The sequence below is a fragment of the Stegodyphus dumicola genome, chromosome 4, assembly GCF_044657685.1.
Source record: "Stegodyphus dumicola isolate Sdum_Otavi_A_Nest chromosome 4, ASM4465768v1".
Lineage (NCBI taxonomy): Eukaryota > Metazoa > Arthropoda > Arachnida > Araneae > Eresidae > Stegodyphus > Stegodyphus dumicola.
The window spans coordinates 190,986,302-191,048,878 of NC_140771.1; the positions used below are offsets into that span (position 1 = coordinate 190,986,302).

General features: G+C 31.9%; 1 protein-coding gene and 1 long non-coding RNA gene across 2 annotated transcripts; one reads left to right on the top strand and one right to left on the bottom strand.

Moving 5' to 3' along the window:
• Positions 1-8,768: 8,768 nt before the first annotated feature.
• LOC146997780 (uncharacterized protein F54H12.2-like) lies at positions 8,769-10,076 on the bottom strand. Its single transcript, XM_085814396.1, has 2 exons — positions 9,524-10,076; positions 8,769-9,436 (listed from the first exon to the last, which is right to left on the bottom strand). The coding sequence occupies exons 1-2, from the start codon at positions 10,074-10,076 to the stop codon at positions 8,769-8,771; spliced, it is 1,221 nt and encodes a 406-aa protein (XP_085670522.1).
• A 24,433-nt stretch (positions 10,077-34,509) lies between these two features.
• On the top strand, positions 34,510-60,457 carry LOC146997781 (uncharacterized). Its single transcript, XR_015040534.1, has 2 exons — positions 34,510-35,148; positions 60,175-60,457. It is a non-coding gene; the product is annotated as an uncharacterized LOC146997781 (long non-coding RNA).
• Positions 60,458-62,577: the final 2,120 nt, after the last annotated feature.

A 62,577-nucleotide genomic window follows, 5' to 3' on the forward strand; every position in this document is an offset into this window, starting at 1 on the left:
TGCATTTCTTGAATGCTGGAGTCTGACCATTTTCCTTCCTTCTTTTCGGGACCCTAGCATGACTTGTAAAAGGGCTAGGTTCCTCTTCTGTTCTCTGCTTTTTGAGTGGTGGAGTGGGTGGCGTTACTTCTGGACCTTCCACTTCTTTTGCGCTTAAGTCCTGCAAGAAACTTTTAAGGATTTATAAATCATTTTGATTATAATATTTTTTCACCTGGTCGGGACTTGCTTTATAGATTTCCCCTCTCTCGTTCTTAAGTTACAATACGACTCCTTGATTTCCTGAATTACATAGGGAGTAGATAGAAAATGACAGTTCTGCATCAGGTGGATCAGTGGATCAGGGGGCGTGGTCAATGACATCACAGAGGGCAAGGCCAAAGGCAACGTCATCACACTAGGAGGCGTGGTTTCGAGTGGAGTTGAGTTGTTCGCAGACTGCTGGTTGAGTTGTAGACCTCCTGCTTTTCATTTAAAGTTAGTTTTTTAAAATTGGCAACGGGGATTTTTTGAGATATATGCTCATGGCGTCCTCTAGGGATGAAAAAAGAAACTAATTTATTTAGGAATTGCTTATGGCGTCCTCTAGGGACGAAAAAAGAAAATAATCTATTTTAGAAGTTTCTTTTTTTTTTAAATGTTCTATGATTCAAAATATAGGATCGAAACCTGAAACAAAATATCTCCCTTTCTGGAAAGAAATAACTGTTAAAAATATTGGAAAGAATAACATAATACTCATTAAAATTTCACACACACACACACATGGGCTTTTATCGAAAGCCTCAGCTTTCTGACACCTGAGGGTCTCTCTTCACAGTTTCACAGTCATGGGGTTTTTTTGAATACCCAGGTGCCAGCCCCTTCCCATAACTCCACTGTGAAGTCATTGACCAATGATTAATCTTTAAAAATAATCCATTTTGTTTTCCATTAAACATTATTTATATTGATATGCCCATAGGCTAGGGAGTGTACTCCATCCTTTAAAATATATCTTTTATCATCAAAAGCTGAAAGTGCGATTTTATTTATAGCCATGGTAAAAAGATGATGGTTCTTACTCTGAATATTATATTGTAATTCTCTGGTGAAGATAGATTTCTCTAAACAATCTCTATAATTTTTATGTTTAAGTTTCCTTTTAATAACACTTCGTTTAACTCCTTTCGCGGCTTTCTTCTCACTTTCATCCAACAGTAGAGAGTACATTTTCGCCCTCAGTCCTATAAACTCCAATATTGGTTCGGAATTCATTTCATCTTTGAAGCATCCAATTTTCTTTTTATTATTGATATTATATAAAGCATGAGTCTTCGGATAATCTGACATATCGTACAGATGCGTATGAAAACTCATATCTCGATATACATCTTCTGTTAAAATTTCGTACGTGAGAAAGTCTGTGTCAGTAAAAAGTAGCTTGGCTCTTTCTCCATATTGTTTTTTGATATGATTATAATGAAAATTGTACATATGATATTTACTAAGTTCTAGTATGACAAATCCTACATATATGGGCCTGTTTAAACTAACACAGTTTTTCAACCTTTGTACTCCAACCAAATCGTTATCAAAAATTCTGAAATTATGAAAGGTTGGTGCAGCTACCAATTTTTTCGCTCTTTTTTCTGAATTGACTAATTGGACATCAACATGTTTCCTCACGTTTTCCATAGTTTTACCGTACAAACTATTGTTCATTAGTTTAAAAAAATCTTTCTCATATCCTGTCTGTGCATTTTTACGTTGATCTGTATTAAACTGTATATAAGGTTGTAACCAAGCTTTTTGTTTAAATTTTATAATTTTGTGAACATGCATTAATTTCATACCTAAAGAGAGATATAACTGTAAATTTTTATGATAGATGACATAATTAAATTTAGGATTTAAATTAGGAACTAATTTAGTATTCGAGATAAATTTATTATTTTTCAGTACACTGACTGCATAAGGTGAAAGATGATTAGCTATTATTTTCATTTTTTCTGGAGCTAAGGGATAATCGTTATGAGCATTATGAAGTTCTTTGGGATATTCAAGGTCTACTTCCAAGATGTATCCATCCAAACTGTCTTCTGATAAAGTCAAAATCTTTTCTATGACATTCTTATTAGGTTCAACCCACTCAAAACTTCCATAGGGTAAGGGTTGACTCATAGCCCACCCGTAGAGATTGTTTGCATTAAGGTATAAGATATATTTACTTTCTTTAGTTGAATAAAAATTTTTCAGATATTTATTATTTGCTACAGACTTACGCTGGGTAATCATGGACACACCTCCACGAATGCCCTGCTCTATAAATAAATGCATATTAACATCCGTTAATAATTCCAAAGCTTGATCAGTCATTTTTAAGCAGGCTTGCCAAGCTAATCCAGGTGCAGTCATCAAATGCGCACAATCTAAACTATAGTAAGTTTTACAAAGCTGTCTAAAATTTTCAAACACATCTGCTAATTGTAAAACATCACTTTTTACGTATAAATCATGATATTCACCTAAATTTTGAATATGAAAAGCTTGCCAAACAGTTTGAGCATGAATGTAATCATCCGAAGATATACTTTCACCAGTTAAAGTACTTCGAAAGTTCTCTATGGATGGTAACTGAGTATCTTTAAATTTATCAAAAGAGTTGATGTATTCATATGGATATATTCCCTTCCGTAATAATAATTTTATGTTTTGATCATTGGGAAAATTTTCTTTTAAAATCTTAAATTTTTCCTCGGGCAAGTTAGATACAAGTTTTTCCAAAGACGCGTTCATAAACTGTAAACTATCAATACAAATTAAAGATATTATTAGATTATTCCATTTTCTTTTAATACTGAAAGAAATATATTTTTCCATATTATTAGGTATAACATGAAACTCCCTGTTTTGAATTTTGCCGATGCCTTGCATGATTAAATGTGCATCATAGTGTTTTAAATTATGAAATACGACAGGAATTTTCTTTTGAAGTTTAAATTTCAAATTGCACTTATTGTGCAGAGCTCCTCTATGCTTTCCCGTAAGATGATCGTCATCTTTTACACGATCATTATTCAATTTTTTTTTTGCATAAGTAGCAATGAGTTGCATTTTTAAAATTTTGTTCATCTTGAGATGTCATGGAAAGAGGTACAATACTATATAATTTTTCGGCTATTTCCTCTTCTTCACGTAAAATATTTTGTATAAAATGGTCTACTGCATTTGGACCTCTATATACTGTTACAGGTTTAACGCTTTTCCCATCAGGTCCTACAATTATGTAAGCATATCCACAAGCTTTATGATGATGTATTTTTTCTGTAAAAGACGCAGTAGCTACATCAGGTGTACAAGTGTCTATGTTTTCAATTAAAGCTTCAAAATCAGCATAAATAATGTACGGAATAGACTCTTCATATTGATAATTGGTATATTCTAATATTTTTTCTTCTTCTGATGGCATTTTAATTCTCTGTATGTTTTGATGTTGACAGTATTTTGTATGTTCTTCTAACAGGTTTTCACGAGTGAATCTATGCAAACACCTCATGCAATAGAACATATTTCCATCATGTTTTGTGAGGTCACCTAATAACCGGGACATATTTCTTATTAAGCAATAATGTTGAGTAGTGTCATCACTGATTAAAAGTAAATTAATACAATCAGTTTCTTTTCTGTTTGAAATGTAGAGGGGAAAGACTTCTTTTTCTTCATATCCAAATACATTTATTCTAAGATTATTTAGTTTTTCAATAGATGGTATTTTTGTAATAGGAACAGGGCATTCAATATTTCCCAATTTTATTTCATGTTCATAGGGTTTATAATGATTTACTCGGTTTGCATTATTTTCTCTAGAAAGATCATATTTGTGTGCAAGTAAGCACCACACTAAACATTTTTTATCCTCATTTTGAATGTTTAAAATGGCTTTTTTCATGGCAAGTTCTTTGGGAAGAGGTATATAACTACTAGCGGCTAAGGGATGATATCGAGCTGTGCAGAGTTCTAATTTTTCAATTTTATCTAATGTCCATCCCGAGCCATTTTGTAAAAATTCTTCAAACGATTTTTTTATCTTGTTATAGGCCTCATTCAATTGTTCTTCAACATTCTCTGTTGTTAAACTTGTGAGGCAGGTAGATCTAAAATGTGGTTTAATAACCTCTTCGTCCCCATCATGTCCTATTCTAGAGAACTGTGCTGTTACTATAATGTACCATTTTAAAGCCTTTTTCTCATTGATTTCTTCCTCGAGTTTCGACATAATATTTAATTTGATATTATTTAAAAATATTTCTAGATCTTGATTAATTTCTTTGGTGGCGATAATTGTAAAAGAACTGAAGACGTTTAAGGCCGACGCTTCATTCGCTTGTTTAATGGATGGGGGTTATTACTTTTCCTTTTAATACTTTGAACAGTACCATGTTGAGTACGGTTATGTTTCATTAGATCATGTTTTCTGCTAAACACGTCGTTGCATTTTTCACATGAAAAGGTATTTTTTTTAACATGAATATTTTGTATGTGTCTTCGTAAACTATCTGCTCTCGTAAACTGAGCCTGACATTCTTCACAGTGAAAGATTTTTCCCTCATGTGTTTTCGAATGACGAACTAAATTACTTTTATTGCAAAAAAACTTTTACCACATATGTCGCAAACCTGTGAAAGATAGAAAAGCGGCTTTCAATATGCATGCTTTCCTCATTATAAAATTACGCATTTTTAATTATCCCTCACAAAAAAAAAATAATTACATAAATCATTTTAGAAATCGTTTAGTATTAACTCTTTACGTTTAAAGAATTTTAGTTTAGTTTAAAAATCTCTCTCTCACTACTTTTTTTCCTAATAATCACACATTGTACAACAACGACTGAAGGGAAAGAGAACCATTGAATAAATAAGTATATCTGCAAGTCACTATTAAAAAGAAAAAAAAATGTTACCTCTCTTGTACTTGGTTGAGGTTCCATTCTTTCAGAAGTTAGACAGTTGAATTCCTCCTCCTGAAATCCAAAGTCGATAAACTAAGAAAAAAAAAAGAGAAAAAACTGTGTTAATAAAAAATATTTTTTTTAGAATATTCAAAAATGATGACTGCTGTTTAAAAGTATTTGATACTTCATTCATTATCTTATAATAAATATACTTTTAAAATAAAGATTCAAAATAAAAGCATCTTCTCATAAAAAATAGTTCATTCATGCATTAAAAATATCATGCAACGATATACAAACTCGACTGATTTCCTTCAGACTCTTACAAATGCTTTAAAAAAATTTTTTTTGAACTCTAAACTATGTAAAAAGCAGGCTATTTAATTCAAATCATACTTGAAACAAACATATAAATCATGCATTAAAAAATAGATTGATTATAATTCATTTTAAAAAGTTCATCTAGTCTGAAAAAAAAATAATAATTAAAATAATATATAACAGTTCTAATACTTACGTTGGAAGAAACAGATTGGTGATCTTGTTCAAAAGCCATCGCAAAAAATATTAAGCTCTGTGAATCAAATCAGGAAGACTTGCTCTTTTCAAGGTTGAGAAGAGAACTGACTTTTTCCATTTCTGAAACACCTTTTATAGGGATTAAAGAATGTTCTCGAAACATTTCAGATTTGTATAATCTGAACCAGGACAACAACAACATTATGATAACCCTTTCTTTCGAATACGATTTCAACTTCCATTAACCCTTATCATAACGTGAAGTCTACAACGCTTATCAAGGATCTTCCTTCACTTCTGTATGTATTGTCAAACTTGGAATAGCAACAACAACCTTAAGATAATACATTCTTTCACATATGATTATCAGAGTTTTAGAAATTTTCCATTACTCTATCATGATAAGTGGATGATGCTTTTAAGATTACCCTTATGCATATATGTATAAGTAATGTCAAACTTAAGAATAACAACTCTTTCAAATAAGTTTTCAGTGATTATCAGAGTTTTCCATTAACCAATCTTACCATGATAACGCAATAATATAATGACGCCTTATAGACTGTCCTTCCCAAACAAGACAAGACAAGAATGTATTACGGTAAGTGTTGATGAATTATATTGGTGAAGATATATTTTTATGTATTAATTTTAAAAATATAAAAGATTCTTTAAGGCAGAAAAAAATTGTTCATTTATTTTGTGATAGGTTTTTTGAATCGAAATGTTATGAAGATTATAAAAATGCATTAATATAAGTACAGCTATTCTATTTAAATTTCTGTGTTTGGTTGATGTTATGACTATTTTTTTCCTTATGTTTTTAATAGAAATATATTGAAATTTTAGTTTTAATTTTAAAGCAAACGTGTATATCATATGTTAGTAAATGGATATTGCTGTTAATTTGATATTAACTAAGGAAAGAAAATTCCAAGTATATTTTATGTATAATATAGAAATTTATTCTTTGAAAATAAATGTATTGAAAGGTAAAAGCTTCTTGGTGAAATGAATGTTTTTCATAACATTTAAAAACGATGTAAAACAAATATTGATTGTAGAGAGAAGAAAGAGTCTATATGTAAAAATAATAATTTTATTCATTTAATAAGGTTCCCATTTTCGTGGAGAACGTATATGTTTTACAGATTTAACATGCAATATTTTTTTTTCATATTAACATCATGATTCTGTAAATTTTCATTTTTGATATAGTCCATTGGCATGTTGATTTCAGTCAAGGCTTTTAAAAATTCGTTTTTAGCAGGAATATTAATCTTTTTCTTTTTGGTTGTAAAAAGGATATTGAATAAGTCTATAATATTTGAATGCTTAATTTTTTCCTTATGATAAAGTACTTCGCCTTTATCATTCCACTTAAGAATATCAGGATGTCGCTTTAAAATAGCTAATGCATTTTGTGCTTTTCTTCTCATTCGTAAAGGTACACTGTCTAAGATAACAGTAGAATAATCAGTTACAGTCATCTGTTTGTCGCCGTCTGTCACAGATGAGGGGGCTTCTTATTCCTCTTTCACTTTCTTCATCTCAGCTGAATCGTCTAAAGAATTTTGTGAGTCGTCTTTAGGAGGTTTAAAGGGTGAATTGTATTCCTTTAAGTTCAATTTCTTTTGTAAAAGTTCATAATAACGCACTAATTTCTCACGATCGTCAACTGAACTGTTTAAAATATGCATCATGGCTTTATCCAATTCACTTAACTGTTTATCAGAAATGGTATGCTTTGTCATCATCTCTTCTGGAACTAACACATATTTCTTAGTGAACTCCATTGATTAGTCCTGTAAGAACACTGAGAGCAGCAGGAATCAAAACGTTTAGAAAACCTCCTTTTTGTAAAATTAATTTTCGTTTCTTCACAAGAGAAATCTTACGATTTCCTAATTTTCGTAAAGTTGTTTTATGCTTACAGAGAGACTTCTTTTGTTGGTCTGACAATGGAACGTTTCCTTTGAGTATGTTTAAACTACATTCGCATATAGCTTTTATGCAATTGATATTAATTTTCTTTAATAGCTGTTTCCGTAACTTTAACGGACAAATGTTTAACAGCTGTAACTGTCTTAGCTGTTTCTTGACCAGCGTCATTTTATAAAGTGATGATGCATTTTATAAAGCTGTTGTTTTTATTATTTTTTAATAATGTTTCATTTGATAAACATACTGTACTTGGTTAGGTAAAATTTGGGTGCGTAAACGTAATTCTTCCGGAGTTTCACTGCGCAGATCAATGAATAAATAAGAAAAAGGTTTCTTGGTTGCATCTTCATATACTTCTTGAAAAAACTTTAAATGACGCGGAAAGAGCTGTTTTCCTAAATGTACGATTTGACTGACATCTCTTCTGTTTTTACACAAAATCAAATAGTGTGCATTTAAAGTCACTTCACGCATTTCTTTTTCCTTGTGAAAAAAGTTTTGTGTGATAAAAATAACGCTTAAATTTAAATGATGACTTCCTTTTGTAAATAAGTTAGTCAGACGTTTATCATTCCCACATTCGCTCATCAAATCGTCTATGATGAATAATGTGTTGGAACCTAAATATTCTTGATATTTAATTGGTAAACCTTCGACAAAAGTAACATTCGGTATATCATTATACAGAGGTTGGTAAATTCCATAACACCATACTACTTTATCGGGAATCGTTGAAAACATTTCCTCTTTATACTTTAACAGTTCTCGTACAAAATAGGTTTTCCCACATGCAGTGGGTCCCGAAATCACCATTGTGAAAGGATGTTGTAGCTTTGGAAATTCCATATTAAATGAGACAAGACACATAATGTATAAAGTTTAAATGTATTTATTGATAGAAAGAAGATCTTACATGAAATTTCTTGATTACAAAATTATATACTTTAATATCATTAGATATATGTTGAGGTATGAAAGATAACAATATATCATTGAGAGATTGTCCACGACATTTACAATGTAAATAGTATATGCAATATTGACCACATACTGCTGTTACATTAGTTTGGAGAGTCATCGAATTAAAATCCATCTGTGGAAATCGTTCTGCATACTTGGTTATCGGTCCAGGAAAATAGGATGGGTCATGTCCATAGGAATCGAAAAATTCTAAATGCTGTGGGGATGAAATGTAAAAGGCTAACCAGTGACTACCGGATTCAGATGCACGATCTACATTAGCTATAAAGCAACTTGGATATTTCTTGATCTCGATAGGGAGTCGATCACTTGCAAAAACTCCCAGAAATGCTTTTCGTGTCTTTGCATTCTGAGAGAGTGCTCTGTTTATTTCAAGGCTGTCCATTGCTTAATTAGCAAAATCGCATAGTACATGACGAGATTTTGTTATTTCAATCACGTTTTGAAATTCTGCATAGACTAGCACCGAGAGAGTCACAGAGAGAGCTTTAGCAAATTTAATTTCTACTCGCAAATTGCCTTGATGCTGTAAGTTAAAATGACATCCATCACACATATCTGGAGTTAAATCGAAAGCATATAACACATGTCCTTTCACAAATTCTTCTCGAGATAAATAGATGCCTTTGTCGCGATTAAATCCAGAAAATAAACTGTGGTAAGCACGCACATAATGATTAGATTCGAAATCAAGGTCCATTGGTTTACATGGAACGGGTTGTCCATCTACATAAATCGATATAAAGTTGACATGATGATGGGCAAACAGAAAAGGATTCATTGAATATTGTCCATTCATTGCAGCATTTTCTACACAAGTAATAATGACTCGCTTGGGCATCAATCCTAAAAATACATTATCTTGCATAAAAGACCAACTTCCCTTAGATACTGAATATGTTTTGCATAATACTCGATCTATAGGGTATTTAGCAGAACTTTTTTCCAACGCTTTTACATGTCCGAGAGAGACTCCAGGGTTTACTTTTACTTTTCTGATAAACAAAGAAGCATGATCCAAGATCACTTTATAATCGGCATCTTTCTCAGTAGAAACTAGACAGAAAGCAGATTTACTACGCACCATTTTAATTTTCACATCAACTAAATTTAACATGAGTCGATTTTGTTGAAAAATGTCACAATGTAATTGTCCTATCAAATCCACACTTTGACTGTTTTTTATAAGTTCACCGCGAGCTTTTAGTCCAGCATCCGCATCTTGAGCTAAGACATCTATTTTATTAGGTGAAGTGTCTTGGAAAAATCCTTCGCAGGTGAGTAAACTTTTCTTTGCATCTTCCCCATAATTCAATAATGTTTCGATGAAGGCTCTATAAGGATAGGTATTTGTCGCTGATGAAATGTTTCTTTCATTTAAACTTACATCTACTTGCGAAAAGAGAGAATGTAAAAATAAATTTACAGGGGCAACCGGTTCTTTGTCTGTTAGATTGGATCCGTCTGCCTTAACTACTTTAACTTTCACGTGTATATAAGAAGCAGCTAGATCAATATAGTCTTCACCACTGCCAGAAATATTAAATTCGATAGGTCCTCCATCTCGTATATTTGCGAGAGGGTGATATTCCACAAACTGTCCTTTTTCTATAGCTGTTTGCGTAGGAGGAATGGTAAATAAATCTAATTCAGATTTGACGCAAACGGGAGAGTCTCGATGAATATACGAAGTCATACTTTTTTTTAAGAGAAAATATCCTGTGCTTTCACCTTCTTTGATCGGTGAGAAATGGTACGCTTTTTCCTACGTTTCTGCTTTTTATTAACTCGTCCAGAACCAATCATGTTCTTCACTTTAGTAGCAGCTTTATCTGTTAATATATTTCCGGCTTCTTTCAGTCGACGCTTAGCAGCCTCTTTTACATCTTGTCCTTGTGATACATCATTTAACGAATTCAGTCCACTATGCCATACTTGTTTTCCAATTGCTTTGGCTCCTGATTTAATAAGAGGTACGGCAGCGCGAAAGAAGGATCTGAATAGACCCCCTAATCCGTATCCTCTCTGATAAAGATTACCTTGATAATAATTCAATCCATGTCCTGTTTGTTGTACATAATAATCTTCAAAAGATTTTTGACAACACTGATAAGGTACATACATTATGACAAGTATTTTTGACGGAAATGAAGTTTCACGTATGACCTTCCTCGTTCAAATGGCGTAAATGCTCCCATATGCGTTCTTATATCGATTTCCAAAGTGTCTATCATTTTCCGATTCACAGGTAAATAATGAGGTCTATCAAATAGTGCACTCACCACTTCTCCATCGCTACCAGTTACTCTTACAATTCGAAGAAGAGGAGCTAAAACATCTCCTACGATTTGAGGTTCTACAATATCCGTATATATCATTAATACACGATAATGTGCACAGGGGTCGGCTGCAAAAGGACTTTCTACAACAGTTTCGGAACTATCATCTGTAGATGTAATTTCCATAGGTTCAAAACCTAACATTTGGGCAAACCCATCATGTAAAATCACTTTAGCGTTATTTTTCACTTTGATTTTCACTCGTTTTGTTACTGGGTTATAATTAAATATTATTTTGTTTTGATGTTCTTTAATATAAATAGCTTTTAAAATATCAGGTACTGTTTCATAACATCCTGGAGGTAATCTACGACCTAACATTTCACCATCTTTCTCTAAAACAAATCCAATTAAGTTATTGTCTGCATTCACATTGTGCCATGTGTGCGGATATAGCAATTCAACCAAACCAACTTCCCACATACCTTTTAATTCAATGGGAACAGGTAAACGTGTTATAAAATGTGAAATTTTATTTTCGGGGAAATAATTCATAGAGCTATCGCTCGGAGGTGTTACGTAGAATCTCATTTTCATAAATGATTCGGATACAGTATTTTCTCACACTTTATATCGAGAGTAAATTAGAAGCTGGAATCCATTGATTGAATTTGTCGGGATAACCGCGATATTTTACAAAGTATTCTGTCTGATTTTTATGTATACGTTTCTTTAAAATTTTTTCAATGCGATATTCCTCTTTCAGTCTCACTTTCTGCAACTCTTGTGCGTAAAACGTTCCTTTTACTGAGTCTCCAAGTAAATCTTTAATTCTATACACAGCTGGATGTCTTTTAACACACTCTGTCACCACAAATAGTTCTTCCGTCCAATTGGTTTCATAGCCTTTTTCGAAAGTAAGCTTTAGTTTGGAAACACGTACCACATCTCCTACAGCGAATATACATTTAGAAACGTTAGAAGGATGATCTTTATACAAGGTAAACCATACGTCACTCTCATTTTCTGAATTGACTTCTATGGGAGCTCGCATTATACTTGAATGAAAAGTAGCATTATAACTTTCTATTAATTTGTCCAAGATATCTACATATTTATATGTATTTCGAGTCGTAAAGTATTTCCACATTTTTGTTTTCAAAGTGCGATTAAACCTTTCCACCACGGATGCTTTAGTAGTATTGAATGTACTGAAAAGTTTAACTTGATTTCTTTTTAAAAATTTTATAAACACTTTATTTTTAAATTCGGTGCCCTGATCCGTTTGAAGGAATTTTGGTTTACGTTGACTCATTATTTTTTGAAACGCTTTCACAATATCTTCTCCCCTCTTTTGTTTCAGAGGAATAGCCCATGCATATTTGGATAATATGTCAATACAGGTTAATATATATCGATAACCATCATTATGATCACGTAAATGTGAAACATCCACTAAATCAGCTTGCCATTGTTGATCTATAGAATACACGATTACTCTATTCGTTGGAAATTTTCGGCGAATTGGCTTGTGAAGCGTGTACGCATCTATTCCCTCTAACCATGTTTGAATCTCCTTCCTGGAAACTTTACCTCCTGCAGCACGATGTAAAGCTTCAACACCACCAAAACTTGCAACATGAGCCGGATCCTGATACGATAAATTCATATTCATAACCTATTGAATTATTCTTTATATGGATAATGATAAGTTCCCACTGTCGTTAAGACGTAGCGTAAAATCAACAGGAATTTTATGAAATTCTGTAAAAATATAGATGGATGATAAAATAACACATAAAACAGTGTATAAACACACCGCAACGGTGGCTTCTCCTGGAGCAGGCATAATTGCAATTGATGAGCTGATTCAAATTCCATTTTCTTATATAGGCTTTTTTACCTAAATCTGAATGTATCCCGTCAGCTTAGTGGTTAAAATCTTCAAACTACTCAGCTGGTGAGATATTTTGTTTCAGAGTTCAATCCTATATTTTGAATCATAGAACATTTTAAAAAAAAAGAAACTTCTAAAATAGATTATTTTCTTTTTTCATTCCCTAGAAGACGCCATAAGCAATTCCTAAATACATTATTTTCTTTTTTCGTCCCTAGAGGACGCCATGAGCATATATCTCAAAAAATCCCCGTTGCCAATTTAAAAAAAACTAACTTTAAATGAAAAGCAGGAGGTCTACAACTCAACCAGCAGTCTACGAACAACTCAACTCCACTCGAAACCACGCCTCCTAGTGTGATGACGTTGCCTTTGGCCCCGCCCTCTGTGATGTCATTGACCACGCCCCCTGATCCACTGATCCACCTGATGCAGAACTGTCATTTTTATACTACTACAGGGCCTTCAAATTTTGGAGCCAACTTTGCAGTGAAATTGTCTAGTGCACTTGATAAAGAAAATTTCCGCTTTAACACTTTATCCCCAACCATTAAAATCTGCTTCACGGCGTTTTCGATCATAGTACAGTTTCTGTCTATTTCTTGCCGTATCCGAACTTTTAACCGCCTGATCAATGAGTTTCGGTATATCATTTTGTTTGAATTCTTCCTCTCCTTGTTGCACAAAGAATAATTTATCTAGTGGCGTAATTAACTTCCGTCCTAAAAATAATTCTGCTGGAGATTTTCCCGTAGATGATTTCCTGTTCTTAAAGCATAGGCTAACTAATTTATGTAGCCATCCCAGCGCTTGTGATGCGTGCTAACATAACTTCGAATTATTTTTACAATATTTTTATTAACTCTTTCTGCGATGTTTGCCTGTGGTCTATACGGAACCATTTTGATATGGCGTATGCCAAGTCCAGTGCAAATGTTTTCAAAAATTTGGCTAACGAATTGTTTACCGTTATCGCTAATGACTTTTATCGGTGCACCATATTTTAAAATGTATCTGTGTAAGAATACATCTGCTACTGTTTTGGCTGACGCGCGTTTAAGTGGAACAATTTCTGTCCATTTTGAAAAATGATCTACAATTACTAAAAAAAACGATTTTTATTTAACTCACTCTGGGGGAAAGAACCAAGAAGATCTATGCCTAAAATTTCATTCGGAAATGTAGCGCGAATGCTATTTATGTACCCGGCCGGGCTGTAATTAATATCATTTATTAACTGACATTGATTGCAGGACCTGACATACGCAGTTACTATTTTGTATAATTGCGGGAAATATACCGCCTCGCGTACCCTTTTTAAAGTCTTTCTGACCCCTAAATGACCCGCTGTTTTCGCGTCGTGTAATTCCTTCAAAATGCTTAATCGAAGCGAGGCTGGGATGACTGGTTTATATTCGAAATTTTCGTTTGTTGTTTTCGTATAAAATAATAAGTTATCTATTATTTCATAGTTTTCTGCTCTACTTCTTATCGCATCGATATCTGTGTGTTCAATGCTTTTGGGGTCTTTCAAATACGCATAGATACTTCCGAATTCAGGATCAGCTTTCAATTCAGCAATAATTGTTTCTCTAGAATCTAAAATTTTTGAAGTCAACACATCGCATTTGAGTTCATTGCCTTCCTCATTCAGTTTTATTCGAGATAGTGCGTCAGCAACATTGTTTTCCTTACCCGGTTTATATTTAATTATTAGGTTATATTCTTGAAGTTTTAAAGCCCATCTTATTAACCTGGGCGTTAGGTTTTTCCCCGAGTAAAGTAGTACCAGCAGCCGCATGATCCGAAAAGACTGTTACTGCCGCTTTGCCGAAATAAACTCGAAATTTGTGTACAGCCATTAATACGGCTAATGTTTCTCTCTCTGTAGCTGTATAATTCCTTTGCGTAGAGTTTAAAGTTTTACTAAAAATGCCAAAGGAATGGCCATTTTGCATGAGAACCGCACCTACGGCATAGTCCGACGCATCTGCTGCAATTTCCAGGTTTTCGTCCCCTTCCGGGAATTTCAAAACAGGGGCATTGATGAGTGCTTTTTTTAATCGTACAAATGCAGTATTTGTCTGCTGCCCACGTAAACTTACTTTTCTTTAATTACTAACAACGGTTCAACAATGTTCGCAAAATCTTTTATGAACGACCGATAATAAGAGCATAACCCTAGGAAAGAAGGAAGTTTCTTGGCGGTGTTGGGAGGTGGGAAATTCTTGATGGCTTTTATTTTTGAATCCTGAGTTTCTATAACCCTTTTGCGAAATTTTATAACCCATATATTTAAGTTCTTTAGTCGCGAACTTGCATTTTGATGTGTTAGTTGTAAGACCGGCCTCTTTTAATAATTTAAAAACCTCTTCTAAATCTTTAATATAAGGTTCCAACGTACTACTCGTTATAATTATATCATCTAGATAGATTAAAGTTGATTTTCCTAGGACAGGCTTTAGAACAATGTCCATAGCTCTCTGGAATGTTGATGGGTCCCCACACAACCCAAAGGGCATGCGTAAAAATGCTTAAGTGCCCGATTTTGTTATAAACGCGGTTTTATGTATGTCTTCGGGTTTCATAGCTATTTGATAGTAGCCAGACGTTAAATCCAAAGTAGTCATGTATCTAGTAGATTTAATGTTTCTAATAATTTCCTCTATAACCCGCGAAGGGTAAACTGGGAATTTAGTAATACTATTCAGTTTTCTGTAATCGATAGCAAACCTCCAAGCCCTTTTATCCGAAGGAGGAAACTCGTTCTTTTTCCTACATAGTACGACTGGACTCGCGTACTCTCTATTTATAGGCATTATTATTTTGTTCTTTAACATTTCCTGAATATGTTCTTCGATGATTAGGTCTTTTTGTTTATCATAACGATACGGTTTAGTCCTACAAGGTTTTTCGGCAGTTAACTGTATCTGATGCGTAACTATTTGACAGCTACCAGGCCTTTCTGAAAACAAGTTTGAAAATTTACTCACCACTTGCTGGATAGCTTGGCTTTCATGGTCATTCAAATGGCTAAGGTCCACTTGCGGTTGTTTCACTGGCTCCACCACCCTCCGATCCATTTCCAGCATAATCGAATTTTCCTGAATATTCAGTTTGGCCTTCACTCCCTTTAAAAACTCCATGCCTGAAATGACTGGACTCTGCAAATTTTCGACCACAAAAATTAATACTTTGAGGCTTTCATCTTTTACCTGTATTTGTAATGATAATTTCCCAATTCATTGACAGGTTTTTTCCTGCGCCGCTATAATTTCTGTGTTTTTATTTTTAAATAATCGTAACCTATTAAAATTCTTAAAAAATGTATCACTCATAAAATTACTTCTGCCCCTGTATCGATGAGGGCTTCTACTATCGCCAACCAGGACTTGTATAATCGGTAATTGTGAATTCTTTACCACGACCGTATTTAGGTATCTTCTTGAGGGTCTTTTCGCAACTTCCAGGGTCTGGACCCTCGCTTATACAGGGCCCTCTACTTGTTTAAAGCTTTCCTTTCAACTTCTGTCTTCTGGGTACGCGAACGGTTGTTTTCAAATTTCCTTTTTGGGCCTTGACCTTCGAGCTTCGATGAGTTGGCTTGATAGCTCTTTCCCCCATAAGAGCGGTTTGTGTTTCCGGTCTGTTGATTTGAGGATTGCCTTCGGAGACTTTGAGAATACGGTGCCCCTCTAGCTTTTTCCGCTATTCTGCGATTTTGGAACTTGACCGCCAACTCGAAGAGTTCCTTCAAGGTGCTTGGGTTTGGGATTTCGACGTACTCTTGGACAGCAGGTAGCAATCTTGGTAAGATTATTTCAATAATCTGTGCGTCGGGTTTCTTTCCATACAGCATGTTTATCAGCTTAACTTTTCGCAGAATGAAGTCCGTCAAATCTTCTATATTACGTTGATAAAAACTATACAGTTCGGCTTCTAGCTTTGCTCGGTCTTTCACTATGGGGTAGGCCTTTAATAATGATATTTTGAAATTTTCAAAGGCATATGTTTGGCCTCAATTCCGCTAATAAAAATTTCCCTATATTCTTCCACCATAGTGAGGCCTGTCCTCTTACTGCAGACTTGGCAATGGCAACTTTTTGTCTTTCAGGCACAGGGTATAGCTTGAAATGATTTCCAGGCCTTCTAAGAATATAGCCACCGAATTTTTTTCCGTCCGAATTGACGTTTGGCTTGATCGATGCTCTCATCGTCTGGACCAGGTATCCAAATCCTTATAATTGGTTCGCCATTTCTTGTTGTTGGAGTTGTACAGGAGCTTCCATCCAGTTTTCGGCCATTTCAGTTCGTAAAGTGTTCGGACGCCAATGTGATGTTGAGAGGCCCCAACTTGTCAGCAATAGTAGTAGTGACTGCTGTGAACTGGAAATTACGCAGACTCTTAAGAAGGGTTTAACTCCCTTTTTATTTCACTTTAGAAGTCACAGTTGCGTTCACTCGACGCTCACAAACTACGCCGACCCGGCGGTTAAACAAAAATAGAAAAGTACAACTAAAAATGAATGACAGGATGAATAACTAACGAAGTCACTATCTACGAGGCTCTATAATTGTAACTATCTTAACCGCGTTCTAAGATACAGCTGTGATTCAGCAAACTTTCTGATTAAGAAGTTGAAAGATTCAACTAACTGCCGAAGTAGGCACACAGGCCGAAAGGCGCGGTTCTTAAATTTCTACCTAGCAACCTTCACGCTCGTGATTCAAGAAGCACACTTACAAATCTCGTTTCCCTTCTATTTAACTCAAATACTTCTGCTTAAAAATTTGAATACTCTGCGCGTTCTACTACGATTTACATACTCTGGCATTGGCAATTCTAGGGGAAAGTAAAGGCTTGACGGGAAAGATAGCTTAAACTTAAAATAAATGTTAGTTAAAAAAATATAAACCCTACATGTTTATAAAATGTGTTTTCTAAATTCCTTCAAAATATTTATTTGTTTCTTGATATTTTATTTATTTACTTTAGTTTATGTACTTTTGCTTACAGAGAATCAAAATGTAAGACTCGCAATTAACGCTATGAAGCATAAGAATCTGGTGCATTTAAATTTTGTAGAAGTATTCAAAAGTATAATTTGTCAAGATATATTAATTACACTTTTAAACATATAAGATTCTGACCTAACGAAATCAAAATAAGTAAATAGATAAAATGAAAGGAATTTAGAAACAAAACTATTAGGAAATAAAATTCTTTCAAATAGATGGTTTACTTACATATACTTTTATTCGGTGTACATGCGCAAAAGTTTAACTTAATTTCAAAGGGTGGTTTAAACAGTAATAGATAAGGAAGATACAGTTTACCTAAGCGTAATATTATTCCTAAGTACTAATTTTGAGGTTCTCATCTCGCACAATAGAGCTTTTATTCACTAATAATCATTGAAATGTTCTTCGTCGTCCAGTATTTGCCATAATATATTTACCTGACCCTAATTATCCAGATTATTAAATGTTTGTTTACTCATATTCAGCTAATCACAAACAATATAAATTAAAACATTACAAATGGAAAATGCTTATACTTACATATTTTCCATTTCTCTTAGTTTTACCTTTCTTAATTGTACTGGTTAGAAAGCCGCTGACGTGAATAAATGTGAAAGCGTGACATTCGGCACATGTTCACATTTAGGTAAGCATTTAACCTTGATTTTAAATTTTCCGTCACCGCTGTAATTTCACATAGGATCTATGAAGTAGTAACCGGGTTATTTATTTTAAAATTTTCAGTCGGCTGTTGTATTTAAGGAGACTTAAAATTTGTGTAGTGTTACAATAAACTCAACTCACTAGGAATGAGGAAATTGGGGTCAACTATTTCTGTTATCTCTTTTGTGTTCTGGCAGTCAATTTAAGCAATGGGTAATACCTCTCTAACATATTAATAAAGGTAACGTAGTAGTTGGTGAAGGTAAATAATCAGCTTGGAAATCATCAAGTCATAATAAACAGTTTGAAAGTAGCAAATCATTGCAACATGATCACGTGTGTTAACTTAATACATGAATGATCATGAAACTTTAATGTGTTTTCAAAAGCAAAATCAGACATTCCGAAGTTTTAAAGAAAGATACCTATACAAAATTCATGTAATAATTACATTATTTCATAAGATGTACACTCAATATTTTTTATTGTAAGCAGAATATTTAATGCCGTGGCATCTATATTTATATGTGAAGCGTTAAATATACTAGACGATTATGGTTATATGTACTGTTCGGAAGACCTGGACTTGCTGAAAGGTTTAAAGATATGTTCTTTTATTGAGAGATTATTTTTTTCAAAGTAGAGTTTTTCATACTGAACTGCATATTTTCCTCATTTTATAAACGATTCAAAACACAAAATATGCTGTTATGCAATATAACATTTTTACTCTGCAACAGAGCCTTTTTTACCTTCCTCATTTGAAGGGAAACTCTTCACATTTTGTTTTCTTTTCAGAATTAAGAATGTGTTGAAATCACATAATGCTACATCTGGGCTAAATGAAATGTAGGTACATATATTTTTACTGATACTCAGCCGATTTCACATAATGTTGCTAATTTTGTTGCAGCTCCATGCGGTCGGGCATCGTCTTGGAATAAAAAACAATTTCATGATGAATCCAGTCTCCCTCCAAAGTTACAAGAAAATGGATTTGTTGGACGTTATTCCAGTAACACTGCCTCTCTTGACAATGGGAACGAAATTTTCATAACCTCAGTGAATTGGCTTACCAGAATTTGCTTGGCTGATTTCTCGTAAACTTCTTGGCTCTTCTTGGCTTCTGTATTGAAATATTGAAACATCATCATAATATTCAAGGCAGGCCTATCATAATATTTCAAGTATTTACACCAAATTCAATTCCCTTTTATGCATTTTCACAGGGATATCTTCTTCATTCATCACATATGTTTGTGTTTGTATAAAAAGACTAATAATATTTCCGTCAGCTGGGAAAACCATTCTAGGTCACCTCTGCCCAAATGCAAATTCAAACACACCGATGGATGCCTTTTTAAAACTTAGAGACAGCCTGAAAACTTTTCAGTCAGGCTATGTGCTATAGCTAATGCAGCAATAAACAATTCTGAATATCCACAATATATGCAAGCCTGTCAAAATGCGCTGGTAATTACTTTTATGCGAAAGCATATAGCAATATGACTGAGTGAAAATATGAGTCTTCCATTGTAATTTCTGACGAAACATTGGGAGTAAAAAAAGGAATGCGGTAACAAAACATGTTTCTGATTATACATACAATGGTAGAAACGTTTGAAAGCATCTCTGAATAACGGAGAAGTACCGCAAAAAGTCTTTTTCAGAAAAGTTCTTTAACGTATATGGAAAGAAAATGCAAGTTTTTATATTGCACGCTGATTCAACAAAGTCAGAAGAGCAAAAAAAGTTCTCGAACAGCAAGAAACATGATTTATCTTACAGTATTGTTATTTTTGACAATATATAATGCCCCCCCCCCCATGTACCTTGAATGGACGAATATCGAGGTAGATTGATAAAAGTGCAGAAATAAGTTCCCTTTTGCAAAAAAAGAAAGATTTTAAAGATTGGGATTAGAAGAAAAAAGAAATATTTTACAAAAAAGCTTCAAACAATAAAGTTTAGATAGTATTCATGTTTCTTTTCGAATACATAGGTCTCATATAGCTTAATATCAAGAAAAAAAGAAAAACAAGAAGTTCATTAAATTCCTTCTTTCCTTTCAAGATCTATAGTGCATGTATTCTTTTCTTTGATAGTCCGGTTTTGTAATTTCGGAATGCGTTTCACCTTCTTTAGAAGTAAGGTATCCAAAAATTCACGTTTTTAAAAAAATCATGCTTTATGTTTATTAAACGCAAATATTCATATAGGGTATTAAAATTTTTATATTTATGCAGCGCAGATATTATTAAATATATCTCTCATATGATTAAATACTTTCATGCATCTGAAATTTAATTGATATATTTCTGCGAAACGTTGTTCTCTTTAATAATACAGCTTATAAGGTATTTCTCCCGCCTTCTTAGTGAGCCTTCGTGTTGTATTGGTCTGCACGCTCAGCGCTTAATTGAGAGGTCCGCGGTTAGATTCCCGGCGAAGGCGTTGCAAATTTTTCATTTCTCCAGTTTCCAAAAAATTCCTAATGGTCTACAATCTATAAGTTTATTTTTCCTGCAATTTACTTAATATAACTAGGTTAGAGAACAAGTTTTGTAAATCAGTTCTTATTTCTCATAATTTTGGTAGAAGCTTCTCTACTTAATTATGAAAAAATATACAATTAAATTAGTAAGGTACTTTAATAAGTTGCTAAAATTATCAATATTTTGAGGTAACGTCTTTTACTAGAAAACATTAACTTTGTACTCTTTGCAGAGTCATTCAAGAATCTCTGTTTATTTAGTTTATTTCTACCTTCCGACACTATTTATTACTGTGTGCAATAATACAGTTGTCATTGAAATGCTTTAAATATATTTGTATAATTTTCTATGAAACAAGAATAAGTTGTTCTAAATTCGGCTATACCTTCACAAAATATTGTTTAGACCTTGGTTTTTTCATAGCAGAATGCCTGAATTTTCATACATGATTAGCATGTTACAATTACTGCTAGATTAATGAGATTAGTAACAGATTAATTATATCGCTAATTTTCAAATCATTCAGCCTCGTTTGATTTAAAAGTTCTTAAAAAATCTTTTCTTTCATGCTGCACTGAAGGAAGTCAAAAAAGTTTCTTTTCTCTCTCCCTTACGGGTATAGACACTAAATGATTAACTTTACTACTACTCTAATTTCTGTATCAATAAGTTTAGTTAACTTTCATTTTATGCTTATTTTTTTTAAATATGAAATTAATAAGAAGCTAATTAAATTGTCTCTATTAAGAAATTGCTTTCGGTTTGTTTAAGTGTTAGCAGCAGAGATAAAGATACGAGCCACAAACGGAATTTGGGCTTTTAAATTAGAATTCGTTAAGTAAATCTCCCTCTTTGAATAGTAAATGCGAAAATTGATCTTTTATTTTATTCTAATTTTAACATAAATGGTTTATTTACAGAAATTTTGAGTGCACAAATGCATTCAATTAATAAGTGCTATTAATAACTAAACCCAGAAAATGTATTCTTCTTAGTCAGAATATAAATCTATTAGCATTTTAGGAAATTGCCTTTACTATTGATGTACTCTAATTTAATTTGAATTTATTTGCGTAGTTATTATACTTAACAACCAATTTTTTCCAGCGCTACATAGTTTTAAATAACATGGAGCGTTTTTTAACAAATGTAGCTAACTAAGTGCTTCATATTGCCCATAAATATTTTCTTCTTCTCAGGGGATTTGAATGTTCAAAAGGAGTTAAATAATTCCGTGTCATATATATTTATCTACACCATGAGCTACGCTATGATAGGAACGTAAACAGAATATAACTGGAATATTACCGTATGAAACTCTTTTGCATATTTTGGAATTAAATCCAAGTTATCATGTAATTAACAAACATATATTAAAAATCATTTAAACGAAAACTACGATGGAAAGAGGGGAGAATAACAACTTAGTTCTCTATAGGTAGTAAAATTGGAAAGGAAACTTTTATTTTAATTTAATGGTGGACACTTACCTATTCAGCATTGGCCATCCCTAAGACCAGAAGTGACCTTTTTATTAAGACACCTAACAGGCGGTCACTTTTGCTTCCTAAGAAGGGACAGACAGTTACAAATATGCCGTCTCCAGGATTCGAACCCGGGCTCTTCGTTACTGCAGTAGGCTTCCCTAATCACTACACCATCTGGGCAGTGAAACCTGCAATGAAAATGACATTATGAATCTCCTTCTCCACGTCAAAAGTCAAATTCTATTTGAATAGATAAAAATAAAAATACTTATTTGGATACTTTGGTGTTTAGTGGAAGTTAGGCAACATACCGATAATTTGGCCTCATAAGTTCATTATTTATTGTAGTGTCTTTGCTGACGATAGCATGCGAATATCTATTCACAGGGCTATTCTTGATCAGTGTTGCCTTAGAATTTTCAACTAAGACAGCGGAAGAAAAATTTCTTCATGTCGATTTTTAAGTGCTTCCTGATGCTTGGAGTCGCAGCGCTTTTGTACTAATTATCCGTTCTGTTAAGCTGACTTATTTAAATATAATTGATTCTGACAATTAATAAAATCCCGGTCTTTCTTGCTAAATTTATTTGGTATTACTTATAACACTGTTTCTTGCTTGAAATTTTAAGTCATGGCGATTGTTTAAAGTTAAAAACCAAATTTGCAAACCAAAAAAATCATCAATATTAAGGTGTATAACTCTGTTTTTTATTACTATAGTTATTTTATTACTATAGTTACTTTTATTACTATACGTTTCCTTTTATCACTATATTTCTTACAGGAGATTCTCATATATCATTAAAACAACACAATCTTCACTCTATGAATTCTAAGAAGCATTTTTAAGCTGCCCCAAATCGCCCAAACTAAACAGAAGGATTTAGCATGGAAAAGACAAGCATTACTAGTGTATATGCTAAATATTCATATTGTGATGCTTCTTTGTCGATAATAAGCAACTCCAATGATGGAACACAGCAATAACTTTTATTTAACACTCAAAAATGGCGACATACAAACAAGAATAGAAAACATATTCTAACATTTAAAAATAAATTACATTCTTCGTGCGAGAGTCGCACGTGGCACTCGAGTCTGGTTTCAAATATTGCCATTCACAAATAACTTAATGTTCTTCTATTTAAATTATTTAAACTACAAGATTTTAATACTATTTAAAGCTGTTACAACCTCCCCCCCAACGGAGAGACTTTTTCCGAAGGGAAAAGTTCTGTAAAATTTGACAGTTTAATAAGCTCGGCTTGCTCATTTGCTTAAAGAGCAAAGGTTATTTCTCTTATAAATTTCTAAATTTCAGGCCAAAAAATTTTAAGTTTTAAACAATACTTTTACACTACATTTAAAAAGAAAGAAATGGAGAACGTTCAAATACATTAGTTGAGCATACATTAAACAATAAAATTAATTCTAAACGTGGTTACATACACTAAGAGTTATATTACTTAATTCTACTCAGAACATCTACGTTCTTGTGCAAAGATCCTTTGCGATGAATGACCTTAAAATTATAAGGTTGTAATGAGAGTGCCCAGCGCATCAATCTAGAGTTACATTTGGCGTTGGATTGTAGCCAGACCAAAGGATTATGATCAGTTTGAATCAAGAATTCTTGCTGACCATCCAGATAAAAATGCAGTTTCTTGATAGCGTAGATGATAGCAGCGCACTCCTTTTCAGTAGTACAATAATTCTTTTCAAACTTAGTAAATTTTTTGCTTATATACAAGATAGGATGTTCACGTTGTTCATCATCTAATTGGCATAGTACTATACCCATGCCATTGTCTGAGGCATCGGTTTGTATAATAAACCTTTTATCAAAATCGGGAGCATACAGAATTGGTTTCTTGCATAGCAATTCTTTTAAATTTTTAAAAGCTCTGTCACATATTTCAGACCATTGTATATTTCCTTTTTTTGTTACCCCCTTCAAAGCGTCCGTGAGGGGTGAAGCAATTTCTGAAAATCTCGGTATGTACTGGCGATAATACCCTACCAGTCCTAAGAAAGCACGTACTTCTGTTTTGGTTTTAGGTGTAGGATACTCCTTTACAGCCAGGATCTTTACTTCATCCGGTGTTCGTTGTCCTTGTCCCACAACATGGCCTAGGTATCTCACTTGATCTTGTGCAAATTTACATTTTGATGGTTTTAGTCGTAAATTTGCTTTCTGTATTCTTTCTAGAACAGAAGTTAAGTTTTTAAGGTGCTCTTCCCAGTTTTCTGAGTAAATGGCAATGTCATCCAGGTATGGTACAGCGAAACCTTCGCATCCAGCCAGGACTTTAGTCATAACTTTGCTGAAAAAATATGGGGCATTTTTTAATCCAAAGGGTAAGCGTAGAGGCCTGAAACTTCCAAAACTAGTTACAAACGTTGCATATCTTTGGGCTCTTTCTGTTAACGGAATTTGCCAGTAGCCTCTAGATAAATCTAATAGGGTAATATATTTTGCTTTTGCTACAGTTTCGATACGTTCTTCAATATTAGGCAAAGGATAGTATTCAGTTTTAGTAACAGCATTGAGTTTACGATAATCAATACAAGGCCGAGGATCCTTTGATGAAGATTCTATCAAAATCATGGGAGATGTATAGTCCGATTCTCCCGGCTCTATAATTTTAAGATCGAGCATTTTCTGTATTTCCTTTTTGAGAATTTCAGTCTGTCGGGGTGACAGTCTGTATGGCTTTATTTGTATTGGTTCGTTATTTAATAGCTCAATATCGTGACAAACTAAGTTTGTTAGTCCAGGATTATTTGAAAAACAACCAGAATATTTCCATAAAATCTTTCTTAAATCTTCTATTTGCTCGGATTTCAACCTTTTCTCGAGTTCATTATCCTCTATGATGTCCGAGAAATTTAATATACTTGGATTGGAAGGTAAACGAGGAATGTCCATTTCTAAGTCTCCTTCAACTTCAGTTATCATATTAATCATTTCTGGTCTTTTGTAATATGGTTTAAGCATGTTAATGTGATATACTTGATTTGGCTCATTTTGTTCCTCGAAACTTACAATATAATTGGTTTCTGAAATTTTTTGCTCTATTTTTCCAGGTCCTTTCCACTGTACTTCTAGTTTATTTTGACGATTCGTTGATAAAACAAGAACTAAATCTCCTCTAGCAAATTCTCTTTTCACTGCGTTTCGATCGTACCATGTTTTCCTCCGTTGTTGAGCTTCTTTCATGTTTTCCACGGCAAGTTCTTGGCATTTCTTCATTCGATTAATAAGTTCGAAAACGTAACTGACAACATTATTACTTTCTTCAATCGGTTCTAGCCACTGCTCATAAAGTAAAGTGACTGGCGTTCGTAGGTTTTTGCCATGAACTAATTCTGCTGGTGTAAAACCAGTGCTTTCGTGTGTGACTGTTCTGAGAGCAAAAAGAACTGATGGTAGATAATTCTCCCAATCCGAAGTCGCTCCTATACATACGACTCTTAACACCCTTTTTAGCGTTCTATGGAATCGCTCAACGGGATTATTATGCGGATGATACACAGAGCTTCTTACATGTTTAATGCCGAAACGCTCCAAAAATTCCTCTGTCAAAGCACTGACGAAAGAGGTCAGTGCTTTGACCTGATCTGTTTGGATCACTTTTGGGAAACCCATACGACTGAAAATCTGTAAGAAAGCATCAATCACAGATGGCGAAGAAATGTCTGTCACCGCTACAGCATCTGGATATTTGGACGACATACATAGAGCTGTAATAATATATTTTTTCCAGTCTTCGAAATAGGTAGCGGACCAACGGCATCGGCATTTATTTTAGTGAATATTTCGGAAATTACTGGTACTAATGTCATTGGAGCCTTCTTTTTGTCATTTCCTTTTCCAGCGCGCTGACAAGCATCACAGGCTCTTACAAAATCTTCAGTTTCTTTGTAACACCTCGTCCAGTAAAAATATCTAGCAAGTCTGTCTTTGGTCTTTTTGACAGCCAAATGACCAGAAGTTCCTTCGTGGCACATCTTTATAATTGACGGCTTGAGTTTTTCAGGTATAACGACAAGCTGTCTTTCAAAGCCCATTTTATCCGTCGTTTTTTTAACTAAAAGTTCTTTTCCTGTCAGACTATAGTTCTCATTTTTGCATGTACCTTCTTTAACTTCTTGGATGATTTTAGACAGTTCCTTATCAGCAAGCTGAAGTTGTGCAATTTCTTATGAGTCAATTTTTAGCAGTTTCATGAGAGCTTCATCTTCCGTATTTAGTTCCGGTAAATTATCTTCTTCTTCAAAAACATCTCTGGATGCTTTATTTTCTTCCTTCATCGGTTCCAAGAGCTTCTCTTCAGCTATTTCTCTTTTCCTTTGAGCTCTAGTAGAGACAGCATTAACCTGGTGAGGACAACTATCAGGCTCCTTTCCTTGTTTATTCAACAGTGCAAAAGTTCGATTGCCTAATAAATACCTTCCTTTGTCGAGTTCATTTCTAATAATGGCAGCCTTAGTTATTACTCGCCCAAGATCGCAATTTAGTTCGATCTCAGCCAATGGTAAACAGGTTGGATTCAAGTCTAATGGCTGTTGCACCCACACATTTTCACCTGTCAGCATTTCTGGCGTGATGTATTTGCGACAAACTATATCAATACTAGCACCTGAATCCCTTAATATAGGAATTTTATGACCATTTACGTAACCCATACTAGTATAAGGTAATAGAAATTTATCCTCTGGTTTTGCACTAATTCTGTTAAGATTAGCAGGAGATTCAGTACTATTCTTAAGTTTTGGACATTGGAGCCTTAAATGTTGATAGGACCCACACTGATAGCATTGTGGCGTCTTTCGTTTTTCATATTTATCATCTGGACGTGGACTTTTAGGTCTATGAAACAAGCTTTGCGTATTAAATCCTGATGACATTTTGTTTTCAGTTTTATTTTTATTATCTGAACTCAATTTACCTTGAGTTAGTGCATTGTATCTTTCTTTCTGCCTATCCACTACAGGCTTTTTTTTTTAAAGTTTCCGCAAACGTTTTCATAGGCATCAAGTTTTTCAGATAATTTTTTAGATGAAATTATCTCTACCCACTCATCAAGAAAATGATCTCGAATTTCAGGAGGAACTCGACGCTTAAGTTGGTCAATCACCATCAAATCTAGCAACTGATCAAAAGTCTTAACTCCTAGACCAGTCACCTATTCCTAGCAATAATTTTCTATTTCATAATTGAAATCCACCCATGTGGATTCGGTACTCTTTTGATGTTTCATAAATTTCTGCCTAAACTTTTCCGGGCTTAGTTTAAACCGTCTTAACAATAAATTCTTCACGTGTTCATAGTCTTTAGCTTTATCGGAGGGTTCTCTAGCTATTAACTGGGTTACTTCGTAAGGAAGTAGTCCTAGTAAATGAGATACAAATTCTTCTTTATCAATTTTAGCCCATTCTGTTTGCCTTTCAAACAATAGCAAATATAGACTGATATCTCCTTTCTTGTCATCGAATTTCTGCATAAGGTGACGCAGCTCCGTTTTCGGCCGGATCTGTCCGGTATTTTGAGACTTTGTCTCTGCTTCAAGTCTTAATCTCTCTAATTCATACTGTTCTTTCCTTCTCGCTCTTCCGCTTCTTCCTGTCTCCTACGTTCTTCTCTTTCCCTTTCCTCCCTCTCTTTCCGTTCTTGTCTTTCCTCCCTCTCTTTCCGTTCTTCCCTTTCCTCCCTCACTTTCCGTTCTTCTATTATTGTGTCTAAGACTCCTTTGACGAATACTTCATCATAATCTCTACTTTCAACAATTTTCTGTTTTAAATCGACTATTTTCAAATCTGCAGTCACATGAACTCCCAGTTCAGCCGCGAGATTTTGCAAATCTTCCTTACGAGCTCTTCCTAAGTAAGACATTGTTTCTATGTTTAAAATTAACGAACACTGTTTTCTTTATATTTCCTCAAAATAGCTCAATTCAATTACTTTAATTAATTAATGCAGTCAGGAATCACGAAATTAAATGCACTTTGTTAAGTACGTATACCTCAAAAATGAAATATTTAAATTATATGAAGTTCATTCTCTCTACCACATTAATTGTGATTAAAATAAGAATAATAACATACAGCAATATATATATCTACCGTCTGCACAACTAAAATGAATATTAAATATAATATCAAATGCGGTAATAAAATAAGACAATTTATTATTAACAGGAAGTAATAATCTGGTATCACTAATATTGCGTTCAGTGATGAACTAATAAAGCAATTCTATATAAACATTAAGTAATAATCTGGTATCACTAATATTATGTTCAGTGATGAACTAATAAAATAAAAATACGCACGATTATTCGATCTCGGTCAGTGCCTCCAAAATAATTCAGACTGTGATGCTTCTTTGGCGATAATAAGCAACTCCAATGATGGAACACAGCAATAACTTTTATTTAACACTCAAAAATGGCGACATACAAACAAGAAGAGAAAACATATTCTAACATTTAAAAATAAATTACATTCTTCGTGCGAGAGTCGCACGTGGCACTCGAGTCTGGTTTCAAATATTGCCATTCACAAATACCTTAATGTTCATCTATTTAAATTATTTAAACTGCAAGATTTTAATACTATTTAAAGCTGTTACAATATGAATTTGTCTTTTACACTTAATATTGAATTTTAATCTGCAAAAATCAGCAAACAATTATATTTATTGTTAATTTTAAAGATATAATGAGAAAGTTATACTAGTTATGAACAGACGATCAAGTCTTCGTTTCTAAAGTTTTAACTCTCCCAGTATGTATCAATCAAGTATCAGTTCTAAATATATTCATCAATATCATCGTACCAGTTCTAAAATTAGACAGTAAATATCAGTTTTTAAACAGTATATATCAGTTCTAAAATATTACATTTTGATTTGATTCTAATATTTTAAATAAAATATATTGTAGAACAGACATGGTGAACTCTCTATAAGACTCATGATTCTAGATAATTTTGATTTACCGTGGAGGTGATTGTTTTATAGAACTAATGCAAATTTACGTTCTTATAAATATTGTTGAATATCAACATACAAAACAATTAACATAATCCAATAATTTAAATATATTTATATTTAAATATATAACGTAATCCAATAACTTAAAATAAATATATAACTTAATTCAATAATTTAAATATATTTATTTACAGAAGTTTACGTACAGTAATTAAACTAAGATACGTATATAGAACAGCTTAATTAATTTAACTTACAAATATTTTCTCTGGAATACACCTGAAAACTATTGTAGTTGCCAAATTCTAAAAGTTAAACATTACAAATTAGAGTGAAATAACAAATACAGAAAATGATTCTTAACAATTATAGACTATATTTAGACGTAGTTGCCTCGAAAGAACCTACTGCAGTCATATTCCACAGTATTGTGAACATATCTTATCTAGTGGCAATGAAAAAATTATTTCACTTTGTTTGATCTGTATCATTATTCTGATCAAATGTTTTATCTTTAAGATAAACCGACTAGCACTAGAATTAAAATAAAATATACCACAGAACATATTATCGTGGCATACCTCATTAGTTTAATGCTGAGAAGAAAAATAAATTATATAAAAATATGCATTTTGTATTTAACAGTTATTTAAAAGAAAATTAGATTGAATTATTCTTCATCATGCTTTCTTGGTCTGCTATTCTCATTTCTTTCTTTTGAAAAAATATCTGAGCTATGTGTATGCATGAGCAGTGAGCGTACAAAGTAAACACATCAGATTTCTTTTCCTCCCAATGACATCTTCATTCGAAGTATGGAATTTAGGACCTCCAAGCACATTCTCTTTTGATGTCTGGTTTTGGTTGAAATGATTCATTAAAATATTCTTCCTGCAGCTTTTTTATTACTGGCAAGCATTAAAGATTATACAAAACAATTAATCAAGCACGCGAAAAGATTAATGGCTGGCCTTGACAAGTTTGCACATGCTTTGTGATCTTAATATTTCCAGATGCCAATTTCTTGAAAACTAGTTAAATATATTCTTATTTATTATTATGAATTAATTTTAGTGAAACATTTTACAATATATTAAAAATTTTTAACGTCGCAACATTAGCATAAGGAAGTGAGGGAAGTGGCACAAATTTCACATACATATACACAGTTTCGTCAAAAGTAGCAAATTTGAGAAAACTAGACAATCTGGCAACACTCTTTTCGATCAAAATTGAGAAAAAATTTTGAAATATCTTATTGTCACCATTTTGCCATCACTGCTGAAGATCCTTGTTTCAAGACAAAGCTACCCCTTCTATAAATTAGTTTCAGCCTGCAGATTTAAGGATGTGGATATGACTGATCTTCATTTTATTAAAATCTTTAATGTTTTTGCCGTTAAATTTATAACTCTTTGTTTAATCTTATGTCAAATATTATCACATTATGTTAACCAGATGAATATTTTAATTTATTTCAACATTTCGTACATCAAAAATCAAAACACAAACTCTCTATATTGACCATATGTAAGATGAATACGATATTACATGTTGTAACATTTTATCGGAATAAAAAACAGATACTGCTTATGAGCAGAGTTTATTTTCGCTACCACTGTGTTAAATAAATGTGGCTGTCTGAGATAATACACTATAATGCTTTCGAGCTCATACACATTATTTTCTTTATTTACAACTCATATATTAATTATACAGTGCAATTAGTTTTATTATATGTGCCTGAATGACGCATCTTTGCCGCTCAACTCATAATTTCATTTAGTATGTATGTTGTGCTTTAGCATAATTATTGTTGCAGCAATATTAGCTGTAATATTATTCTTAACAAAGATATGTTTGATGACGATTTTTCATCTGTTAATTTCATTTACGTAATTACAGACCATTCTGAAAAAATACCTAAAGGTTTTATGTCCTTAAATATCAATTTGAGAAGTTCACAGACCCACATAGCACAAAAACATCCTTGGGATATCCCAAGGATGTTGCTCGCGGGATATGCGCACATCCTTAGGACATCCCGGAATATCCCGCGAACCTCCTAAACACCTCCTCCCGAGTGCTTAATGTCACATCCCGGGATATCCTCAGGACATCCTAACCAAGTCCCATCGACAGCGTGCGGGATGTTATTAGGATATGAACTCCTACCTACTACATCCTCAGGACATCCCGGGATATCCCACAAACCTCCTAAGCACATCCCATTATATCCTAAAAACATCCTATCTATGTCCCATCGACAGCATATGGGAGGTTATTAGGATTTAAAGTCCTACTTACTACATCCTCAGGACATCCCGTAATATCCCAATTTCCTCCTAAACTCATCCTCCTGAGCGCTTAATGTCACATCCCAGTATATCCTTAGGACATCCTATCTACGTCTCACCGACAGCGTATGGGATGTTATCAGGATTTGAAACACTAGTTACAATATCCCTTTAACCTCTTAAATACATATTCTCAACTGCTTAGTGTCACATCCCAGTATATATACAGAGAAAAATTCCAGTGAAAGTATGTGAAGGTGTGATGATCTAAAACCTACTTTTTTTACACAGATAGTCTCAAATCCTTTTCCTATGGTTACTATGGAAAAATCAGAAATGTTGAAAATATTTATACAACTTATTTTGTTTTTAAATCTGAATTTGTGAATATATTAAAACTGAGCAAGGAAATTAAAATGAATTATTAATACAAAATATTAAAACTGAAAATTTTGCTTTTATTTTTAAGATATTAAAAATCTTTTGATCATTTTTAAACATCCAATAGACCCCAAATTGAATTATTCATAATTAAATTATTTTACAAAATCAGTTTCTAATTTCAGTTAATTTGTATTAAAAATTGAATGATAAAATTAGCCATTTAATAATCTTTACATAAATGAATCATCTTTCTTTAAAACATGTAAGGAATTTATAGTGTTTTGATGACACTGTTGGGAAATTGTTAAAAGAAATAAATTGTATTTTTAAAACTAAATCAATTCCTAGCCTCAGAATAAATAAATATGTTTTCGTAACGTGAGAATGCTGCAGGCTTTTTTATATATTTAATATTTAGTTGTAAAAATTTGACATTATGTTAACAATTCTTTATATCATTCAAAAGGTAACTCAAGAAGCTCTTCTAAAATTCTATCTTTCTGCTCACACAATTAAAAAAAAAAAATCTGAAAGGCCTCAGAGTTTAGCAGTCACTCAAAGAGGCTAAAAGTTTATGAATGCATAGATTATCAATACAGATGGGGCAGTGGAAATAGCAAAACATTTTATAAGATACTGACACCAGAAAGTTATATATCTTCTATATATTTGAAAAATGAAGAAATATATCATGTAATTATGTAAAAATATTAAAATGTTTTCAATTAGATATATCATGAATTAAATGCATTTTAAATCAATCAGATTAAAAATTAAAAAAAGCATTGTTAAGAACTGTGTGTAATGCTTTTAAATAGCTTGGCTTGTTAGTCAATAATATATTAGATTTTAAAGGTAAATATGTTAAATTTTGCCAAATGCCAAGACTTGAATGAAAAGCAAAACAAGTTTACGATTGACGATATGAAGTCACATTTCAAAACTAATAACACTTTTAGATAAAAAAAAAAGTTCTGAAAATAATTTGCAATGGTTCATTGGTATTATTTTACACAAAATTCAGTAAAATGAAATTTACCCGTTGAAATCAGCACCAAATTAAACTTTGTAAATTCTAGCGCATGTTAAAGGTTGTCTCATCCATAATTTTATTACTAACCATTCATTTAAGAGCAAAATAAAACAGTAATTGCCATTTATATGACAATCAATATCAAAAATTTAAATCTGCATTTTACGCAACATAGAAAAACTTCGAAAGATCTACTGTTTACCATGCAATTAAGGCATTTTATTCTGCAATCAACTCCACCATTTATTAATTCCATTAAGTATATTCAGTTTACACTTTCTGCTCAATATATGCTATGTAAAATTTTCCATAAATTTATTAATTCATTTTATTTTGAGGTGAGCTTTTATTCAACTCTCAATGTCAACGAGAATGTTTAGTTCATTTTTTATTCGGTCTCAAAAGAGAAATCAAAATACGTGGATTTATGTACGTGTATTTATGAATCAAAATACGTGAGAAATCACAGTGAGAAAAGCACTGCTACCTTAAACTGTGATTATATATAACAAATGCAGTTAAAAAATAGTGAAAATATTTATATTTATGAACTATTTCATATATAACAGTTTCAGTTTCGCATATGTGGCAATTTAAGAACTTTACGTATACCAATTTTTTGAAATATCTGCAAATTTTTGTATTTTCAAGGAAAGCTTATTCTTTCACCTTTAGTATATAAGTAATGGTAATTTACCAGATAAAATTACTTAATGGGGAATACAGAAAAATATCTAACCACTCACCTTTGTGACTTCATCTGCAGAGAGACTAAAAAAGTAGTTCAGCTAAATCTGCTATAATAAATATGTATAATAATGCTAAATTATGCAATATCTATTAATATGACAAATTTTTGTAAAGCTATTTATTTGGATGAAATATAAACACATTCAGAATTTTATGGCACTATATTATGATTAACAGAGGAAAAACACTTTTCAAAATTCAAAATAGTTTTTATTAATCCAATTTATCACATTTTATTTGAATTCATGAAAAACAATCTTATATCCATATATTCTTATGTATATAAGAACTCTTGATAAATTGGATCTCTGTCATTGCCTTTCACAGCACCTAAAATAAAAAAACACTCACAATTACTATATGTGAATATAATTCCTAATTAAATTTAAACAAATGACTATTAGAATGCAAATTAAAGGAAGCATTTAAAATATTTTAACATTTAGCACCTATCAACAGAATAGCAATTATTTGATTTTTCGATTATGGTAAAATAAACATGGGGGATGCCTTTTAAAATTTTTTATGTCAGAAAATAAACTCAAACCACCAGCTGAACATATGGGCAGTTTTATCAATCAGCCACTGGTAGGTAACCTGGATACTGAATCAACATATAAAGTAGCCAAGATAAAGAGAGAAACAAAATTATGATAATCACATCTTACCTATTCATAAAACTATTTTAAATTTAATGTGTAGGCAAGTCCAAAAAGAGTGAAAATGAATTTATTTTGCAACACAAAGTAAAGTCTTGCAGAAGCAAAAAAAAAACTTGTTTCATGAGATTGGCAAGTAAAAAATAATTAACTGCATCTGGTAACATTTATCTGACAACTCATAAGTAATTGTTAGCTACGTGCAGAAAATAAAATCTGATCATGTTAATGCAATTTTAAACTTTTGAATTTAACCGCAGAAATTTACCAAAGAAGTACTTGTAACAGTAGTGAGTGAAGATGTGGCTAATCTTTACTGTATGGTACACTTTGGTTTCTGTCTGAAAAAAAATCGCAAAGTGGTATTGGTTGTTTGTGAAATGTGGAAGCCCGTTGCGTCAAATAAGTTTTTCGGTAACCCTAATGTTGATAATGTTGGCGAAAGTAGCCTTTGGAAAAAAAAAAAAAAAAAAAAAAAAAAAAAAAACTTTTTTTTGTCAATAAAAAGGAGTTATTTCTGCAAATATTGCCAATGTGTTGTGATAAATTTAGTTTTGGGCTACTTTTTTTAATAGTAAACCTTTTGTACGGACCCAGGTTTTTGGTTCTTACCATTCTTTTCAATTGCTGTGTTTGGTTGCACGGAAGTGGTATGGTCTTGTATTTTGAACATGCTATTTATTATTTTGGTGTGGGTACCATCGTTTGAGTATGTCTGAGGTGACTAAGAGACGAAAAATTTAATTGAATTGCTTACCTGGAGGATGGTGGTGGGAAGCCTAAACATATGCATGTGAAAAAAAAGGTATGTTAAAAAAATGATGTTTCATTTATTTTTTTGTCTCTGTGTGTTAATTTTTGTTAGAAGATTTGTTTTTAATGTTTTTATGTTAGGAAATATGTATTTTTGGTAACTTATTCCTCTCTGTTTGTGTATTTTTGGTTGTCTGTGTGTTAGGCAGTGGCGAACTATGATATTTTTAACTTTCTGATTTTCTTAAAGTGAAAATAGATCAATGTGTACATGGACAAAGTTAAGGCAGTGCACAATGCCCAGTTTGTGCAGTTCTCTGTTTTAGTAGGTTGATGTGTACATGGACACAGAGTTTGTGTATGTCTTTGACTTCTTATTTTGGTTTTGTGTAGCGGCCACCTTGAAATTGGTGCCGATCCTCTCAGGTGACGATCTTGATATAAAAAAAAGAAACGATTCGCCAAGGGTTACATTAGAGTAAATTTTTACCAAAGATGTTCTACCATAATCACTATTTCAGTGGTTTAAACACTAGTGGAGCAGTATGCAGAGATGAAGATTTGAGTTTTGTTTACACAGCATGATGAAACATAGCCACAATAATTGTCTATAAATATTGATGTATAACACTGCATTAACTAATATATTTCTTATGCTAGTATATACAGAATCCTTAATCGAAGGGAAAATCAGAAGACTGTGCATACATTTTCCTTTAACTGAAACATGAATTTGACCATGCAAATCTGTGTCTTACGGGACATGCCACACTATGCAGATAGACAGTAAAAAGTGCTTGTGTTGTTTTTATTTGTTAGAGGTATGAAATAAATATACTTCTAGATTTTAATTTTTTTCTTTTCTTGTTTTACATTTGGATTACCATTTGGATCAAAAAGTAAGGAATTTTGATATTATTACAATATCGGAGTTAAAATAACAATTATTGGACATGTTAAAGTAATGAAAATTTTAAATTAGGTTAAAAAGTAACCCTTAATGTGGCATATTTTTGAATTAAACTCTATCGACATTAAAAACAACAAAACGTCCCTCTTTATTAAGGACTTTAATTAACTAATTTTAAATACGGAGCTATGAATGAATTTTTTCCCTTGCATGTTATAATAATTGAAATAAAATTATTCTGATACAGTCAAAATTCCTAAATGCAAGTACATAAAATTTACTTTAGCAATTTAAAGAGATGAGACACACTGAACACATGAATAAATTTCCATCAAAGAATAATTTATTAAATTTGGCCCATTCCATAGTAAACTTTAACCATTAGATTACATTATTACACCATGTTATCAGTTTGAAAAGCAAGTCATATGCCAGATCTTGGATGTAAAAGAAATGCAAAAATAATATACAGATTATTGAAAAATGATGTATACCAATGTTTATAGATATGATTAAATGTAACAGAAAATTTACTGTCACAACCACATTTTTAAGTGAAATGTATTATTTTAACATTTTACAATATTTAAGGTATGGCATTAAATGCAACATTATGTGCCTGGACATAAGTTAGTAAATTAAAAAAAATAATAATAATCAAAGAATGAATGTCATGAAAAATTTCAAAAACAAGCAGAATTTAAGTTAGAAGACCTTTAGACACTTATGATAAATAAATTTGAGAATTCTTCACCCAAAATTAAATTATAATTAACTAAAACCAGTTTGACTGACCTTCTACAAAATCCTTCAGCTGCAATTTATTCTAGCTTGAAAACCAAATTCTTCTCCACATGGTAATAACATCTCAACCAGTTGAAATTCCTGCAGAAAGTTTGATAACACAGTAATAGAATTAATAGAATAGAAAAATTAACACAAAAGTATAGAACATCATTTAAACTTAACATTATTACAAATTTTGGTGCTTTCTGACTATCTGCAAAGCTGTGAAAATTGGCAAAATGGTTAGTTTATGGTTCATATCTACTGCTCTGTTCACAAGTAGTAATTCAAATAAGCACTTTATAAGAAACAAGAAATTTTAGGATGCACACACACAAAAATATATATATTGGGTTAATATTGACATATTTTTCATCGAATGGAATACTATTCAGAAATAAAGATTAAATATAAAGCATGTAAATACATGTGTGTGGTATGCATATTCATAGTTTGCTATTATCGTGTGCATACTCTTGCTGTTTTAGCTTAAGTTGAAGCTGTGAGGGTAGATGATAAGAAAGTATCAGAATTTTTCATGTATAAGAAAAGATTGCCCTGACAATAGTATCTCAATTGTTTAGCACTGACATTTACATAGCGCATTAGAAATATATAGTAATATATGTATAATAAAAAGATAATTGCATATTATTAATTCATTTTTTAAATGCCAAACTTTAACAATTCTTTCCCTAATTAAACAGAATTCTTTCACATGAACATCTAAAATCCATTCTTAACTAAAGAATAAATAATAAAACCATGTAAATTTCTTATCAAGCCCATCATTTCCAAAATGTCTACTTCTGAAAGTTCCCAGCATTTCTCAATATATTATTAAACTAAGCATCAATGATCGTCATGTTCGCTAATGTGGCAATATCTTTCACACTTCTTTGTTACCACAAGTAACAAGTAGGCTTCAATAAATCTTTAACTGTTACATGCTACTTTTGTCTAAAATTTGTACAAATAATAAAATTAAATGAGCTCTTTATAATATGCTCAAAGAAATAATTTTGTATGAAAATTTGTATGTTATATATTGGCCTGATTAATGATTCAGGAAATAATTCAGGTTTTCAAAGTGCTTCCAATAATTCAAATTTCAGCTTGTGTCAAAATAAAATCTATAACACAAAGATAAGCAAATTTACTTATGAACAATGCATTTTAACATTATTCAATCACACAGTACTGATTGCTTCAATAAATATTACTGTAACTGTGTTATTTAAAAGACTGTAATGTTTTAATTATTTCCTTAATTAAAACATTACAGTCTTTTCCTCCTTCTAACACCAAAAGAAAACCCAGATAAGAAATATAAAAATATCAGCAAAAATAAATTATATTATTGAATGACACTTTACATTAATTACACTTATGCATATATTATTTTATTATAAATTATTTCAAAATCAAAGAAGAGAAGGGGGAGAAACTTTAATATTGACATTTCTAAAATGATATAAACATCAATCATTTAGTTTGTTATTTCAGGCAAAAAGAATTCACTTTTCTGGATAGCATTTGTATTTCCATCTCACTTTCAATGAAACATTAAGAGAAATGCATATAATTTAAACACTAGTTTATTTTATTTATCAGACAGATTATGTCAACTCGAAAAAACCTATCAATAAAATTCGGTAGCAATAATTCTGAATGTTAGGCAACTTGCAAGATTCAACAAAAATTATCAATACTTTTATTATAATGACAATATTACAGTAACATGAACATAAAATTAAACTGCATATAACTATAAAATAAGCCAGCATATAATAATGGTGCATTGGTTTCTAAAACAATGGGCTTGATGAAAAAATACATGTATTATGGTAGCTATTCATATTCTTCAGCTTTCCTAATATTCTTATGTTCACTTTACATAACTAAAGTATCTAAAATACAATAAAAATGCAAACAATATTTATGAGAAAATGTTAAAAGCAATCATAAGCATTTGATTGAATGACCATATTTTGTCTTCCTACAAAATTATCACTACTTTTATTATAATGACAATATTACAGTAACATGAACATAAAATTAAACTGCATATAACTATAAAATAAGCCAGCATATAATAATGGTGCATTGGTTTCTAAAACAATGGGCTCGATGAAAAAATACATGTATTATGGTAGCTATTCATATTCTTCAGCTTTCCTAATATTCTCATGTTCACTTTACATAACTAAAGTATCTAAAATACAATAAAAATGCAAACAATATTTATGAGAAAATGTTAAAAGCAATCATAAGCATTTGATTGAATGACCATATTTTGTCTTCCTACAAGTCGAATCTTAAAATGATATGCAGTTTGAAAAATGCTTAATCATTTTATAAAATATTCAAAAAAGATTAAAAAAAGGTACTGTTCTGTTATCAGGACCGGGTTCAGAAATGTATTTATGTATGCTTGTATATTTGTATGTGTGTGTGTCTACATTCAAACATCTATGCACATACTTACGAACACAGGTTCATACATTTCCGATTCTGGTCCCAATAACAGAACAGTACCCCCCAAAAAACTTGAATTACAAACTAGATTAAGATAATGTTTCAACCATACATATTTTGGACAAAACAATGCAAACTCTTATTTTTATACAATTGTTCAAACTATTTAACATAAATTTATTGCTGCAATAAAATAATAAGCAATCTGATCACACATATTATTTTGAAACTGAAGCATAAACTAGACTAAAAAAAAATTCAGTCATAAACATTTGGATAGCAGGGCAAATTAGATATTTGAAAAGACAGCCAGCCATTGAGATACACGTAATTCACGACAGAATGGTAACAATTCATAAAGCTGTAAAACATTTAACTGTCAAAATGACATAAATAACATAAATTCGAAAAGCAAAAAAAGTAAACGGCTAAATCGCAGAATAGGCTGCATCAGTCGATGCTGTGTTTACTTCTCTTATGCTTGGACACGCCTTTTTATGACGTAATATTGGTTACGCCTCTTCTTCAAAACAAGTTATAAGTATGCTATAGCTTCGTATTTAAAGAAAACTTATATTATATTTTAACTGAGTTGAAATGGTAGGTTTATAATGTTCTGTGCGAGATTTTTTAAATTGTAAATCTACTTTTGTGTGTTGTGTGGTATTGTTAGCATTTAACGCAACGAATTATCTCTCACAAATGTATTATTAAGATACCAAACGATTGAAAATATTGAATGCATGAATTAAAAATTATAACCGTAACTTCTGAAAATGCAGAAAAGAATTCTTTTGCTTAAAGAATGTTTTGATTATTCATGAGTGTGTTTAATTCGGTGCTTACTGCAGAATGGATGAGTATTTGAATCTGGATTTCTTTTATCAGTTGGAGCGAAGAGATAAAAAATGTGTTATTGAGTGGTGTATGGAGAAAGGTTTGATTGCAATATCGTATAAGTGCCCGATTTGTGGAACAAATATGAAACTAGTAGAGCGAAAAAACCGTATAGACGGTTTTGAGTGGATGTGCAGAGTTACTGGAGGCGAATGTAGGCATCGAATTTCAAGATCTGTTCGAAAGAACTCCTGGTTTGCGAAGAGTAAATTGAGCATATGTGATGTTTTGCGAGTTACCTATATGTGGTTGGGTAAGTGCGGGAATGATTTTATACGAACGGAATTACGTATTGCTAAAAATACGGTGACAGATTGGAAAAGTTTTTGTAGAGAAGTATGCATGGAGGTTTGAAGGAGAATGTTAAGTTGGGTGGGGAAGGTGTCATTGTCGAAATCGACGAAAGCAAGTTTGGCAAGCAAAAGTATCATAGAGGGAAAAGAGTCGAAGGAAAATGGGTTTTTGGTTTGGTTGAGAGAGGAACAGATAAATGCGTCTTTAGAGTTGTTGAAAACAGAGGTGCCGAAACATTGCTAGAAATCATTAAAGAGAATGTTCTACCAGGATCGATTATTATATCCGATTGTTGGAAAGCGTACAACTGTCTCGAGTTCGAAGGGTATGCGCACCTGAAAGTCAATCATAGCTTGAGTTTTAAAGATCCAAAAACAGGTGCGCATACCAATAGTATTGAAGGAACTTGGGCGGCAATCAAAAGAAGTTTCCGTGGCTCTAGTAAGGCAAAAGGACAGTTTGATTCCTATCTTGCGGAATATATTTGGAGAAGGAAGCACAAGAAATCCGACGCCAGCCAACTGATGCGTATACTTCTCAGTGAGATCACAGTCATATATTCTGCAAAAGGAGAGGACTGAAGGTAAATTTCATTTATTATTATTGACTTAAGTAAAATATTGGGTGCTTTTCTTAATATGGCAGTTTGGATGTTAGGTAGTTGCTTTATTCTGGCAGCTTTATTTTTCTTTTGTATCATTTTTCTGGACACATTTTTTGCAAATTTCTCTGATTTCTTTAAGTGAAAGCAAATTTCTGAGTATATGAGCAATGGAGAATTTATTTGATGTCTGACTTTTTTAAGTAAAATAGATCGATGTTCACATGGGCAAAGCCAATGTGGTGCGCAATGCCGAGTTTGTGCAATTCTGGGATGTTTTTTTAAGTGAAAATAGGTTGATGTGCACATGGGCAAAGCCAATGTGGTGCGCAATGCCGAGTTTGTGCAATTCTGGGATGTTTTTTAAGTGAAAATAGGTTGATGTGCACATGGGCAAAGCCGATGTGGTGCGCAATGCCGAGTTTGTGCAATTCTGGGATGTTTTTTTAAGTGAAAATAGATCGATGTGCACATGGGCAAAGCCAATGTGGTGCGCAATGCAGAGTTTGTGCAACTCTGGGATGTTTTTTAAGTGAAAATAGATCGATGTGCACAAAGGCAAATCCAATGTGGTGCGCAATGCCGAGTTTGTGCAGCTCTGGGATGTTTTTTTAAGTGAAAATAGATCGATGTGCACATGGGAAAAGCCAATGTGGTGCGCAATGCCGAGTTTGTGCAATTCTGGGATGTTTTTTTAAGTGAAAATAGATCGATGTGCACATGGGCAAAGCCAATGTGGCGCGCAATGCCGAGTTTGTGCAATTCTGGGATGTTTTTTTAAGTGAAAAAGATCGATGTGCACATGGGCAAAGCCAATGTGGTGCGCAATGCAGAGTTTGTGCAACTTTGGGATTTTTTTAAGTGAAAATAGATCGATGTGCACATGGGAAAAGCCAATGTGGTGCGCAATGCCGAGTTTGTGCGCGATGCCGAGTTTGTGCAATTCTGGGATGTTTTTTTAAGTGAAAATAGGTCGATGTGCACATGGGCAAATCCAATGTGGTGCGCAATGCCAAGTTTGTGCAACTCTGGGATGTTTTTTTAAGTGAAAATAGATCGATGTGCACATGGGAAAAGCCAATGTGGTGCGCAATGCCGAGTTTGTGCAATTCTGGGATGTTTTTTTAAGTGAAAATAGATCGATGTGCACATGGGCAAAGCCAATGTGGTGCGCAATGCCGAGTTTGAGCAATTCTCTATTTTTCTTTAAGTGAAAATAGATAAATGAGCACATGGACACCGAGTTTGTGGAATTCTTTAATGTTTTTCGAGCGAATACTGATCGTTGTGTAAAAGGGAAAACGAGGTTGTGCGTGATGTCGAGGAGTAATGTAATTTTATTTATGTGCAATGTTTAACATATCGTTTGTGTATTTTAAATTTGTATTGTTGTTTTAATTGTGAATTATATTTAAGACATAATTTTTCATTTAAATTGTATTTTTAATTTTTGTGTTTTTTGATATGTTTATAACGCTTTCCGATTTACGATATATATGGATAGTCCGACGATCGACTCAACAGTAGCAAAACTGTAAACTTTAACCCTTGAAGTAACGTTTACCTACTTTGAAGTACATTTTAATACGTAGTGTTTGGTATCGTAATTGCAAATAATATGTGTGTGTGTGCGTATGTGAAGCATAGCTTAGTGTTCCAAGTTTGTAGTATTTATTTTATTATATTATTTTCTTTCATTCTGAGAAATTAGATTTTTTTATTTATTAATGCGTAGAATTCTAGCATGCCTACACAGAATATAGCGTGATTTAGGAATTTTAGAAACTGATATGAAAGTTGTGTAATGATGTTCATATGCAATAAAAAATATTCTTTTTTTATTAACGTAAAGTTTAAAATATTTAGAAATAATGAAAATTGTCTAATTATTGGTATGTAAGGAATTATGTCGTTACATAGCAAGAAGGTAATTTGTAAAAATGATAAAATTGTAATGTTCCACAATATGAATTTAAATTTTAAAAAAATAGTTTATTTGTATAAATAAAAGAAATTAATAAAAAAATAATAATTTAATATTGAAGCTCTACAACTATTAGAGACTGCGACGTTGTTTATCGTTTTAATAATTGGTAGAATTCGCTCACTGTATCATGGTAATTTTAAATATAAACAATTTATTATACTTATTATCAGTAACGCCTAAACTTAAATGTTATAAATGTAAATTAAAAGTAAAGAATTTGATATTAATTTACAATAATAAACAATTTATTATTGTTATTTATAAGAGAAAATAGAAAGTACACGTAGTGTAAATGCGAGACTACATTGTGACGTCATAAGCTTAGTCCCACCCTTTTAATGACGTCACGCAGCTCCTCATACTGAACTTTGTTGATGCAGCCTATTCTGCGCTTTTACCAAGTAAACATACAAGTATTGCAACTGAACTTACCTTTCATGCAACAAAAAATATCCATACAAGTTAACCTCATTGCGCAGCCATTTTGGATTTCATTTCAAATCAGACAGATGTTTACGGATTTGCGGAAGAATACGAGGAACTAGTAGTTTGCCGGATACAATGTGCAATGACGCGAAAGAATATAGTTCTGTAGAACTTACTACATTATTCCGTAATAAACAGAACTATTTCCTAATTTTTTCTTTATCTAATTAATTAATTAATAGGGAAATAGTTAAATAATGCCGAATTCATTTTTAATGAAATGTAAAATTTTGCATGTATGGGACGACCACCTTCCATCCAATATTTCTGAGAATATAAACAAATTTTGGAATCTGAGAGTATCAGTAAATAAATATATAGAATATCGCCTCTCAAACAACCACTTCTGAAAGTGACCAATAGTTCTGAGATTATAAATAAATATTGATATTAAGCATTATTTCTATAAGACGACCATCTCTATATAAGACCAAAGTTTCTGGAATCTTGGATAGTCATCAGAGATGTATCTTTACTGCGAAATTATCGCACGACAGTAATTCAATATCAATAACAGATCGCGAGATTGAAAAACATTTTCTGTCCTGTAATCAGAGAAAAAAAATTTTCCTTATGAGGTATTTCACCCGCTTTCCTAGCGTGCCTTCGTGGTGTAATAGTTCTGCACGCTGGGCCGGTATTTCAGAGGTCCGCGCTTCGATTCACGGCGAAGGCGGTTGCTAATTCTTCATCTCTACGGCTTCCCCCAAAAATCCTAATGTCTCTACAGTGGCGCCCGAACTAAAAAGGTGTTGGATGAGGTATATCCACACACAGGATTTAATGATTGGATCCCCTTAAAAAAAATCGGCCTTTAAAAAGAGAAGTAATATAAGGTATTTCTTCCGCTTTCCTAGCGTGTTTTCGGCCCACCAGCGGCCGAGCGGTAAAGTCGCTGAACCCTGGTAGTGCGATCCGAGGTTCGAATCCCGCGAACGGGCTGGCTGCATGGGTGTTTTCGTGGTTTTCCCAATGTGTAACGTGTATACGAGCCAGTTTCCCTTAGAAAGTCCTCCACGAAGACATCACTCCCCTTAGGCAGATAGCCCTAGTGTGCTTTGCCATAATTAAATACACCACCACCACACCTAGCGTGTCTTCGTTGTGTAGTGGTTCTGCACACTGGGCCGATATTCCAGAGGTCCGTCCTTCGATTCCCGGCGAAGGCAGTTGCTAATTTTTCATGTTTCCTGCTTCCAAAAAAATACCTAATGTCTCTATACTCAAATTTAAAAAAAAAATTCGTTTCCGTAATTAAATATATATATATCTAATTTTACCTATATTTGTAGTAGGGTTTATAATCTGTAAGTAATTATACATGTAATTTATACATTTTTTATAAAAAAATATATGTTATTTAGAATTTTGCAAATATTCTAGAAAATGCTAATCCATTGAAAAAAATCTTTTCCATGACTAAATAAATTTTTAAAAACGTCAGAAAAAATAACAGTTAAAATTAATAACAAAATAACAAGAATAAATCATCAATCATATCAATATTTTTAATGTACAGCATTTAGAAACAACTTAGTAAAATACATATGAAAAATAAAATAATGTGCAAGTTTCAGATGTGCAATGTCAAAAAATTAAAACTGGTAAATTTGAGAACAAATATCCTCAAAATATTTGACAACGAAAGTCCTCCGGACAATGCAGAATGAATGTCCTCAGGATGTGAAATTGGTGAACTCCTCAGGACATCTGAGAATCAACATCTTCAGGACATCCTGTCATATCCCGGGACATAGCGACTTAAATAAGACATCCTCAGGATGTTAAATTACGATCTCCTCAGGACATCTGAGAATCAACATCCTTAGGACATCCTAAGTATGTCCCGGGATATTGCGACTTAAATAGGACATCCTGAGGATGTTTTGTGCTATGGGGGGAAGTTTCTGAAAATTGCTTCAACTATGTGTTAGGCCTTTTGAAGTAAAATATCTAATATTTTACATGGTATCATTACTGCAAAAATTGCGTAAAATACGCATCGCATTTCTGCTCAGTTAAGAAATAGCTCATAGCTTTGTATGAAAATTTTGTGGAGATCTTCAAGAATGAGTTTATCTAGTAAGATCAATTTCACTGCTTATTCCAATTCGAAAGTTGTTATTTCCACCAAAAATAGGAAACAATAAACACATTTTCTCATTTTGGTATCTAAATTGGAAGAATGAAAACATGAATTACGCATGTCTCTAAGAATTTTATACTAGGAAATAAGAAAAGTTTTTATTTCTTGATATCGCATTTTTTATTTTTTGTTATTCAAGAGAATTGAAATTTTACTAATTAGAAACGACCACCATATGATTTTTTTTTTAATTCTCAGATAATCACAGCATTGAAAGAGAGCACTCCCAGTCATAAACTTGAATATTATTTCAGAATTCTTAATCTTCCTTGAGAAAAGTGCCAACTAAAAAATTAAGTATAGAATTAATATTTACAATAAATAACGCAGCTACATTTCCAGCGTTCTATAGAACAACTTACAAACGAACTGACATTATCATTGTAGCTTATTTTGTTCCTTTTTGATTCCTTATCTCAGCGGCATGCAAAATGCTTCTCATCTTTGCAAACTAGTCAGTACTTTCTGAAGCACTACAAAAATTGTTTGACTATTTTTGTTTTAATTTATTAAAACACAAGAACAAAAAATATAACAAAACACAGTTTGCGTTCAGGCTCACATTGATATCTTTAACAACTACAATGTGCTCCTTTGTTGAAGAATTAATCTTCATAATTTTAAGATGAATATTAAAAGGATATATATTCAAACAGTGCTCAAGTCAGCAATAGTAAACGGTAGAAAAATATATCGAATACTGTTCTTTCAGGAATTCACAGAGAAATTTGCATTGACGTAGTAAAGAAAATACTTTATTATTAAAAATGCAAACGTTAGCAAAAAATATTTCTCATAAATGAAGAGGCTATAATTTCTCTTTCCAAAATACAAAATTTGCAAAGTGAAACCATTTTAATTTCAGGCATTCGAAAGAACGATTTGTTATTCATTTTTCTTTGGAAAATTTAGGGTTTTTTTATACTTTTTATGTCAGGATATAAAATCACTTTTTCGATTTTACAGCATTTCCGATTAAAAGTGTAGATGATCAAAATGAATGTTTCAGTATTCGTGTTCAAAAAATCAGAATTTTCAAATTATTTTTAAAAAGTATTTTTAAAGAGGATTATTCTGTTTTAAATAAACTCTCATAAAACTGCAAGTATATTTTAAGAAATCGACAAAAAATAAGGTATTAAAATATTAATTTAACGCGGCATTCCAGAGGCATACCTTTTTGGATATACAACAGTGGATTAAGGAAGCTATTACTTGCAGACTAGCAGTATTGTTCATTTTATGTAAGACATGATTTTAATATAACTGGAATTTTTTAATTTTTAACATTTTTGTCCTGAGCGGTTGAAAAAGTTATGCATTATGGCAAATCTAGGTTCTTGTAAAATAAAATACTTTAAAAAATACTTTTAAGACATTTCTTTCACTAATTCGCATTTTCCCTTCTTTGAAGTTTATAGAGCAGAAGATAAATCCAAATAATCTCCAAAGAGGCCAACGGAAAGCCAAACAAAATATACCATAAACCTCTCAAATATAAAGACCAGACGATGCGGATATGATTTCCTTTGCAGCTTCCAAAATCACTGCTCAAAAACTTTGGAATTCCTTTCAGCATTTGAATCTCCGAAAAAACATTTCACTTTAAAGGTTTTTTCTCCTATTTGTGTGTCATGTGGGGCATTAAATTCTGAGTGAATCCTTACAATGCATGACAGTTTTCAGCGAATTCAATTCAGACGGATATAATGAAAAGTGTTACACTATTTTTTCTTGTGTTTTTACAAGCTTTTCTAAGCATGCATTATTTAGAAGTCTAAAATTTTATGCGTATTTTTCTCAAGTAAGCCTTATTCAATTTCCCTCTATCGCTACTAAATAAAATAAAGAAAAGTGAAAGGAAACGAATAAAGACCAGAAACGGAAATAAAACAAAAGCATTTTGAAATGAATAAATGATTGTGTATATACATAGAATAGTCGCGGAGTAGGTACTGCTTACAGCCAAATCCACAGAAGTTTTACATTACCTGCAAATGTAAGATATGTGAAAGATGGTTTATTCTGCAGGAATATGCAAATGTATAATTTAGAACACAGACACACACGCACGCATACACACAATTATATATATATCATTTTATATCTTCATGTACATTCCCTTTTCTTATTATATATATTTTAAGTTTCAATTTTATTTTATGTTTTGATTTTTTTATTTGTTTTTGCAAACATTGCATTATATTTCTTATATTTCGTAATTTTCTAATGTTTATTTCAATTATTTTGAGTTCTTTTTCATAATGCCAATTTCCAATGTTTAATTTTTACAAATAATTTTGAATTAAAATGCATAAACACGAGGGCGTCGGGGGACAATTACTCGAGTAATTTATCAATTTTACTGCAAAATTCGTTTTTCACTCAAAATTGAATTAGCGAAAATGCTTAATCAGAATGAGTTTTTTAGTGCTCTGCATTGCTTCTTGATCCCTTCAAGTCACGGAAATATTTGGCCTAACTTAAATTTCCAGTTTGGCATTCCCTTATTACTTGAGTAAAGAACGAAACACCTTCGTATTTATTTCCTAATTATTGTTCATTGAACGGGAGTTGGTTTGCTCCCCTTGAAAAGTCAACTAATTTGCTTTTAATTTAATTACTTGCTTTTTAATTTAATTACTTGCTTAATTTCTTTTTGCAATTGAAATTTTGTTATTCATGATTTAATTCAAGTCCCCGTTAAACATTTTTAACAATTTACATTCAAGTTACTTTAAAACAATTTTTGGGAATTAAACTTACTATGGATTAACTATTTTTAGATAATTCTACTAAAATTAATCTTAGGAGATAATATAATAAATATTTCTTTAGTAAATAAATTATTATTACTTACTTTGCAACAATTGCGCAAGTAGTAGAATAACTCAATTTCGTGAATTTAAGATCATACAACATTATATATATATATATATATATATATATATATATATGTGTGTGTGTGTGTGGCTATGGTGTAGAAATATTACATTTCGTAAATACTGTTAAATAGCCAATAGCTTCTTGGTACCCGAAGCAGATTAAATATTCATCTTCACAATTCACCTGACAGTGTAGCCGTGTCTATTTCGAAACAGTTACATTTTTTAAAACTTTGCGGAATGAGGGAAGCAGCAAGAAGTACTCTAACGTCATTGATATGCAGAAAACAAGTGCGTAGTTATCCAGTATGGGAGCTTGTGAATAGAAAGTTTTCGATTAAGGAATTTTCAAGTTCTGAATTACCTACCTCAGTGTTATTAAGTAAAAGTCGTATGTTATGGATTAATCTACAAATAATGCAGTCCAGAAAAAGTTATTAAGCAAGTGCTATTTTCAGAGGAGAGAGGGGAAATACCAAAATTAAAGCGACGAGTTAAACTACTATCACTGATAGAGATATAATCGTGATTTGCTCACACATAGAAACTGGGGAAATTGTTACGATGGAAACTGTAACCTTAAATAAATTAATAGCATTAAAATTTGTAGCTTTGAGCTAAAAGTAACAAAATGCAGCATGGCAAAAAGCTGAAATGATGAATCTAAATTGAGGTAATGATTTTGAATCATTTTAACCTCACAAACATCAGGGGATAAAATTTTAAAATCATTCCAATCATTTACATCGTGAAATTCCAGAGTTCTATTTCTCGTTGACAGTCAAAAGTCACCTTGACATTTAATTATAAATCAAGGACCTTTTAAGAATAAAAAAATATACCATTACGCATGTCGGAGATCATTAAATTCAGAAAGGAAGAAAATAAATAAAATCGTAAAAGAAATTAAATACAGGAGTGCATCCTACATAAAAATGGGGGTAGATAAAGCCAAATTAAAAAATGTCGAAAACTCACTAAACAAAACAAAGATTAAAAGATGCAGTAATTTATACATCTAGAATTTTATTCCAAAATCTCATGGCCTGCTGGATGTGATTGTAGGTTTATCAGTTTGTGAGGAAACAAGTAAAGCTGCTAGACTGGCGAGAAAGCTGGCGAAAAATGTGCTCGTAGAAGAGTTATTGTAAAAATATGCAAATTGGTAAAAGTAAAATGCTCAAATTTCTCGCAATGTATGTGAGTGGAAATCGAAAATAGATAAAGAAGAAAATTAAATATTCACAATTATCGACTACGAAGTAACTAACTAGTAGGGCTTATTGCACTCCTACGAAAATAAATATTATTCCATGCATTAATTCTTGAACAAATATTATCCCTGAAAATAGTAAAATTCCTAAAACTTCTATTAACTTCTACTTAAAATGAACTACTAACAAAATTAGAAGTTATTAAATTATGCCCTACTTTGAAACCGCAAAGAGAATAGAGGCGGACAAGTAAACTTTTTAAGATACAAACACACGCCGAATAAGTACTAATTCACAAGTCAAACAACAAAAATCAGCGTTAATTTTCAAAATTTTCACAGGACTAGTTTCGATGGTTTTACCGAACCACCATCCTCAGCTGCAAAACCGCAAATGACCAAGATACGAAATAATGATTATATAAGATAAAAAAGCCTGGACAAGAAAAAGCAAGTGGCGCCATCTGTTGGTGAAATCAGAACTAAAACATAATTTCTTTAAAGGCCAAAGGCAAAGATGGATTGGAATTAGGATCGTTAACAAGAACAGAAAGATTTTTTTGAATGTAAAATGCCTCTAGAGAATCCATCCTGGCTGATATCTACATGCATTATTATGAATCAAAATTGTTTGAAACTTTAAACTTCCCGGTATGGTTCCGCTACGTAGAAGATACTTTTACCCTGTTTGAAGGTAATAAAGATGATTTAAATAAAGTTCTTTCAACAATGAATTCTATTGATCCTGCTATTCAGTTCACTTTTGAACTCGAGACTTGCAATTCTCTTCCGTTTCTCGACATTCTGGTCACACGTAACACATCCAACTTCAGTACTACGCTTTACCGTAAACCTTCATCGGTTTGCCTTCCACCACACTTTAAATCATGTCATCCTACTAAACAAAAGTAAGCTTCATTTTATTCCTATGTTTTCCGTGCTCTTCAAGTTTGCTTCTCCAAACTAGCCCTTGATGAAGAACTAAATTATTTAAAAGCAATAGCTATTGACGGGGACTTTTCACCCAACATTATTAATCAAGCAGTTAAAAAATTCTCATCTCAACACACTAAAAGGCACACTGTTTTTTTAGGAGATTATAAAAATTATGTTGTCATTCCCTTCTTTCTATCAATTAGCTATAAAGTTGCACATATTTTGCAGAAATTTAACTTTCGTGTTGTTTATTCTCCCATCAATAAAATTGCGAGTTCCATACTCAAGGACCCCATTCCGGATATGAATTCTTGTAGTATTTATAGGATTCCTTGCCAGTGTGGTTCTCTTATTTTGGCCAATGTGCCAAACTAAGAGAGCCTTAAAATTTCGCGTCAAAGAACATGAGATATATGTTAGAAAAAAGGAAACACAGAAGTCTTCTGTTGCTCAACATTGTTGGTCCAAAAATCACACTTTCAATTTTTCTGCTGCCAAAATTATTCAAAAAATATCTTCCTTTGAAGAACTGGATTTTCTAGAGGCATTTTACATTCAAAAAAATCTTTCTGTTCTTGTTAACGATCCTAATTCCAATTCATCTTTGCTTTTGTCCTTTAAAGAATTTATGTTTTAGTTCTGGTTTCACCAACAGATGGCGCCACTTGCTTTTTCTTGTACGGGCTTTCTTATGTTATCTAATCATTATTTCCTATCTTGGTCATTTGTGGTTTTGCAGCTGAGGATGGTGGTTCGGTAAAACCATCGAAACTAGTCCTGTGAAAATTTTGAAAATTAACGCTGATTTTTGTTGTTTGACTTGTGAATAAGTAAACTTATATTTATGAATTTGTAATTGTGTAATTTATGTATATATTTATCCACAATTTTCGCTCAATTTTCGCAATTTTCGCTTACTAATGAGGCCTATTTCAGTTTCTAATTAGCCATGGTGAAGCCAAGAATTGTGAAATAATGCATCTTTGGACTTCATGTTGGTGAGAGTTTGGAATGTAAACTTTTCTCCCTTGATGATTGTGGGTTTAAAAAGATTTAAAACTGTTACATCAGTTTACTTTCAACATATATTCTGAACGTTTTCCTAGATGACTTATGCTATTTAAAAACGAGTGGAAGAATTTTTTAATTGCCCTCTTATTTATAACTACATTCAATTTAATGGCACTATTTTTCAAAAATTTAGCAAAATTAATTTGGGGAAAATGTTTTTTGTAATTTGTAACCCAAATTTGTAACCTCTACTTATTTTTCAAAGAATTTCAGTTTCAGATATCTTTCGACCAAGTAAATTTGAGTCTCTTTGCAAATATGTTCAGGTACATTGATGATATCACTGTAATTAATAATTTTTAGGCCATAGAAGTTTCTCAAATTTTGAATTCATGCCTAATTCTTAAAAGGACCAATATAAGTAAAAAATATATTATTGGGATCTACAAAAAATTAACTACAATAAAATTAAATTTTACAATAAAAAGGCCATTTTAAATTTAAAATTGGTATATTAATTAAATGGTATACTAAACTTTTAACCCCCCCCCCAAAAAGTTGTTAACAAGATTGTTTAATCAATTCACTAGGATACAAAATATCTATGTAGAAGTTTCTTTATTAGAAGATAAATAAGAGCTAAACAGCTTAATACAAAATCTAAAATTACACCCTCTCTAGAAAGTCTAAGCTTTCGAGTGAATCTGTTCAAAAAATGCCTAAAAGTGTATTTCTTTTCTAACCAAGAACTTCAAAACTTCTAATGCGAAAGTAATGATTCAATAATCGTAAAAATACTTGGTTTTAATGGATGTTGTTGTTGTAATGGATGTAGTACAGACGTTAAGTTGTTGCCCGTGAAGCTTCTGCACGCAAAAAGATTCAGTCCATTTGGAAACAAAATGTAATATATATATATTGAAACGTTTTACTCTTCGCCGAGATGGTATGTTTATGTAATGTTTTGGTAAGATCTCGTTGCAGTCTCTCACTTCGTTTTTAAATTTTTCAAATACTACACGAAATTTAGAAAAATAACAAAAATCTTTATTTTTCTAGTAAATAATAAAAAGAGAACATCAGTAGTTTCAAAGGGGGGTATTATGTTACAAGTATTCATTTCTTCCCTAAACTGGAAATCGAACTGTTCTGGGACGTATCTACTAGAGATCTAAGGTTGGTGGGAGGATTGTTGTGATCATAACTCTAGAGATTCACGAACATGAAACTAGAGTGTAATAAACGCGAAACTAGACAAGAGAATTATTCTTAAAACTTAGCTATAAGTATGTTTTTTAATTAATGAGAATCCATTGTAGCTTCTTAACTGTAAGGAAACACGTAAAAAAATGAAATCTTATTTAAAAAAAGTGGATATGACATGTAGGGTTAGACTTTTTGTGGTGATGTAAAGCTATAAGTTATAGGCTATAATTATAAAGCTTTTGCGATGATTATGGATCTGCAACTTAACTTGTTCCTTGCGAGAACTGGGCAACAGGAAGAAATCATTAAACAAATAAGGAAGAGCTAACGCATGGATCACTTAGGCTTGGACAAAAGAAATTGTGTCTCCCAAACTCTTCAAATCTGTCATGATTATTCTACGTGCAAATGTTGATGCTCTTGTCGAAAACTTTGAAATAACAAGTGTTAAAATAATGCTGCCTTCCATTACAAGAAAAGTATAAAAGGAACAGTTATACAAAGGTGTGGAAGTATAGTCTAACATTCCTCAAGATACAGTTCATAGACTTTTCTATGTTACTTGGACTGCCATGTATGGACATTTGCTTGCAATCTTGGTTCGATCAATAATTAATATAAAACTCAATTCTATCACAATATATATGCTATGGAGAAACAGTGCTAGAGAAAATCCAAGGTAAAAATTCTTGAAGGTTACTATTGGTCACTGAAGAGACATATTGCATTTGTCAAACACAGAAGAAAATCAACAGCTCTAACATTTGAAGTTATTACGTTTTAAGAATTTCAGTAACGGAAACTGTGACTAACTTTTTGTTAAACGTTAAATGACTTATTGTTTAGTCTAAAAGTAAGAATAGAAACTTACGAAGGGTGTAAAAGACCCTATATTTTAAACTCAATATGATGAACAGAAAGTACTCCTAGAAGTCCACCAACAATTATCGAGAGAAACTCAAAGTAATAATTCAAATATTAAAGCTAAATTTAATGCACAGACGAATTTGACACAAAGTTGGCCCAGAAACTTTACCAATGTAAATTCAACTATCGGCAAGTACAATGCAAGACCGATGACAAAAATTCTTCTTTTAAAAATGCTATTTATTCAAATCAAACAACTTCGAAAAGTAATTTAAAAACTATCGTATATATACTAATATATAACGGTGTATTTTTTGTATTTAAATCAGGTTTTACAGGAAAAAACATATATGACATGTATTTTAGTTATTTACACTTTAAAAGTCACTTCTGTTAGGGGTAGGTATTTTGCTTTCTGTACCGAAAAATAATTTTGTTCCCAACTGTTATTATTCACAGTAAGATCATGCTATTCTTTTCGAAATGTGTATCTGACATGTTAAGTATACATGGTATTTATAGATAAATAAAGCTGTTCGTAGAAAAAAAAAAGTATTGTTGAATATAACATTTTCTTTTATGTGAAGAATGTTTACACGTTTTAAAGTGATTTTCAGTATAAATATGTGTAATTATTATACTTAATTGATTGGACTATTTACTTTCACAAAACACACGAGGTCTATTTGTCTAAATACCTCAGAAAATTAACTATGATAAGGAATATAATTTTATTAACTTTAACACAGACTTCTCGATAAAATTTCCATTCCTTAGATGTTAACTGCTTATATTTTAGAAATATTTTTTAGTAGCAAATACTAATTACAAGTGTTTCATCAGGATTCCAAATCAGATCAATGGCGTGAAATAATTAAGTCTCTTTTAACCATTATAACACCCTGCAGAATAATGATTTAAATACGAATACTTATTTGTTATCTATTCTGTTGATTGCTTTTTCTTTGCTCTTATGTAATAATTTCTAAACAAAGCAGACATTTTTTGAAACTTAAATATATAGCATTTCGTCTTCTTTCTTCCACTGCTTTCTGTGCTTTACACCTGAGTTAAGTAAGCGTTTTCATAAACTTCAGTTACTAACTTTCTCTGAATCTCTGATTCCTTGAATGACCTTAGTGGACTCTGAAGAAATCTGAGATAAATAGTCAGATCTAATAACTCTCTTTTTTATCATTTTAAAAATAACGGTTCATTTAGATAGACTTTTGGTAGCTTTATCTTCATAGTAGTATTCTCACTGACGGCTGTATACATCAATAACGAGGTTTCTTTTCAATGTAAGAATTAAATATAATTTTGGAGATTAAAATAATAAGTTCTAACTTTCTTTTGGAAAAGCAGCTTAATTTCTTTAGGAAAAGCAGCTTAATTAATTAATGTTCCTCTGTATGAGCAGTCGACGACAATTTTATACCATTTATTGAAACTTTAATGGAAATCATGAAAATAGAAACCAAATTTTAGAAATCTAAAAGTCAAACCAAATTCTAGAAATCTAAAAGTCAAACCAAATTCTAGAAACCAAAAGTTTAGAAATAAAATTCTCCAATCTTGTGGTTAGAAAATAAGAATGAGCTAATTTAGATAAATATAGAAATGTGTAGCAGTGTATTCCATTATCTTTCTGTACATGGTTTTGACAAAGTACTGTATAATATGCTTTGTGCTTAACAACAGACATGGGCAAAAGATGATGAGCGTATGTTTTTTCAATTTTCTAAAGTCTTACGTAACTCTTTATTAAATTTATTATTATCCATATAAGTGTACTTAAGAACACTGCAATATTTCTTAGATTCGATTAATTTTCTTTAAATAGTAAAGTCTTTTCATTTTAAATAGTTGCGTTTAAATAGTAAATAAACAACATGAATTCTCTTCGAATATTCCTTAATTGATTTTTTGTCAATTCCCAAACAGTTTAGAATGGTTTTTTCTTTAATGTGATAATCATTTAACTTTATATATACTAACGTAAATTTTGTTCTTTTCACATTAAAACTTGACTTAGTGTTATCATCACATTAATTACAGATTAAATACATTCACTCTGTAATTAATATGGAAAGAAAAAAGTGATTTCTGGGGTGGACTTCAGTTTATGAGGAAAGGAAAATATGTTTTTTTTTTGGGGGGGGGAGGGGAGTCCTTTGCACTCATAGTTTTAATTGAGACAAAATATCATAATTTATGTTAAAAAGTATGTGCTTTGAACAAATAACTCTTTCAGAACTCCGCAAATCTCTTATTTTCCTACAAACTCAAGAAGAAGAAGAAGATTCTATATTCATATCTATCTGACACTAAATGCAACTAGTTTGCAACTTGTTTCCTTTAATGCATATTATTATACTTTTGTCCATGTGTTTTGGCTAACTACACTTAATTTTCGTGAGTAGCTAAAATAAAAGAATCAGTGGTCGTTCTCGGCATTTGGCTTCAGGTACCAGCAAACGCTGAGAACGCAAAAGTAATGCCCGATGGCTAAACAGTTTTTTTTTCTTTCCCTCGGTCGTGAGTATCGAAGATGCAGGAAGTCCAAAGCATGTCAGAAAGCTGACACTTCCGTCTTCCGCTTGTCAGCCACAACAAAAAACATTTGTCAAAGCCACCTTAAGCGCTGCCGGACCGATAACGTAACTGACAAGAGTTTCGTAGCGGAAAGGAGAAATTTTTTGTCTGCATTAAGAAAACATTTCGGATGCAAGATTTTTTTGACCGACATAATATATTTTAATACTTTTTTCCTTTTTCTTGCTCACAGCTAGTGTAGAAATGCAACTTTTGAAAAATGTTTAGCGTGAAAGTTATGTTAATTAAACCTTTCTGGTTCAAATATACAGCAGAATTGGACACTATTCATTCTATTCGCTAAGAGAAATCTATTCTGTGCTGTTATTACAGTTCTAATTTCTTTAAGTGAAATAATAGTTTTAAGTATAAATTTCTGTACATATTACAGCAAATGTACCACTAAATCTCAGCCCTACTAAATTTGTACTAAAGGATTTATTACCTACCCATTTCTAGTTATAGTATCCTCAATAGATAGCATAATGTTTTTTTTTTTTTTTTTTTTATTTTTCACCTTCGAAAAAATTATTTTTATTTCTTCTTTACTTTGGTAGTCTTTAATCTTTTTTATCGGTATGTTTGCTTTGTCAGACAGAAACCATTTTTTCATTTATATTTCTCGTTCTATTTGGGCAGAGATAACAGAGTCAGTTTCACGCGCTGTAGAGTCCATTTGATTCACTATATGCTTAAGACGTCACTAAGTCCATCCTTTTACTAGTTACTAAAATCCAACTAGTCCAATTTAGTCACGCGAAGAAGGAAAAAATATATTTTAATGAACATAAAATTTTAAAATATTTACTTAACACACAACATAAAGGCTAGATGATAGATATCACTTCTTCAAGAAACTGACACGAAATTTATTGCTTTATCAGATTTCTGCATTTTTGATTGCTACAATAACACAAGTAAAATGAATTTCGTTATATGCTATGCTATGAAATTTTAAAATAATTTTTTAACTCACGATCCAAAGGTTCTTTCATGGATATAATTTTTTTAACAAATCTGAAATGGAATTAACTGCTTTTTAAGATTCGTACAATTTTTGATTAATAAAATGAATTTCTTAAACGAAAAAAAATAATAAATAAATAAAGAATGAAATCAAGTACTTTGCTTTATCATGAAAAATATATGCAGGGAGTTTAACACGTTTTTTATTCTTGCATGTAGAACTTTATATAACATTTAAATTTAGCGCTTATATGATCTTCAATTTGAAATATGAAGGAAAGAAGCTAGAAAAATAGTTTTTATTAATACTCATGAGAGCTAGAAAGAATTGATAGATACACAATTGAAAGGGCACAAATGCTCTCTTGTGGTTAACAGTTATCGCCTTTTTGACTGCAACATTCCGTAATTACAGCACATTTCCATGGTGTAATATTTTTTTCAGTTTTATTATTTAAGTATTTGACTAGATCTGAAAGAATGAATAACTACTTACAATGCATCTTTATATTTTTTACTACACAGGGATTTTGATGAAATAATCTGTTTATAAACATTTTGGTTTTAGGATGTTGGAATACTTCGCAGCATGGAAATAATGACTTAGTGTATTTTACATTCGCAGAAAACTTAGGGAGGGAAAGAAACTGTTGTACTTTCTTTCAGAAACCTGGATGTTGTTTGCACACACACACACACAAATATTTGAACATTATGCATGGTGCACCTTAATATTTAGCTCTTAATATTTAGTTACCTCAATAACCACCACTTTAAGTTATAATATTCTGTTTGTGTTCTGCAAACGAACTTTTGCTTAAATGACATAAGCTGAACTTGTTTGTCTGTAAGAAAGTTAAAGGTCATTATAATCCTATGTTTTGGTAAGTTAAACTTCATTCGTAATCTCGCTATATTATTGTAAGTTTTAATACGTTTTCGTGATTATTTGGTTGTATTTTCGTCTTTGAATAATTTCACAATTTTAGCATATATTTTGCATAATCGAATTTATGATCCCGTGTTGTGCTTGAGAGTGTTTATTTCATTTATAAAATTTTAGATCTTATAATTCAACAATGGTCCATTTTTTTTCGAAAAAATAGGTCCATTGGAAGCACAATTCAAGTACATCTTCTTGAACTGCCTTGTCGAAAAGATTCCTCGCCATCCCCGCAGAGGGCAAATTTTTTCCCGATATGTGGCAAAGTCTTGTCAACATTGCGAGTCTGTCAAAATATATTTTTCGAGATCTAATAGTGATATTTTCCGAAACTTCCACAAGCATTGACAACACTATATTATACGACCTCGTTTGGGCCATAGTTTGCTAAATGGTCAGTACTGAATAGTGCATTCATTTCAAGTTCTATCAGTGTTCTGGATAAGCAGAAAGAGTTATATGCGTTATTTTTGATATTATCATATTTTAGGAGAACTTACGGAGTTTAAGAGCGTTAGTAGATTTGCTTAGGAGTTCCTGAGCTATTTACAGCTTTTTAGGTTTCCTTTTAGCTGTTTATTTCGATAAAGTGTAAATTCTTTCTGTTCTTCTAACACTCTGATGCATTAACGAAAATCCCACGAACCCATAATTCCTCTCATCATGTTCTGTTTCCTTTGGTTTATACTAAATTATTCCTCTTCTTTTTAATTTGGTCTGTATGGAAATTTCACGCCTAAGTAATAGGCACAATACACATATGTGTCGGCATAGATTATGTTAATATTCAGTGTGATGAATTCAATGTGATTCGTGTTTCACCATGAAATTATATACCATGATATTATTAAATTAATTTCAATTAGTATTTAAATTAATCCTGTTACATGAACGTGCGTAGTTCCTTTATTAAACGTCCTTGTAGGTTCATAAAGATATTCTTTTGAAATTTAAAGTAACCATGTGGAATTCATTCTGCTTAATATTAACTTCAGCGTTCGGATTTGATTATGTATATTTACATTTCACTATTCAAAGTATTATTTCGGGGAAATATCCTACGTAAATAAGATTGGCGCTTGAAATTCAGAAATCAAAATATTCATCTAAAATCCATTGCTTATTCTTCCCCCACCTTTCGCATTGCTGTAATTTAGTACGGAAAGTTTTAATCATGCTCTGTCTCCTTCGTAATTTGATGATATTATAGTCACGAAAAGCGAAGTCTTAGAAATGCTTGCAACAATTACTTTGAAGTTCGCGAAAACTCAATTCATGGATGCAACGCATTTGTTATTCAATGGCTTGGTTACTTTGAGATATGTTTTAATTTTCGATTGATCCGGAATAACACTTATTAAATTTAATTCTTAGCTTATAAATTTAATTCACTGAACCAACTATTGCAATTTTTCACTTTATATGATTGAATGAAGCGTTTAATGTACTCAAATTTGATTTATATTTTTGCCAAAGGAAGACTCATTAAAATTCAGATACATGAACATAGTTTTGCAAAGCATTATATGGCATATTCCTTAAAGTCAGTGCCTCAGAGTATTATTTGATAAGTTATGTTTAATAGATATTAACTCATTAGCTGATGTGAAGTAATATAAACTGTGAAGCTAAAGATAAGTTTTACTGAAATCTAAAACTAAAAAATAAACAAAAATTGCGTATTTTCTCTAATTTTGGATAAATGTTATAAATGTTATTATTAGTAATATTTTTTGTGTATATCTATGTCACCTAAATTTGTATATATTTTCGCATTTCGTTATATTTTTTCATTTGTGTGTAATTATTTCATATTTCATATTATTTGAATCTGAATCTATTTAGTCAATAATTTGTGCGTAATTATTTAGCTACGTCAGTCTTCTTACAACATATGCTGATATGAACGATTTGGGACCAACGGAAAATTTCTGCAGTACATTTTCGACTATGATGAATAAGTGAAGACTTTCTACCTAAAGAGGGTATACGACTTCATTGAGAACGTTTTAAGGAAAACTGGCTCGCAGTCAACTTTCATATGAAATAAAAACGGAAACATCTATTGGATCCAGCCTGTTCGTCTATTTACAGCTACTGGTTGTGTTGTATGTCATGAATGTTTTTAATAAAATGCCAGTTTCTTTCTGCTTATCTTGAGTTATTATCTAAATAAAACATTAACAAAGCCGTGGTTGGCTACAATATATATATATATATATATATACTGTTATGACTGCATATAAACACCTCTAAACGTATTAATTTCATTATTAATCTCTATCATATAATTATTACTTAAATTTATGAAAGGGAGACTGATCAAAGCGTCAGCCTATTAATGATTTGAAATTTGGGAACCAAACTTTTTAACAAACAACAGGAAATCCTCTGAATAAAACCCATTGATTCCGAATAAAGATTTTATGTTTGATGCATCGCTCTCGCTCCCCACTTCTCTGGATAACTAAGTTGTTGTCTCTGCTTCTTCTGTGACATCCACATTAAAAAGAAATTAAAGTTCATCCAAGAATGGGCGAGCTTAGAGCCGATTTATCAGGGATTCATCAAAAGTGTTTGTCAATGACGTTAAAGAAATATTAAAATCGACCGCTACGATTGCAACTATTGTATATAAATCTACACGTCTTCAACATCCAAATTATTTCATATGTGCATATAGCTAAAAAAAAGTATTTTTCTTATATGCTACAGAAATATGAAAGATGCTATGATACCACATTAAAATGTCTCTCATCGTTTGCTAGTTGAGTTTAATGTTAAGTTGAAAAATTAATAAATTTGAAATACTATTTCTAATGTTCCCGTGGACTTTAATTCTCTGTAAGTCATAACTACCTAACTAATTTCATTCTTATAATGACATTCAGATACTCGAGTGGCTTTGTCATCTGGGATAGTAAAAGCCCTAAAGCATTTTATTGATCTCTGCGTATTTCCGTTCTGCTTTCCAAAAGAAATATTAAATCACGGAAAATTTCCAATAATGTTTAAGAAACTATTTTCAAAACTGTTGTAAATTTTCCCAATTTTTTATCATAACTTTAACTATTAAATAAAATTATATTTTGCAGGCACAGAGCACAATATTTGCTATCTTAATTACTTTCAGCCATCTGCAGTGCAAATTTATAAAACTTATATTTCTCACATTTATAATTTCATAAAAATACATGCTTCGCAATGATAGTCAATGAACTTATTTTTAATTCCCTTAATTAATAATATACACAGAATATAAATATTTGAACGATTAAAGCTCAGTCTAATGGCTGTTTTTTTGCAGGTATATTTGATTTTGCAATTACGCTTATATATAGTAGAAGCACGCATGTTTGTATGGCATGTTTTGTTTGTAACATTTTAATGTAGGTACTACCTATCATAAAGATAATAGTTAAAGCATAATATATAAATTGTCAAATTGCTAATTAATAAATCTTTTCCGTTATAACTAAGAACACATTTCTTATATGTTTCTATTTTTTCTTTAATTTTTAATTCATAAAGATAATAGTTAAAGCATAATATATAAATTGTCAAATTGCTATTTAATAAATCTTTGCCGTTATAACTAAGCACACATTTCTTATATGTTTCTATTTTTTCTTTAATTTTTAATTAACTATTTACAACACATCAAAAGTAACACTAACTTCAAAACGTAATCTAACGTGTGTATGTCTTCACTTTAATTATATGCTAGTTAGACATACATATTATTATGACATTCAAACACGCTGTAACAATCAGCAATAATATTGAAGACAGTTCACGACTACCGACCGGATCGGTCGCTCTCAAGTTAATTTCTGAACTTAAGACACTAATATTTCCACGTACAGGCAGGGTATATATAGCTTTAACCTATCTTCCAGCATATTTGTGATAAAACTGCAAAAAATGCGTTCATGAATGTTCTCTCTCCCTCTATGACATATCGCCAATTTTGTCCTTAAATGCCGCCATTCGTTCCAAATCTGGCAACCCTAAGCCTGCCTTGTCCTTACGCTGCCCAGCCGGTAGACTTCTTTGTCCACTCTGTTGGAGCAGCTTTGTTTTCGAACATGTTATGAATGAAGTATTATATCCCAGCTCACTATGTTATGCTACTAATAAATCGCAAATTTCATCTATTACAATAATTCTCATACTTTATAAGATAAAATATTATTTGAAAACTCAGTCTTTCGCCGAATTGTTCTTATACGCTCTCCTCAGACATTCTGCTTTATTCAAAGAATAATCCTACA

What these genes read in the sequence shown, in the direction of transcription:
- LOC146997780 (XM_085814396.1), bottom strand. Translation starts at nt 10,076, where the DNA reads ATGACTTCGTATATTCATCGAGACTCTCCCGTTTGCGTCAAATCTGAA. An exon ending in TTTGATAGGACAATTACATT is followed by an intron (nt 9,437 to 9,523) that starts GTGACATTTTTC and finishes CTTTCTGTCTAG; the next exon opens with TTTCTACTGAGAAAGATGCC.